The sequence below is a fragment of the Arachis stenosperma genome, chromosome 2, assembly GCF_014773155.1.
Source record: "Arachis stenosperma cultivar V10309 chromosome 2, arast.V10309.gnm1.PFL2, whole genome shotgun sequence".
NCBI lineage: Eukaryota > Viridiplantae > Streptophyta > Magnoliopsida > Fabales > Fabaceae > Arachis > Arachis stenosperma.
In genome coordinates, this window is record NC_080378.1 from 42394198 (window position 1) to 42445351 (window position 51154).

Sequence of the window (51154 nt, forward strand, 5' to 3'; positions counted from 1 at the left end):
CTCCTCAATTCCTTGTATTCCTTCCATGTTTGCATGCTTCCTCTTCATTCTCTAAGCCATTCCTACCCTATGAAGCCTGAAACACTTAACACACAGATCAAGGCATCGAATGGTAATAAGAGAGGATTAAGATTAGTTAAAATTAAGACCAAAGAAGCATGTTTTCAATCATAGAGCTAAACTAGGAAGGAATTGTAAAATCATGCAAATTCTATGAATAAGTGGGTGAAAAGCTTGATAAAACCACTCAATTAAATACAATATAAACCATGAAATAGTGGTTTATCACCGACTACCTCTTTCACCCTGTACGGGCCTTCCCAGTTAGCTGCCAGTTTCCCTTATCCAGGGGTCGGTAGGTCCACACCGTTGCGTTGCAGAACCAGGTCGTTTAGTTCAAAACTCCTCTTTAGCACTTTGGCATTGTACCGTAGAGCTATTCTTTGTTTTAACGCCGTCTCTAACAAGTGAGCCATTTCCCTGGTCTCGTCGACTAGATCCTTCTCCACAGCTTCCTTGACTCCACCAAGGAGTAACCGTGGGCTCGACTCCCCACCTCCACGAAAATTACTGCATCGACCCCATAGGTAAGTCGTAAAGGGGTCTTTCCGGTGGAAGATTGTGGTGTTGTTCTGTAGGACCACAAGACTGATGTGAGTTCGTCTGCCCATGCTCCCTTCTTCTGGTCAAGCCATTTCTTAAGTTCTTAGAGGATGATTTTGTTTGCGGCTTCAACTTGGCCGTTAGTCTGTGGGTGTTCTACAGACGAGAACTTCTGCCTTACGTCTAGGACGGTGAGGAACTCACCAAACTTCTTATCAGCAAACTGTGTCCCGTTGTCTGATCTCATGACCTCCGGAATTCCAAATCTGGAGATTACTTACCTCCACATGAATTTTTGACAGTTTGCCAATGATATGCTAGCTAGCGGCTCCGCCTCAACCCACTTAGTGTAGTAGTCAATGGCCATGATCAGGTACTTAACCTGCCCGGGTTCTACCGGGAAGGGTCCCAAAAGGTCCACTCTCCATCGGCTGAAAGGTCAGGAGGCTATTAGCAAACTCAACTCCGCTGCCTGGGTCCTATAGAAGTTGGCATTTTCTTGACACTTCTTGCATCTTTTCACGAATTCTTGGGAGTCTGACATCATCGAGGGCCAATGGTAACCAGCCCTAACGAGCTTCCAGGCCAGGGCATTTCCACTGATATGGTGGCCGCAACATCCCTCATGGACCTCGCTCAAGACATAGTTCGTCTGATTGGGGCGCAGGCACTTTATCAGGGGCTAGTTCAATCCTCTTTTGAATAGTTGGCCCTGTACTATCACGTACTTGGCCGCTTCCCTCCTTATCACCTTCGCAACCTTTTCATCCTCAGGGAGCTTACTGTCTTCCAAGAAGTTAGTGATCGGGTCGATCCATAGGGAATGTGGGCTACTTGGGTTACGCACAAGGTGACCATTGGTTCCTTTACCAATCCTTGGATCAGGGATCGGTTTCCCAACTCTGACTTCGTGCTTGCCAGCTTTGACAGGAGGTTGGCTCGCGTGTTCCTTTCTCTTAGAACATGTTGCACCACGACTTCATCAAATTCTTTACTCAAATCTTTGACCCTTTCCAAGTATTTCTGTAGTAAGGAATCTCTAGTTTGGTAGGTCTAATTGATCTGGGAGGTGACGACTTGAGAGTCGGTGTTTAGCTCCACTTTGGTTGCCCCGATTTCTTTCGATAAGAGTAGACCTCCTATGACAGCCTCGTATTCTGCCTGGTTATTAGAAACTGGGAAATCAAACTTGATGGACTGCTCGTATATCATCCCGGTCGGGCTTTTGAGGATTATCCCTGTCCCCTCCCCCATATGTTTGGTTGGAAGCTCTATCGACATAGAGTTTCCACCGTGTGTCCGGGTTTTTGCGAGGGTCCCCCATCACTTTTACTAGGAAATCAGCCATTGCCTGGGCTTTAATTGCATGTCTGGGTTCATATTGCAGATCGTACTGGGACAACTTGATTGCCCAAGTCATCATCCATCCTGCTAGATCGGATTTTAGTAGGACTTGACGAATGGCTCGGTTAGTCTTGACGACGATCCGATGCCCTTGGAAGTACTGCTTCAACCTTTGAGATGAGATCAGGAGTGTATAAGCTAGTTTTTCCAATTTACTGTACCTTAACTTCGCACCTTGTAGCGCTATTGGTGCGCGAAATTGTGATCACTACAACTTCACACAACTAACCAGCAAGTGCACTGGGTCGTCCAAGTAATACCTTACGTGAGTAAGGGTCGATCCCACGGAGATTGTTGGTATGAAGCAAGCTATGGTCACCTTGTAAATCTCAGTCAGGCAGACTCAAATGGATATGGTGATAAACGAAAATAATAGAATATAAAGATAGTGATACTTATGTATATCATTGGTGTAAGAGCTTCAGACAAGCGTATGAAGATGCCTTCCCTTCCGTCTCTCTGCTTTCCTACTGCCTTCATCCAATCCTTTCTTACTCCTTTCCATGGCAAGCTCGTGTAGGGTCTCACTGTTGTCAGCAGCTACCTCCCATCCGCGCAGTGAAAGCTAATGCACGCACTCTGTCACAGTACTGCCAATCACCGGTTTGGTTCCCTCCCCTACCGGAATAGAATCACTCTTTTGCGTCTGTCACTAACGCCCAGTAGGTTACAGGTTTGAAGCACGTCACAGTCATTCAGTCATTGAATCCTACTCAGAATACCACAGACAAAGTTAGACCTTCCGGATTCTCTTGAATGCTGCCATCAAGTCCTGCCTATACCACGAAGATTTCTTTTAAAGAATCCAAGAGATATTCACTAAGCCTCAGATGCTTGTAGAACAAGAATGGTTGTCAGTCACCTTGTTCATGAGTGAGAATGGTGATGGGCGTCAATCATCACCTTCATCATGTTGAAGAACAAGTGATATCTTGGATAAAGAACAAGCGGAATTGAATGGAAGAACAATAGTAATTGCATTAATACTCGAGGTACAGCAGAGCTCCACACCTTAATCTATGGTGTGTAGAAACTCCACCGTTGAAAATACATAAGCATAAGGTCTAGGCATGGCCGAATGGCCAGCCTCCCAATGATCTAAGAACTAGATGTCCAAAGATGATCAAAGGATCAAAAACAATCCAAAGATGAAAAATACAATAGTAAAAGGTCCTACTTATAGAAAACTAGTAGCCTAGGGTGTACAGAGATGAGTAAATGACATAAAAATCCACTTCCGGGCCCACTTGGTGTGTGCTTGGGCTGAGCAATGCAGCATTTTCGTGTAGAGACTCTTCTTGGAGTTAAACGCCAGCTTTTATGCCAGTTTGGGCGTTTAACTCCCATTTAGGTGCCAGTTCCGGCGTTTAACGCTGGAATTTCTTGAGGTGACTTTGAACGCCGGTTTGGGCCATCAAATCTTGGGCAAAGTATGGACTATCATATATTGCTGGAAAGCCCAGGATGTCTGCTTTCCAACGCCGTTGAGAGCGCGCCAATTGGGCTTCTGTAGCTCCAGAAAATCCACTTCGAGTGCAGGGAGGTCAGAATCCAACAGCATCTGCAGTCCTTTTGAGTCTCTGGATTAGATTTTTGCTCAGATCCCTCAATTTCAGCCAGAAAATACCTGAAATCACAGAAAAACACACAAACTCATAGTAAAGTCCAGAAAAGTGAATTTTAACTAAAAACTAATAAAAATATAATAAAAACTCAACTAAAACTACCAAAAACATACTAAAAACAATGCCAAAAAGCGTACAAATTATCCGCTCATCACAACACCAAACTTAAATTGTTGCTTGTCCTCAAGCAACTGAAAATCAAATAAGATAAAAAGAAGAGAATATACTATAGACTCCAAATTATCAATGAAACTAAGCTCCAAATTAGATGAGCGGGACTAGTAGCTTTTTGCCTCCGAACAGTTTTGGCATCTCACTTTATCCTTTGAAATTCAGAATGATTGGCTTCTTTAGGAACTCCGAATCCAGATAGTGTTATTGATTCTCCTAGTTAAGTATGATGATTCTTGAACACAGCTACTTATTGAGTCTTGGCCGTGGCCCAAAGCACTCTGTCTTCCAGTATTACCACCGGATACATACATGCCACAGACACATAATTGGGTGAACCTTTTCAGATTGTGACTCAGCTTTGCTAAAGTCCCCAATTAGAGGTGTCCAGGGTTCTTAAGCACACTCTTTTTGCCTTGGATCACAACTTTATTTCTTTCTTTTTCTTTCTTTTTCTTTCTCTCCCTTTTTTTTTCGTTTTTCTCCTTCTTTTTCTCTTTTTTTTTTTGTATTCACTGCTTTTTCTTGCTTCAAGAATCATTTTTATGATTTTTCAGATCCTCAGTAACATGTCTCCTTTTTCATCATTCTTTCAAGAGCCAACAATTTTAACATTCATGAACCACAAATTCAAAAGACATATGCACTGTTTAAGCATACATTCAGAAAACAAAAAGTATTGTCACCACATCAAACTAATTAAGCTAGTTTTAAAGATGAATTTGAAATCCTGTACTTCTTGTTCTTTTGTGATAAAAACAGTTTTCATTTAAGAAAGGTGATGGATTCATATTCATGGCTTTAAGGCATAGACACTAAGACACTAATGATCATAAGACACAAACATGGATAAACATAAAGCACTAAAATTTGAAAAACAGAAGAATAAAGAACAAGGAGATTAAAGAACGGGTCCACCTTAGTGATGGCGGCTCTTTCTTTCTCTTGAAGATCCTATGGAGTGCTTGAGCTCCTCAATGTCTCTTCCTTGTCTTTGTTGCTCCTCTCTCATGATCCTTTGATCTTCTCCAATTTCATGGAGGAGGATGGCATGTTCTTGGTGCTCCACCCTTAGTTGTCCCATGTTGGAACTCAATTTTCCTAGGGAGGTGTTAATTTGCTCCCAGTAGTCTTGTGGAGGAGAGTGCATCCCTTGAGGTATCTCAGGGATTTCTTGATGAGAGGGGTCTCTTGTTTGCTCCATCTTCTTCTTAGTGATGGGCTTGAGGTCATGCCTTCTCAATTGAACCGGCTTTGGATGACATAAATGGTTATGGAAAAACAAAAAGCAATGCTTTTACCACACCAAACTTAAAAGGTTTGCTCGTCCTCGAGCAAAAGAAGAAAGAAGAGAGTAGAAGAAGAAGAATTGGAGGAGATGGATGTGAGTGGTGAGGAGGTATTGAGGTGATTGGTGAATGGGTGAAGAAGAAGAGAGGGTGGTGGGGTTGGTGGGGATCCTGTGGGGTTCACAGATCCTTAGGTGTCAAGGAAAAGTCATCCCTGCACCAAATAGCATCAAAATCCACGTTTTGAGCTATTTCTGGCGTTAAACGCCGGGCTGGTGCCCATTCCTGGCGTTTAACGCCAGGTTCTTGCCCCTTCTTGGCGTTTAACGCCAGTCTGGTGCCCCTTTCTGGCGTTAAACGCCCAGAATGGTGCCAGATTGGGCGTTAAACGCCCAACTGCTAGCCTCACTGGCGTTTAAACGCCAGTGAGTTCTTCCTCCAGGGTGTGCTGTTTTTCTTCCTGTTTTTCATTCTGTTTTTGCTTTTTCAATGGATTTTGTGACTTCTTATGATCATCAACCTACAAAAAAATAAAATAACAAAAGGAAATAGTTAATTATAAAACATTGGGTTGCCTCCCAACAAGCGCTTCTTTAATGTCAGTAGCTTGACAGAGGACTCTCATGGAGCCTCATAAATGATCAGAGCAATGTTGGAACCTCCCAACACCAAACTTAGAGTTTGAATGTGGGGGTTCAACACCAAACTTAGAGTTTGGTTGTGGCCTCCCAACACCAAACTTAGAGTTTGACTGTGGGGGCTCTATTTGTCTCTGATTTGAGGGAAGCTCTTCAAGCTTCCTCTCCATGGTGACAGAGGGATATCCTTGAGCCTTAAACACATAGGTTTCTTCATTCACTTGAATGATCAGTTCACTTCCATCAACATCAATCACAGCCCTTGCTGTGGCTAGGAAGGGTCTGCCAAGGATGATGGATTCATCCATGCACTTCCCAGGATCTTGTCTCTTTTGAGGCAATTTCTGCCTAGACAAGTCATCCAGTTCTTTGGTGAGCAAGGGAGGTTCATCTTCCCAAGTCTCATTTCCAAATAACTTGTCATTTAGCTTCATGATTGCTCCAAGGTATTTAGCAACTTGCTCTTCAGTGACATACTCATCCTCTTCAGAGGGAGAATACTCATCAGAGCTCATGAAAGGCAGAAGTAAGTCCAATGGAATCTCTATGGTCTCATTTTGAGCCTCAGATTCCCATGGTTCCTCATTGAGGAACTCAAAGGAGATTGGTGCACGCCCATTGAGGTCTTCCTCAGTGGCGTCCACCTCCTCTCTTTCCTCTCCATATTCGGCCATGGTTATGGCTTTGCACTCTCCTTTTGGATTTTCTTCTGTATTACTTGGGAGAGTACTAGGAGGGAGTTCAGTAACTTTCTTGCTCAGCTGACCCACTTGTCCTTCCAATTTTCTGATGGAGGACCTTGTTTCATTCATGAAACTTTGAGTGGTCTTTATTAGATCAGAGACCATTGTTGCTAAGTCAGAAGTATTCTGCTTAGAACTCTCTGTCTGTTGCTGAGAAGATGATGGAAAAGGCTTGCCATTGCTAAACTTGTTTCTTCCACCATTGTTATTATTGAAACCTTGTTGAGGTCTCTCTTGATTCTTCCATGAGAAATTTGGGTGATTTCTCCATGAAGAATTATAGGTGTTTCCATAGGGTTCTCCTAGGTAATTCACCTCTTCCATTGAGGGGTTCTCAGGATCATAAGCTTCTTCCGCAGATGAAGAGATCCTTCAGCAGAGCTATCCAAAAGACATCTTGGACAGTTCAGAGAGACCATCTTAGAAAATACCTATGATGCTCCATTCAGAAAGCATGTCTGAGGGACATTTTCTGATTATTTGTTTGTATCTTTCCCAAGCTTCATAGAGGGATTCTCTATCCTTCTGTCTGAAGGTTTGGACTTCCACTCTAAGCTTACTCCATCTTTGAGGTGGAAAGAATCTTGCCAAGAAGGCATTGACTAGCTTTTCCCAAGAGTCCAGGCTTTCTTTAGGTTGAGAGTCCAACCATATTCTAGCTCTGTCTCTTACAGCAAAAGGGAATAGCATCAGTCTATAGACCTCAGGGTCTACCCCATTAGTCTTGACTGTGTCACAGATTTGCAAGAATTCAGCTAAGAACTGATGAGGATCTTCCATTGGAAGTCCATGGACTTGCAATTCTGTTGCATTAGAGAAACTAACTGAGGCTTAAGCTCAAAGTTGTTTACTCTAATGGCAGGGATAGAGATGCTTCTCCCATAGAAGTCGGGAGTAGGTGCAGTAAAGTCACCTAGCATCTTCCTTGCATTGTTTGCATTGTTGTTGTTTTCGGCTGCCATGTGTTCTTCTTCTTCGAAGAATTCGGTCAGGTCCTTTAAAGAGAGTTGTGCTTTGGCTTCTCTTAGCTTTCTCTTCAAGGTCCTTTCAGGTTCAGGGTCAGCTTCAACAAGAATGCCTTTGTCTTTGCTCCTGCTCATAAGAAAGAGAAGAGAACAAGAAAATGTGGAATCCTCTATGTCACAGTATAGAGATTCCTTTAGGTGTCAGAAGAAAAGAAGAGTAGAAGACAGAAGTAGAAAATTCGAACTTATCAAAGAAGATGGAGTTCGAATTGTGCATTAAGGAATAGTGTTAGTCCATAAATGGAAGGATGTGAGAAGAAGGGAAGTAATTTTCGAAAATTAAGTAAAAGATTTTGAAAACATTTTGAAAAACACTTAATTGATTTTCGAAAATAAGAGTGGAAAAGAAATCAAGTGATTTTTTTGAAAAAGATTTTTAAATTAGAAATCAAAAAGATTTGATTGAAAACTATTTTGAAAAAGATGTGATTAAAAAGATATGATTGAAAAGATATGATTTGAAAACAATTTTAAAAGATATGATTTTGAAAACTATTTTAAAAGATATGATTTGAAAACAATTTTAAAAGATATGATTTGAAAACAATTTGAAAAGATGTGATTTTTTAAAAGAAATTGATGACTTACCTAACAAGAAAAGATATGATTCAAACATAAAACCTTCCTTAATAGAAAAGGCAAAAAATGTTCAATCAAATCATTGATTGTTAGTAAGTATCTTTGAAAAAGGAAAGAAATAAATTTTGAAAAAGATTTGATTGAAAAGATTTGATTTGAAAAAGATTTGATTTTGAAAAACTTTGAAAACTTGAAAAAAAATTTGATTTGAAAACAAAATCTTCCCCCTTTGCCATCCTGGTGTTAAACGCCCAGAATGTGCACATTCTGGCGTTTAACGCCCAAACTACTACCCTTTTGGGCGTTAAACGCCCAACCAGGCACCCTGGCTGGCGTTTAAACGCCAGTCTGTCTTCTTCACTGGGCATTTTTGAATGCCCAGCTTTTTCTGTGTGATTCCTCTGCAGTATGTTCTGAATCTTCAATTCTCTGTATTATTGACTTGAAAAGACACAAATAAAAAATATTTTTGGATTTTTAATAGTAAGGAAAAATTAAAATGCAACAAGAATCAAATAACAATGCATGCAAGACACCAAACTTAGCAGTTTGAACACTACTGACACTAATGCATATGAGACACACAAAACACTCAAGTCAAGAGAATTTAAAGATTAGAGCTAGAAAATCATCAAGAACAACTTGAGGATTACTGAAGACACATGCATGAATGCAAAATCATGCAATTGACACCAAACTTAACATGAGACTCTAGACTCAAACAAGAAATATTTTTGGATTTTATGATTTTGTAATTTTTTTGTGCTTTTTCGAAAATTAAGTGAGAAGGAAAATAAAGGTATCAAAATTCTTAATGAGAATTCCAGGAATCATGCAATGTTAGTCTAAAGCTTTAGTCTAAAGGAATTAGACATAGCTAGCTAAGCTTCAGCAAGACATTGCATTCAAGAGCTAAATTGATGATGATCAATCAGCTTTGGTGATGATAAGAACATCACCTTGAAACACTAGAATTCATTCTTAAGAACTCTGAAAAAAAAAATACATAATCTAAGCAACAAGATGAACCGTCAGTTGTCCATACACAAGAACAATCCCCGGCAACGGCGCCAAAAACTTGGTGCGCAAAATTGTGATCACTACAACTTCACACAACTAACCAGCAAGTGCACTGGATCGTCCAAGTAATACCTTACGTGAGTAAGGGTCGATCCCACGGAGATTGTTGGTATGAAGCAAGCTATGGTCACCTTGTAAATCTCAGTCAGGCAGACTCAAATGGATATGGTGATAAACGAAAATAATAGAATATAAAGATAGTGATACTTATGTATATCATTGGTGTAAGAGCTTCAGACAAGCGTATGAAGATGCCTTCCCTTCCGTCTCTCTGCTTTCCTACTGCCTTCATCCAATCCTTTCTTACTCCTTTCCATGGCAAGCTCGTGTAGGGTCTCACTGTTGTCAGCAGCTACCTCCCATCCGCGCAGTGAAAGCTAATGCACGCACTCTGTCACAGTACTGCCAATCACCGGTTTGGTTCCCTCCCCTACCGGAATAGAATCACTCTTTTGCGTCTGTCACTAACGCCCAGTAGGTTACAGGTTTGAAGCACGTCACAGTCATTCAATCATTGAATCCTACTCAGAATACCACAGACAAAGTTAGACCTTCCGGATTCTCTTGAATGCTGCCATCAAGTCCTGCCTATACCACGAAGATTCCTTTTAAAGAATCCAAGAGATATTCACTAAGCCTCAGATGCTTGTAGAACAAGAATGGTTGTCAGTCACCTTGTTCATGAGTGAGAATGGTGATGGGCGTCAATCATCACCTTCATCATGTTGAAGAACAAGTGATATCTTGGATAAAGAACAAGCGGAATTGAATGGAAGAACAATAGTAATTGCATTAATACTCGAGGTACAGCAGAGCTCCACACCTTAATCTATGGTGTGTAGAAACTCCACCGTTGAAAATACATAAGCATAAGGTCTAGGCATGGCCGAATGGCCAGCCTCCCAATGATCTAAGAACTAGATGTCCAAAGATGATCAAAGGATCAAAAACAATCCAAAGATGAAAAATACAATAGTAAAAGGTCCTACTTATAGAAAACTAGTAGCCTAGGGTGTACAGAGATGAGTAAATGACATAAAAATCCACTTCCGGGCCCACTTGGTGTGTGCTTGGGCTGAGCAATGAAGCATTTTCGTGTAGAGACTCTTCTTGGAGTTAAACGCCAGCTTTTATGCCAGTTTGGGCGTTTAACTCCCATTTAGGTGCCAGTTCCGGCGTTTAACGCTGGAATTTCTTGAGGTGACTTTGAACGCCGGTTTGGGCCATCAAATCTTGGGCAAAGTATGGACTATTATATATTGCTGGAAAGCCCAGGATGTCTACTTTCCAACGCCGTTGAGAGCGCGCCAATTGGGCTTCTGTAGCTCCAGAAAATCCACTTCGAGTGCAGGGAGGTCAGAATCCAACAGCATCTGCAGTCCTTTTGAGTCTCTGGATCAGATTTTTGCTCAGATCCCTCAATTTCAGCCAGAAAATACCTGAAATCACAGAAAAACACACAAACTCATAGTAAAGTCCAGAAAAGTGAATTTTAACTAAAAACTAATAAAAATATAATAAAAACTCAACTAAAACTACCAAAAACATACTAAAAACAATGCCAAAAAGCGTACAAATTATCCGCTCATCAGCTATGCTAATGAAGTAGACCAGCTGTTGGATCTTTCCTTCTTCACGGACAAGGACGGCCGCCAAGGCTTCGTCCGTTACTGCCAGGTATAGAAATAGCATCTCGCCGTCCTTGGGTTTGCCTAGGACTGGTGGTGCCGAAAGTATATTTTTTGAAATGGTTGAAAGCTTCTTCACAGGCCAGGGTCTATTCAATGGCTATCCCTTTCCTCATGAGGTTGAAGAAGGGAAGAGCTCTGGCCTCCGATGCGCCGAGGAAACGAGATAGAGCTGTAAGCCTTCTGGCTAATCTCTGCACGTCCTTGATGCACCCTGGGCTTGTCATTCGCAGAATAGCTTCACACTTGTCAGGGTTCGCTTCGACCCCCCTCTGGGTTATCATGAAACCGAGGAAATTCCTGGATTCTATGGTAAAAGCGCATTTGAGGGGGTTGAGTTTCACGCCGTGTCTGCGAAAAGACGTGAACCCAGTCTCGAGGTCGCTGACGTTAGGATTTTTGCTAGTAAAGAATTTTATAAATATAGTCGCGTTGTAGATATAGATTCTAAACCAACAAAAATCCCTTCGTACAAACATTTTGGTTGTCACAAGTAACAAACCCCTTTAAAATTGATAACCGAGTATTTAAACCTCGGGTCGTCTTCTCAAGGAATTGCAGGGAGGTATGTTCTTATTACTGGTTATGAGTTTGTAAATTGGGATTTTGGAGTTTGGGCAATGGGCACAAGCATATTTAAATGACAAGTAAAATAAATTAACAATAATAAAATCTCTTGGCAAGGTAGAAGAACTAGAAGTCCTATCCTAGTTATCCTTATCAATTGTGATGAGAATTGGATTTTTCTCCCACTTTGTTAACCTCTAACTATGAAGGTAAGTTAAGTGAATGAATTAATTCGAATCCTCAAGTCCCAGTCTTTGCTTGGGAAAAGTTGGAGTTATTGGATCTCGAATTAATTCTTGAAGAATTCCAATTTTCAGTCAACAATGAGTTTGATAACTCAAGAGTTACCAATTAATCAACCAAAGCCAAAAGGGAATAAAATCTACTTGAATGAAAATAATTTGGATAGACACCAAGCATCAGTGACATATAATTCTGAAATATCTCAATTGTATTAATAAAATAAAATCAATCCAAATATGAAACATTGAAAATAAATAAATACAAAGAACATTGAACCTGGGATTGAGAGTCACTCCTAAAACTAAGAGAAGTCCTAAATCCTAATCCTAAGAGAGAGGAGAGAACCTATCTCACTAGAAACTACATCTAAAATAATAAAAAGTGAATTATGAATAGCCTCCTGAGTCTCTGCACGTTCCCTGACTTTAATCTGTGTTTCTGGGCCGAAAACTGGGTTGAAATGCGGCCCAGAATCTCTGCCAGCGACTTTTGTAATTTTGCAGATCGCGCACGTCACGCGATCGCGTCATCCATGCGGACGCGTCATTCGCGTTTTTCCTGCCACGCGTTCGCGTCGTCCATGCTTCCACGTCACTTGTACTTTTCCAATCCACGCGGTCGTGTGAGCCATGCGGCCGCGTCACTGTGAATTCCTTTCTTCTGCGCGGTCGCGTCGTTGACGCGTACGCGTCACTTCTCGCTGGTCATCTCCTCAATTTCTTGTGTTCCTTCCATTTTTGCAAGCTTCCTTCCCAATCTCTCACCCATTCATGCCCTATAGAGCCTGAAACACTTAACACACAGATCAAGGCATCGAATGGTAATAAGAGAGGATTAAGATTAGCTAAATTAAGACCAAAGAAGCATGTTTTCAATCATGTAATAATTTAAGGAAGGAAATATAAATGCATGCTAATTATAAGAATAAGTGGGTAAAGACCATGATAAAACCACACAATTAAACACATTGTGAACCATAAAATAGTGGTTTATCAACCTCCCCACACTTAAACATTAGCATGTCCTCATGCTAAACTCAAGGAGACCAAATAAATGAGTAGGGAAAGGCAAGACTCATGTAATGCAACCTATGAATGTGAATGCAACTACATGCTAAAATGATTCTACCTACTTGGTGAAAAAGTAAATAAATCCTTCAAGAATAAATATGAACTGGATTTCACTAATTCAAATCACAAAATACAATATAAGTAACTTGCAAGAAGAAGATAGCTCATGAAAGCAGGGAACATAGAATTAAGCACTGAGCCCTTACTAGAAGTGTATATCACTCTAATCTCTCAAGTGTATAGGGTTATTCACTCTACTCTACTAATCTTGCTTTCTATAGCTTGCTCTTCATCTAACAATCAACAAAAGTTTAATGCACCAATACACAAATCAAGAGGTCTTTTAACGGTTGTAATGGGGTTAGGGTCAAGGTAGGATTGTATTTGGCCAAGTGGACTAAAATCTGAATCCTTAATTAACATAAACTTTCCACCTAACTCAAGACAATTCATTTAATTAAAATACAAAATCTAACTTCCCATTAACTGTGTTTACTACATATTTATGCATTCCAAGTTTTGAGTACAGCTCATATGCATTGATTTCACTATTTATTTTGGGGTATTTCGTCCCCTTTTATTAATTGCTCTTTTTTTTCTCAATGCATATGATTAAAGTATTGAATGCAATAACATGTGCTCAACCATTATTTTGCACATTTTCACTAAAATATATAACACTCAATTATTCAAACCAAATATTTTCAGACCCAACTTCCCCACACTTAAATCATGAGCACTTTTACTAGTATAAGCTAACCAAGGATTCAAATTAAGGACATTATTGTTTTCCGCTTAGAGTTAGTAATGAGCTAAAGTAAAGAAAAAATGGGTATATTAGGCTCAAATTGGTTTGCAATGGATAATGAAAGGGCTAAGGCCATATGGGTATGCAAGCTTAGTGAAACAAAGGCCTCAATCATATCAGTGCATGCATACATCAAACAATGGAAATATAGAATTAAGCAAGACAAAGATCACAATTTTAGAAAAGAAAATACACAAAAAAAAATAAAATATTAGTTGATAAAATGCAACCAATCAAATAGGCTCAAAATCTCACTGGTTTTGTATTTTCGAGCTCTAAAGTATGTTCCAAAATAAGATTTCTTCAAACAAGTTTTTCAAAAAGTTTTATTCAAATTAGTGAAATACTATAAAAATTTCTTGAAAAAGAAAATATTACTTTAGCCAAATGGTAAAATATGCACAAAAAATAAATATGCAATCAAACATGCAAATACAACAATGAAAAACAAAAATTGGTGTTGAGAAGGGACTAACTAATCCGTGGAGATCGGTATCGACCTCCCCACACTTTAAGATTGCACCGTCCTTGGTGCATGTTGAGATGTGCAAGTGGATGGGGGTTGTGGTTCCTCAGCTGGGGCTCTTTTGGTTCCTTTCCTTGTCGGTGGTTTGGAAGTAGTTTTCTCTTGACCCTTCTTGGTGGCCATCCTGAAAAGGGAAAAAGAAAGTAACTTTGAAAGCTAAGGGTTAGAGCAAGGAAGAGAGCGGAAAAGGTGGTAATCAATGCACAATAAAGAGGAATGACATTACCACATGGTCATGACTACATGTGAAAAGTTCATCAATGGAAATATAGCAAGTGCATATAATAACAGTATGCAAGATGTTGATTGGCATGCTGGCAAAGGCATGAGTAGCATAGATCAAGCATTCAATGTCCAGGTTGGATTACCAAGTCTTTCAAACTACAACATGTTTGTAATGACAATTATATATAATGAATATGATATGAAAAAGGGTTTCGTGAAAAGCAGGCATTTAGAGTAGTGGGATAAAAGATACTGAAAAATAGTGCATAATGCCATACGGGCGTTTTCACAAACACTTAGCATGCATGGTAAATAATATAATGAAGATAATAAATTGAACATGCAAGCAACCCTATAAAAATAATATATAATTGTCAAACAATTCTTTGAATAATCCATAAGCAAAATAAATAAATTTCTAACACCAATGAAAATAATGCAATGAATGAAATTATGTAAATAAATTAAATGGAAGTGAAGAGGGATGAGAAGAAGAAAGCAAGAAAAGGAAGAAGAAAGAAGAAAAGAGATAAGGAAGGAAGAAAAGAATTAGATGTAGGGAAGAAAAGATAAGATATTTGGTTGCTTTGGAAAAAGTTGTGCGGTGCAAGCGACGCGGACGCGTGGGGGACGCAGTCGCCCAACTTGCGCTTGAAGATAATCGACGCGGTCGCATCGGTCACGCGGTCGCGTGACATGTTTTATGCTACTGGCGCGAGGGCAGCCTCGCGCTCGCACAACTCTCTATTCAAAATCTTAATTTGCCAAAGTTTGGGTGACGTGATCGCGTGGTCGACGCGATCGCATGAGTGGCCAATATGGGGATATGACGCGGTCGAGTCGGTCACGCGGCCACGTGGGAAGAATTGTGCGTTTAGCACCAATCCAACACCACTCTAACATAACTTTCGGTCATACACCTTTTCTACGTAGAATTCCAAGGCACGCGGTCGCGTGGGAGGCCATTATTCCCATATGACGCGGTTGTGTGGGACAATTTGTGCCATTGGCACGCCTCCAGCCACGCTCTCGCGTGACTCTCTGTCTGTTTTTATTTTCTCCCCTCTCCTTGCGACGCGGGCGCGTCATTGATGCGGTCGCGTCGCGTGGCATTTTTTTTATATATTAGATGCAAATACAGATGCAATGAATGTTATGCAAAATTCTAGGTTGAATCAAAACTCAAAATTAGACTAAAATTTAAACTGAAAAAGGAACGATCATACCATGGTGGGTTGTCTCCCACCTAGCACTTTAGTTAAAGTCCTTAAGTTGGACACTCTGATAAGCTCCTTATTATGGTGGCTTGTGCTTGTACTGATCCAGGAATCTCCACCAGTGTTTAGAATTCCAATAGCCTCCGGGGTCCCAAACTAGGCGCAGAAAGCCTTCAAGTAAGTTAAAGCAAGTGACAAGGCCCCAAGAGTGGTGATTGGTAGAATGGATTCCGGGGTCCTAGACCTTGCCTTTGCACCCGTCTTTTGGTTGAGCAATATTGTTCCATCCGGGTAGCAAGCAGTCTGAATTCTCACGTAAGCGGCCAAACAACTTCCTAGACCCATTCAGTTGAGCTCTATACCAACCTTTACTCTTAAACTTAAAGCTTCCAACCATGATGAACCTTGTAGGACATTTCTTACCACTGGCCATTTTCTTCTTACTCTTAATGTCACAAAGAGCTATAAGTTGACCATCCGTCTCCAGTAGCCCATATTCAAGTGGAATTAGAAAGCTAAGGGATATGAATTTTACCCACTTAAATGTTGTGAAGGATGATGGCAACTTAGAGGGAGGTATCTTTAATGAAATTGTAAGCTCCACTCCCTTGTGCTCTTTTCTGCTAACTACTACCTCTTTGCAAGCTTCTTCAATTTCAACCTCTTCCTCTTAGTAGCTCTCTTCCAATTCAATCTCCTCTTCATTGCTCTCCAAGGGCATGGGAGGTTGTGCTTCTTCTTCTTGAATCTCCATCTCTTGATCAACCTCTTCCAAGTCGTCAAATGTGATATGCGTTGGAGGTTGTACACCGTCCTCAGCATCAATTTCAAACGTCTTGGAAGGGGGTTCTATGACTGTACTTTTCCATGGAGGTTCTGCATCTCCTAAATCTTCAACCACTTCTTCCTCTGCAACTATTATAGCTTCCTCCACTTGTTCCAGTACAAAGTCATGCTCATTATTATCCACTGGAGTCTCTAGTGTCTCTTTCATGCTACGTTCTTCATTAGATTGTCCACATCAAGCCATGGGGGTTCCTTGAGTGTCCGAACGTCGGGAAGCTAATTGATTTATCGCTTGATCCAGTTGGCGAAGGGTTGCTTGAAGTTTTACACCTGTTTCCGTGAGGCGATCCGTTGAATCTTGCTGCGCTCGGCTATCATAAGTAGGATCATAGTGCTCTTGGATTGATGGATATGGAGATGGCAAATATTGAGGTGGTGGTTCTTGGGAGTAATTGGGTTGGAATTCGGGTGGTTCTATATATGGTTCATATGGCTCATAAGGTGGTTGGTATGGTGGTTGAGGGTTAGGGTTATATGGAGGTGAATGGCAGAAAGGGGCTTGTGAGTATGGTGGTTGTTGATAATCAAAAGATTGCTCACCATAGCTATTGCCTTGATATGCATCACAGAATGGTTGTTGATAGTCCATTTGGGGTGGTTGTCGCCATGAGGGTTGATCAAATCCGTGTGGCTCCTCCCATCTTTGATTGTTCCAACCATGGTGCATGTTGTCATTATAATCTCTTCTTTCTGCAACATAATTATAACCAGACTCATAGCCAAAGGGGTGAGAGTTCATAGTAGAGAGAGAAAATAAAAACAAAAACTAACAAAAAGAAAATATTTTGAAAAAGAGATGATTTAAAAAAAATTGAATTTTGAAAAATAAGATAAGATAAGATAAACAAATTTTAAAATAAAAATCTGAATTTTTTTTATATAAAATTAAAACTAAAACGCCTAATCTAAGCAATCAAACAACTAATAGTTGTTAATCACAGTCAATCCCAGGCAACGGCGCCATTTTGACGTTAGGATTTTTGCTAGTAAAGAATTTTATAAAAATAGTCGTGTTGTAGATATAGATTCTAAACCAACAGAAATCCCTTCGTACAAACGTTTTGGTTGTCACAAGTAACAAACCCCTTTAAAATTGATAACCGAGTATTTAAACCTCGGGTCGTCTTCTCAAGGAATTGCAGGGAGGTATGTTCTTATTATTGGTTATGAGTTTGTAAATTGGGGTTTTGGAGTTTGGGCAATGGGCACAAGCATATTTAAATGACAAGTAAAATAAATTAACAATAATAAAATCTCTTGGCAAGGTAGAAGAACCGGAAGTCCTATCCTAGTTATCCTTATCAATTGTGATGAGAATTGGATTTTTCTCCCACTTTGTTAACCTCTAACTATGAAGGTAAGTTAAGTGAATGAATTAATTCGAATCCTCAAGTCCCAGTCTTTCCTTGGGAAAAGTTGGAGTTATTGGATCTCGAATTAATTCTTGAAGAATTCCAATTTTCAGTCAACAATGAGTTTGATAACTCAAGAGTTACCAATTAATCAACCAAAGCCAAAAGGGAATAAAATCTACTTGAATGAAAATAATTTGGATAGACACCAAGCATCAGTGACATATAAGTCTGAAATATCTCAATTGTATTAATAAAATAAAATCAATCCAAATATGAAACATTGAAAATAAATAAATACAAAGAACATTGAACCTGGGATTGAGAGTCACTCCTAAAACTAAGAGAAGTCCTAAATCCTAATCCTAAGAGAGAGGAGAGAACCTATCTCACTAGAAACTACATCTAAAATAATAAAAAGTGAATTATGAATAGCCTCCTGAGTCTCTGCACGTTCCCTGACTTTAATCTGTGTTTCTGGGCCAAAAACTGGGTTGAAATGCGGCCCAGAATCTCTGCCAGCGACTTTTGTAATTTTGCAGATCGTGCACGTCACGCGATCGCGTCATCCATGCGGACGCGTCATTCGCGTTTTTCCCTACAACACGTTCGCGTCGTCCACGCATTCGCGTCACTTGTGCTTTTCCAATCCGCGCGGTCGCGTGAGCCATGCGGCCGCGTCACTGCGAATTCCTTTCTTCCGCGCGGTCGCGTTGTTGATGCGTACGCGTCACTTCTCGCTGGTCATCTCCTCAATTTCTTGTGTTCCTTCCATTTTTGCAAGCTTCCTTCCCAATCTCTCACTCATTCATGCCCTATAGAGCCTGAAACACTTAACACACAGATCAAGGCATCAAATGGTAATCAGAGAGGATTAAGATTAGCTAAATTAAGACCAAAGAAGCATGTTTTCAATCATGTAATAATTTAAGGAAGGAAATATAAATGCATGCTAATTATATGAATAAGTGGGTAAAGACCATGATAAAATCACACAATTAAACACATTGTGAACCATAAAATAGTGGTTTATCAACCTCCCCACAGTTAAACATTAGCATGTCCTCATGCTAAACTCAAGGAGACCAAATAAATGAGTAGGGAAAGGCAAGACTCATGTAATGCAACCTATGAATGTGAATGCAACTACATGCTAAAATGATTCTACCTACTTGGTGAAAAAGTAAATAAATCCTTCAAGAATAAATATGAACTGGATTTCACTAATTCAAATCACAAAATACAATATAAGTAACTTGCAAGAAGAAGATAGCTCATGAAAGCAGGGAACATAGAATTAAGCACTGAGCCCTCACTGGAATTGTATATCACTCTAATCTCTCAAGTGTATAGGGTTATTCACTCTACTCTACAAATCTTGCTTTCTATAGCTTGCTCTTCATCTAACAATCAACAAAAATTTAATGCACCAATACACAAATCAAGAGGTCTTTTAACGGTTGTAATGGGGTTAGGGTTAAGGTAGGATTGTATTTGGCCAAGTGGACTAAAATCTGAATCCTTAATTAACATAAACTTTCCACCTAACTCAAGACAATTCATTTAATTAAAATACAAAATCTAACTTCCCATTAACTGTGTTTACTACGTATTTATGCATTCCGAGTTTTGAGTACAGCTCATATGCATTGATTTCACTATTTATTTTTGGGTATTTCGTCCCCTTTTATTAATTGCTCTTTTTTTTTCTCAATGTATATGATTAAAGTATTGAATGCAATAACATGTGCTCAACCATTATTTTGCACATTTTCACTAAAATATATAACACTCAATTATTCAAACCAAATATTTTCAGACCCAACTTCCCCACACTTAAATCATGAGCACTTTTACTAGTATAAGCTAACCAAGGATTCAAATTAAGGACATTATTGTTTTCCGCTTAGACTTAGTAATGAGCTAAAGTAAAGAAAAAATGGGTATATTAGGCTCAAATTGGTTTGCAAAGGATAATGAAAGGGGTAAGGCCATATGGGTATGTAAGCTTAGTGAAACAAAGGCCTCAATCATATCAGTGCATGCATACATCAAACAATGGAAATATAGAATTAAGCAAGACAAAGATCACAATTTTAGAAAAGAAAACACAAAAAAAAAATAAAATATTGGTTGATAAAATGCAACCAATCAAATAGGCTCAAAATCTCACTGGTTTTGTGTTTTCGAGCTCTAAAGTATGTTCCAAAATAAGATTTCTTCAAACAAGTTTTTCAAAAAGTTTTATTCAAATTAGTGAAATACTATAAAAATTTCTTGAAAAAGAAAATATTACTTTAGCCAAGTGGTAAAATATGCACAAAAAATAAATATGCAATCAAACATGCAAATGCAACAATGAAAAACAAAAATTGGTGTTGAGAAGGGACTAACTAATCCGTGGAGATCGGTATCGACCTCCCCACACTTTAAGATTGCACCGTCCTCAGTGCATGCTGAGATGTGCAGGTGGATGGGGGTTGTGGTTCCTCAGCTGGGACTCTTTTGGTTCCTTTCCTTGCCGGTGGTTTGGAAGTAGTTTTCTCTTGACCCTTCTTGGTGGCCATCCTGAAAAGGGAAAAAGAAAGTAACTTTGAAAGCTAAGGGTTAGAGCAAGGAAGAGAGCGGAAAAGGTGGTAATCAATGCACAATAAAGAGGAATGAAATTACCACATGGTCATGACTACATGTGAAAAGTTCATCAATGGAAATATAGCAAGTGCATGTAATAACAGTTAAATGCAAGATGTTGATTGGCATGCTGGCAAAGGCATGAGTAGCATAGATCAAGCATTCAATGTCCAGGTTGGATTACCAAGTCTTTCAAACTACAACATGTTTGTAATGACAATTATATATAATGAATATGATATGAAAAAGAGTTTCGTGAAAAGCAGGCATTTAGAGTAGTAGGATAAAAGATACTGAAAAATAGTGCATAATGCCATACGGGCGTTTTCACAAACACTTAGCATGCATGGTAAATAATCTAATGAAGATAAAAAATTGAACATGCAAGCAACCCTATAAAAATAATATATAATTGTCAAACAATTCTTTGAATAATCCATAAGCAAAATAAATAAATTTCTAACACCAATGAAAATAATGCAATGAATGAAATTATGCAAATAAATTAAATGGAAGTGAAGAGGGATGAGAAGAAGAAAGCAAGAAAAGGAAGAAGAAAGAAGAAAAGAGATAAGGAAGGAAGAAAAGAATTAGATGTAGGGAAGAAAAGATAAGATATTTGGCTGCTTTGGAAAAAGTTGTGCGGTGCAAGCGACGCGGACGCGTGGGGGACGCAGTCGCCCAACTTGCGCTTGAAGTTAATCGACGTGGTCGCATCGGTCACGCGGTCGCGTGACACGTTTTATGCTACTGGCGCGAGGGCAGCCTCGTGCTCGCACAACTCTCTGTTCAAAATCTTAATTTGCCAAATTTTGGGTGACGTGAACGCGTGGTCGACGCGATCGCATGAGTGGCCAATATGGGGATATGACGCAGTCGCGTCGGTCACGCGGCCGCGTGGGAAGAATTGTGCGTTTAGCACCAATCCAACACCACTCTAACATAACTTTCGGTCATGCACCTTTTCTACGTAGAATTCCAAGGCACGCGGTCGCGTGGGAGGCCATTATTCCCATATGACGCGGTCGTGTGGGACGATTTGTGCCATTGGCACGCCTCCAGCCACGCTCTCGCGTGACTCTCTGTTCGTTTTTATTTTCTCCCCTCTCCTTGCGACGCGGGCGCGTCATTGATGCGGTTGCGTCGCGTGGCATTTTTTTATATTAGATGCAAATACAGATGCAATGAATGTTATGCAAAATTCCAGGTTCAATCAAAACTCAAAATTAGACTAAAATTTAAACTGAAAAAGGAACGATCATACCATGGTGGGTTGTCTCCCACCTAGCACTTTAGTTAAAGTCCTTAAGTTGGACACTCTGGTGAGCTCCTTATTATGGTGGCTTGTGCTTGTACTGATCCAGGAATCTCCACCAGTGTTTAGAATTCCAGTAGCCTCCGGGGTCCCAAACTAGGCGCAGAAAGCCTTCAAGTAAGTTAAAGCAAGTGACAAGGCCCCAAGAGTGGTGATTGGTAGAATGGATTCCGGGGTCCTAGACCTTGCCTTTGCACCCGTCTTTTGGTTGAGCAATATTGTTCCATCCGGGTAGCAAGCAGTCTGAATTCTCACGTAAGCGGCCAAACAACTTCCTAGACCCATTCAGTTGAGCTCTATACCAACCTTTACTCTTAAACTTAAAGCTTCCAACCATGATGAACCTTGCAGGACAATTCTTACCACTGGCCATTTTCCTCTTACTCTTAATGTCACAAAGAGCTCTAAGTTGACCATCCGTCTCCAGTAGCCCATATTCAAGTGGAATTAGAAAGCTAAGGGATATGAATTTTACCCACTTAAATGTTGTGAAGGATGATGGCAACTTAGAGGGAGGTATCTTTAATGAAATTGTAAGCTCCACTCCCTTGTGCTCTTTTCTGCTAACTACTACCTCTTTGCAAGCTTCTTCAATTTCAACCTCTTCCTCTTAGTAGCTCTCTTCCAATTCAATCTCCTCTTCATTGCTCTCCAAGGGCATGGGAGGTTGTGCTTCTTCTTCTTGAATCTCCATCTCTTGATCAACCTCTTCCAAGTCGTCAAATGTGATATGCGTTGGAGGTTGTACACCGTCCTCAGCATCAATTTCAAACGTCTTGGAAGGGGGTTCTATGACTGTACTTTCCCATGGAGGTTCTGCATCTCCTAAATCTTCAACCACTTCTTCCTCTGCAACTATTATAGCTTCCTCCACTTGTTCCAGTACAAAGTCATGCTCATTATTATCCACTGGAGTCTCTAGTGTCTCTTTCATGCTACGTTCTTCGTTAGATTGTCCACATCAAGCCATGGGGGTTCCTTGAGTGTCCGAACGTCGGGAAGCTAATTGATTTATCGCTTGATCCAGTTGGCGAAGGGTTGCTTGAAGTTTTACACCTGTTTCCGTGAGGCGATCCGTTGAATCTTGCTGCGCTCGGCTATCGTAAGTAGGATCATAGTGCTCTTGGATTGATGGATATGGAGATGACAAATATTGAGGTGGTGGTTCTTGGGAGTAATTGGGTTGGAATTGGGGTGGTTCTATATATGGTTCATATGGCTCATAAGGTGGTTGGTATGGTGGTTGAGGGTTAGGGTTATATGGAGGTGAATGGCAGAAAGGGGCTTGTGAGTATGGTGGTTGTTGATAATCAAAAGATTGCTCACCATAGCTATGCATCACAGAATGGTTGTTGATAGTCCATTTGGGGTGGTTGTTGCCATGAGGGTTGATCAAATCCTTGTGGCTCCTCCCATCTTTGATTGTTCCAACCATGGTGCATGTTGTCATTATAATCTCCTCTTCCTGCAACATAATTATAACCAGACTCATAGCCAAAGGGGTGAGAGTTCATAGTAGAGAGAGAAAATAAAAACAAAAACTAACAAAAAGAAAATATTTTGAAAAAAGAGATGATTTTAAAAAAAATTGAATTTTGAAAAATAAGATAAGATAAGATAAAAAAATTTTAAAATAAAAATCTGAAATTTTTTTTATATAAAATTAAAACTAAAACGCCTAATCTAAGCAATCAAACAACTAATAGTTGTTAATCACAGTCAATCCCAGGCAACGGCGCCATTTTGACGTTAGGATTTTTGCTAGTAAAGAATTTTATAAAAATAGTCGTGTTGTAGATATAGATTCTAAACCAACAGAAATCCCTTCGTACAAACGTTTTGGTTGTCACAAGCAACAAACCCCTTTAAAATTGATAACAGAGTATTTAAACTTCGGGTCGTCTTCTCAAGGAATTGCAGGGAGGTATGTTCTTATTATTGGTTATGAGTTTGTAAATTGGGGTTTTGGAGTTTGGGCAATGGGCACAAGCATATTTAAATGACAAGTAAAATAAATTAACAATAATAAAATCTCTTGGCAAGGTAGAAGAACCGGAAGTCCTATCCTAGTTATCCTTATCAATTGTGATGAGAATTGGATTTTTCTCCCACTTTGTTAACCTCTAACTATGAAGGTAAGTTAAGTGAATGAATTAATTCGAATCCTCAAGTCCCAGTCTTTCCTTGGGAAAAGTTGGAGTTATTGGATCTCGAATTAATTCTTGAAGAATTCCAATTTTCAGTCAACAATGAGTTTGATAACTCAAGAGTTACCAATTAATCAACCAAAGCCAAAAAATCTACTTGAATGAAAATAATTTGGATAGACACCAAGCATCAGTGACATATAAGTCTGAAATATCTCAATTGTATTAATAAAATAAAATCAATCCAAATATAAAACATTGAAAATAAATAAATACAAAGAACATTGAACCTGGGATTGAGAGTCACTCCTAAAACTAAGAGAAGTCCTAAATCCTAATCCTAAGAGAGAGGAGAGAACCTATCTCACTAGAAACTATATCTAAAATAATAAAAAGTGAATTATGAATAGCCTCCTGAGTCTCTGCACGTTCCCTGACTTTAATCTGTGTTTCTGGGCCAAAACCTGGGTTGAAATGCGGCCCAGAATCTCTGCCAGCGACTTTTGTAATTTTGCAGATCGTGCACGTCACGCGATCGCGTCATCCATGCGGACGCGTCATTCGCATTTTTCCATGCCACGCATTCGCGTCGTCCACGCATTCGTGTCACTTGTGCTTTTCCAATCCGCGCGGTCGCGTGAGCCATGCGGCCGCGTCACTGCGAATTCCTTTCTTCTGCGCAGTCGCATCGTTGACGCGTACGCGTCACTTCTCGCTGGTCATCTCCTCAATTTCTTGTCTTCCTTCCATTTTTGCAAGCTTCCTTCCCAATCTCTCACTCATTCATGCCCTATAGAGCCTGAAACACTTAACACACAGATCAAGGCATCAAATGGTAATAAGAGAGGATTAAGATTAGCTAAATTAAGACCAAAGAAGCATGTTTTCAATCATGTAATAATTTAAGGAAGGAAATATAAATGCATGCTAATTATATGAATAAGTGGGTAAAGACCATGATAAAACCACACAATTAAACACATTGTGAACCATAAAATAGTGGTTTATCAGTCGCCGACCAAGTCTTCCGGTTGACTAGTCTTTACCAAAATATCGTTGATAAACCACTATTTTATAGTTTATATTGTGTTTAATTGTGTGGTTTTGTCATGATCCTTACCCACTTATTCATCAATTTAGCATGCATTTAGATTTCCTTCCTGAATTTATTACATGTTTGAAAATTGCTTCCTAGAGACTTTAATTATTTAATTTTAATTCTCCTTTATTCCATTCGATGCCGTAATCTGTGTGTCAAGTGTTTCAGGCTTTATAGGGCATGAATGAGACGGAGATTAGAGAGGAAGCTAGCAAAAATGGAAGGAACACAAGAATTTGAGGAGATAACTAGCGAAAAGTGACGCGGTCGCATGGGTCACGCGACCGCGCGAAGGAGCGCAAATCGCGGTGACGCGGCCGCATGGCTTGCGCGGCCGCGTGGATGGGAAAGCACAAGCAACGCAGTAGCTTTGATGACGTGAACGCATGAAGAGGAAAAGCGCAAGCGACGCGTCCGCATGGACGACGCGATCGCGTGACATGCGCGATCTGCATAATCTGCAGAATCCAAAATCAGCGATTTTGGACCCTATTTCGGCCCATTTTTGGCCTGGAACAGCAGAGTAGAGTCGGAGAATATGCAGAAACAACAGAGACATTCATTCAGTAGTTTTAGATCTAGTTTTTCACTCTCTTAGGTTTTCTCTCTATAGCTTTTAGAATTTCAACTTTCAATTGGTCTTAGCATTAGAACATTGAGAAGAGTTATTTCCTCATCAAGACTTCATCACTCTAGTTTGTTCTCTTAACTTGGTTTTATTCTTCCATGTTCTTTGTTATGTTCAATTTTGTCATTCAGATACTTTTATGATTAATTAATGCAAGGATTATTTCTTTTTAATTTAATTTCAATTCCAATAATCATGTCTTCTTTTAATTCCCTTTCATGTGCCATGGATTCTTTATTTACAATGCGTGAGTAGTTTCATTACTTGATGGGAAATTAATTAAAAGGAACTCTTGAGTTGGAAGGATTGAAGAAAAAATTTGTAGTTGGGTTAATTGTTGGATTGCTATCCTGTCACCAACGCCAATCCCTTTGAACTAAGTGGGTTGTAACTCGTGAACAGATCTGGCATTCCAACTTATTTGACTTTCCCTTACCTAGTAAAGGATAACCAAACAGAGTAACCATTAATTATAAATCAATCTTAAAAATCATTCCATCAATGATAGAGATTCTAACCAATCAATTCCCAGTCAAGGCTTTTATTTATATTATTTAAAATTCCTCAATTTAAATCCCAATTTACTTAGCTCAACTTTTTGGAATATCTGATTAATAAAACAGCACACTTTTCTGCAACTCGTTGGGAGACGACCTGGGACTTAAAACTCCCAATAATTTTAATTTAAACTTTCTGTGACATATTTCTAAATTGATAGGCAGATTTCGGTGAGTTAAGAACTATACTTGCAACGTAACCATTTTAATAAATTTTTAATTCACCAGCTTCTACACTCCATCAATCGTCCACATACACCTCTACCGATTTCCCGAGTAGATCATTGAAGACCTTGTTCATCAGCCTCTGGTAAGTCGCTCATGTGTTCTTTAGTCCAAACGGCATTACCCTGCAACAATAAGTGCCTCCCGGCATTGTGAACGCCGTTTTTTACTCGTCAAGTCGGTGCATTGGAATCTGGTTGTACCCTGAGTACACATCCATGAAGCTTAAAAAACAATATCCAATCTTCCTCTACCTCTGAGTAATGGGCTTGGCATCCGGCTTTACTACAAGCCGATGGGACATGAAATTGGGATCCTCTCCAGGCATGTCAGCTAGCATCCAGGAGAACAAGTCGCCGTTTGCCTTCACTACAACAGAGGCGCTGCTTAGCGGCGGTTTAAAACTGCCGCAAAATCAAAGACCGGCGGCTAACCAGATCACCTTGGTTATGGTCCCGGAGATTGGGTTTGGAGGCAGTTTCCAGCACAGCTGGTATAACCGCCGCTAAAACTGTATTTTGTAGTAGGTTGTCAAAAAACCGCCGCAAAATGGGAGTGCCACGATTACCATCATGTTTACCGAAAATTTTACAACCACCACGAATGAACTTAATTGAGTCAAATTTGTGCATGTTTTGCGGCGGTTTGATAACCGCCACAAAATTGAACTGGGTTTTGAGCAACGTTTCCGGCAGTTACAAACTGCCGCAATCCCCAATACACTTTGAACTGTTTTGACAATTTTCGGCAATTTAAAACTGCCGCTAAGTTAAGAAAATATAAAAAAATGCAAAATTTGGGTTTTTTGTTTTCAAAATCATATAATTTATATAAAAATATCATCCAGATTTTTTCCCTTGCTTTTTGGATTTATAATTATTTCAAGAGTTATTTTATTCAACCTTAGAATCTAAACTTATGGCAAAAACAAAAAAAAACTATCTGCAACCCAAAATAAATTACTAAAAATATCAACAAAATAAATCTCTTACAAAGAGTTGCATAGTCTACTTCAAATAAACGTTAATCAATCCAAAATATCTTCAATCCTAAAATACTATTTTTCATGAATCATTCCACTGAACTCATCCCGGCAGCAATCTCTGGTGGCAGCTCCTCACCATGCCGTTGAAATAGATAAATTAAAGCACTCTCCATCGCCTTTATATTTTTCTTCTCTGCTGCTGCTTCATCCTCCATTGCCTTCCTTTTTCAACTTCTCGACTTCTAGCTCTGCCTGTAGTTCATTCAGCTTCCTCTGGTCTCCTCCACTTGGACTCTGTTGACCGACGGATGCAAATTTGAACTGAAGAGTTGACTAGGAGTCGGTCCAAAACTCACACCGCGCACTCTACCCGGTTTCTCTCTTCAAAAAACTTGAGTGATGAGCGGATAATTTATACGCTTTTTGGCATTGTTTTTAGGTAGTTTTTAGTAAGTTCAAGCTACTTTTAGGGATGTTTTCATTAGTTTTTATGTTAAATTCACATTTCTAGACTTTACTATGAGTTTGTGTGTTTTTCTATAATTTCTGGTAATTTTTAGCTGAAATTGAGGGACTTGAGCAAAACTCTGAAAAAGGCTGACAAAAGGACTGCTGATGCTGTTGGAATCTGACCTCCCTGCACTCAAAATGGATTTTCTGGAGCTACAGAACTCCAAATGGCGCGCTCACAACGGCGTTGGAAAGAAGACATCCAGAGCTTTCCAGCAATATATAATAGTCCATATTTTATTCAGGAATTGATGACGTAAAGTGGCGCTCAACGCCAAGTACATGCTGCTGTCTGGAGTTAAACGCCAAAAACACGTCACAACCCGGAGTTGAACGCCAGAAACACGCTATAACTCGGAGTTCAACTCCAATAAAAGCCTCAGCTCGTGGATAGATCAAGCTCAGCCCAAACATACACCAAGTGGGCCCCGGAAGTGGATTTATGCATCAATTACTTATTTCTGTAAACCCTAGTAGCTAGTCTAGTATATATAGGACATTTAACTATTGTATTAGACATCTTTTTGACCATTCGGTCTTTTGATCACCTTCATGGGGGCTAGCCATTCGGTCATGCCTGAACCTTTCACTTATGTATTTTCAACGGTGGAGTTTCTGCACACCATAGATTAAGGGTGTGGAGCTCTGCTGTACCTCGAGTTTCAATACAATTACTATTATTTTCCATTCAATTATCTTTTATTCTTATTCCAAGATATACGTTGCACTTCAAATTTGATGAATGTGATGATCCGTGACACTCATCATCATTCTCACCTATGAACGCGCGTGACTGACAACCACTTCCGTTCTACCTTAGGCCGGGCGCATATCTCTTAGATTCCCCAACAGAATCTTCGTGGTATAAGCTAGATAGATGGCGGCATTCATGGGAATCCGGAAAGTCTAACCTTGTCTGTGGTATTCCGAGTAGGATTCCGGGAATCCGGAAAGTCTAACCTTGTCTGCGGTATTCCGAGTAGGATTCCGGTATTGAATGACTGTGACGAGCTTCAAACTCCTGAAGGCTGGGCGTTAGTGACAGACGCAAAAGAATCAAGGGATTCTATTCCAACCTGATTGAGAACCGACAGATGATTAGTCGTGACAGAGCATTTGGACCATTTTCACTGAGAGGACGGGATGTAGCCATCGACAAGGGTGATGCCTCCAGACGATTAGCCATGCAGTGACAGCGCATAGGACCATTTTCCCGAGAGGATGAAAAGTAGCCATTGACGATGGTGATGCCCTACATACAGCTTGCCATGGAAAGGAGTAAGAAGGGTTGGATGAATGTAATAAGAAAGTAGAAATACAAGAGGAGCACAGCATCTCCATACGCCTATCTGAAATTCCCACTATTGATTTACATAAGTATTTCTATCCCTTTTTATTTTATTTATCTTTATTTATCCAATCTAATCACATTTGACTTTATGAATCCACTTAACTGGGATTTACAAGGTAACCATAGCTTGCTTCATACCAACAATCTCTGTGGGATCGACCCTTACTCACGTAAGGTATTACTTGGATGACCCAGTACACTTGCTGGTTAAGTTGAACGGAGTTGTGTCCACACATAGCCAATAGCCATTAAATAAATCTCATGCAAATACAAAGAGGGTCACAATTTCGTCCACCATGTTTTTGGCGCCGTTGCCGGGGATTGTTCGAGTTTGGACAACTGACGGTTCATCTTGTTGGTCAGATTAGGTAATTTTCTTTTCAAAAATCTTTTTCAAAATTTTTCTTTTATTTTTCGTTTTTCCAAACTTTATTTTCGAAAAAAATTAATAAAAATACAAAAAAATTCATAAAATCATAAAAATAAAAAATATTTTGTGTTTCTTGTTTGAGTCTGGAGTCAACTTTTAAGTTTGGTGTCAATTGCATGCTTTAAAAAAAATTTTCTTACATTTTTTGAAAACTCCATGCATTCATAGTGTTCTTCATGATCTTCAAGTTGTTCTTGGTAAGTCTTCTTGTTTGATCTTGATGTTTTCTTGTTTTGTGTTGTTTGTTGTTTTTCATATGCATTTTTCGTTTGTTAGAATCCATGCATTAAAGATTTCTAAGTTTGGTGTCTTGCATGTTTTCTTTGCATCCAAAATTTTTCAAAAATATGTTCTTGATGTTCATCATGATCTTCAAAGTGTTCTTGGTGTTCATCTTGACATTCATAGTGTTCTTGCATGCATCATGAGTTTTGATTCATAATTTTCATGTTGTGAGTCATTTTTGTTGTTTTTCTCTCTCATCATTAAAAATTCAAAAAAAAATCAAAAAAATATCTTTTCCTTATTTCCCTCCAAATTTTCAAAATTTTGGGTTGACTTGGTCAAAAATTTTTTAAAATTAGTTGTTTCTTACAAGTCAAGTCAAATTTTCAATTTTAAAAATCTTATCTTTTCAAAATCTTTTTCAAAAAATCATATTTTTCCATTTTTTCCTTTTTTTTTCGAAAATTTCAAAAATCCTTTTCAAAATATTTTCAAAATATTTTTCTTATCTTTATATCAAATTTTCGAAAATTAGCTAACAATTAATGTGATTGATTCAAAAATTTGAAGTTTGTTACTTTCTTGTTAAAAAAGGTTCAATCTTTAAATTCTAGAATCATATCTTGTAGTTACTTATTAGTTAAGTAAATAATTTTAATTTTAAAAATTAAATCTTTTTCAAACATATCTTATCTTATCTTCTTATCTTATATTTTTATCATATCTTTTTCAAATTTTATCTTTTTCAAAAATTTGATTTTAAAATATCTTATCTAACTTCTTATCTTCTTATCTTTTTAAAATTTGATTTTAATATCTTTTTCAACTAACTATTTGACTTTGTGTTTGTTTCCTATCTTTTTCAAAACCACCTAACTAGTTTTGCCTCTCTGATTTTCGAAAATATCTCACCTCTTTTTCAAAAATTCTTTTTGTTCTAAATTTTAATTTTAATTATATTTTATCTTTAATTTTCGAAAATTACTAACCCCTTTTTTTAATTAATTTCGAATTTTTCTATCCCTTCTCATTTATTCTATTTAATTATTCAATTACTAACACTTCTCTTCACCTCTCTCCATCTAAATATCCGAATCCACTCTTCTACATTCTTCTCCCCTTTCTTCTTCTACTAACATAAAGGAATCTCTATACTGTGACATAGAGGATTCCTCTTCTTTTCTTGTTTTCTTCTCTTTCATATGAGCAGGAACAAGGAAAAAGGAACTCTTGTTGAAATTGATCCTGAACCTGAAAGGACTCTAAAGAGAAAACTCAGAGAAGCTAGACTACAACAATCTAAAGGTAACCTTTCAGAAACATTAGAACTAGAGAAGGAGATGGCAGCCGCACCCAACAACAATAATGCAAGGAGAATGCTTGGTGACTTCACAAAGCCAACGTCCAAATTTGATGGAAGAAGCATCTCCATTCCTGCCATTGGAACAAATAATTTTGAGCTGAAACCTCAGCTAGTTGCCTTAATGCAACAAAACTGCATGTTCTATGGACTTCCATCTGAAGATCCTTACCAGTTTTTAACTGAGTTCTTGCATATCTGTGAGACTGTTAAGACAAATAGAGTAGATCCTGAAGTCTACAGGCTCATGCTTTTCCCTTTTGCTGTAAGAGACAGAGCTAGAATATGGTTGGATTCGCAACCTAAGGATAGCCTGGACTCTTGGGATAAGCTGGTCATAGCCTTCTTGGATAAATTCTTTCCTCCTCAAAAGCTGAGCAAGCTTAGAGTGGATGTTCAGACCTTCAAACAAAAAGATGGTGAATCCCTCTATGAAGCTTGGGAAAGATACAAGCAGCTGACCAAAAGATGTCCATCTGACATGTTTTCAGAATGGACCATATTAGATATATTCTATTATGGCCTATCTGAATTTTCGAAAATGTCATTGGACCATTCTGCAGGTGGATCAATTCACCTAAAGAAAACACCTGCAGAAGCTCAAGAACTCATTGACATGGTTGCAAATAACCAATTTATGTACACTTTTGAGAGGAATTCCGTGAATAATGGGATACCTCAGAAGAAAGGAGTTCTTGAAATTGATGCTCTGAATGCCATATTGGCTCAGAACAAAGTGTTGACTCAGCAAGTCAGCATGATTTCTCAAAGTCTGAATGGATGGCAAAATGCATCCAACAGTACTAAAGAGGCAGCTTCTGAAGAAGCTTATGATCCTGAGAACCCTACAATGGCAGAGGTTAATTACATGGGTGAACCTTATGGAAACACCTATAATTCATCATGGAGAAATCATCCAAATTTCTCATGGAAGGATCAACAAAAGCCTCAACAAGGCTTTAACAATGGTGGACGCAATAGGCTGAGCAATAGCAAGCCTTTTCCATCATCTTCTCAGCAACAGACAGAGAATTCTGAACAAAACACTTCCAATTTAGCCAATCTAGTCTCTGATCTGTCAAAGGCCACTTTCAGTTTCATGAGTGAAATAAGATCCTCCATCAGAAATCTGGAGGCACAAGTGGGCCAGCTGAGTAAGAAAGTCATTGAAACTCCTCCCAGTATTCTCCCAAGCAATACAGAAGAGAATCCAAAAGGAGAGTGCAAGGCCATTGATGTAATCAACATGGCCGAATGCACAAGGGAGGAAGAGGACGAAAATCCTAGTGAGGAAGACCTCCTGGGACGTCCCTCAAGCAAGAAGGAGTTTCCTATTAAGGATCCAAAGGAATCTGAGGCTCATATAGAGACCATAGAGATTCCATTAAATCTCCTTCTGCCATTCATGAGCTTTGAAGACTATTCGTCCTTTGAAGAGGATGAAGATGTGACTGGAGAGCAAGTTGCTCAGTACTTAGGAGCTATCATGAAGCTGAATGCCAAGTTGTTTGGTAATGAGACTTGGGAAAGTGAACCTCCCTTGCTCATTAATGAACTAGATACCTGGATTCAGCAAATTTTACCTCAAAAGAGACAAGATCCTGGCAAGTTCTTAATACCTTGTACCATAGGCACTATGACCTTTGAAAAAGCTCTATGTGATCTAGGGTCAGGGATAAATCTTATGCCACTCTCTGTAATGGAGAAGCTGGGGATCATTGAGGTACAACCTACCTTGTTCTCATTACAATTGGCAGACAAGTCATTGAGACAAGCTTATGGAATAGTAGAGGACGTGTTAGTAAAGGTTGAAGGCCTTTATATCCCTGCTGATTTCATAATCTTAGACACTAGGAAGGAAGAGGATGATTGCATCATCCTTGGAATACCTTTCCTAGCCACAGCAGGAGCTGTGATAGATGTCAACAGAGGTGAATTAGTCCTTCAATTGAATGGGGACTACCTTGTGTTTAAGGCACATGGCCATCCCTTTGTGACAAAAGAGAGTAAGCATGAAGAGCTTCTCTCAGTTCAGAGTCAAGAAGAGCCCCCACAGTCAAACTCTAAGTTTGGTGTTAGGAGGCCACAACCAAACTCTAAGTTTGGTGTTAAGACCCCATATCCAAACTCTAAGTTTGGTGTTGGGACTATACAATATTGACCTGATCACCTTGTGGCTCCATGAGAGCCCACTGTCAAGCTATTGACATTAAAGAAGCGCTTGTTGGGAGGCAACCCAATTTTATTTATCTAATTTTTATTTTATTTTATTTTATTGTTATTTTGTGTTTTATTAGGTACATGATTATGTGGAGTCACAAAAAAATATAAAAATTAAAAACAGAATAAAAAACAGCAGAAGAAAAATCACACCCTAGAGGAAGGACAGACTGGCGTTCAACGCCAGTAAGGAGCATCTGGCTGGTGTTCAACGCCAGAACAGAGCATGAATCTGGCGCTGAACGCCAGAAATAAGCAACATTCTGGCGTTTGAACGCCAGGAGTGTGCCTTGAGAAAAGCTGGTGCTAAACGCCAGTAACAAGCATGGAACTGGCGTTCAACGCCAGAAACATGCTACATATGGGCGTTGAACGCCCAGAACATGCTTTACATGGGCGTTGAACGCCCAGAACGTGCATCACATCGGCGTTTAAACGCCAGAATGGTGTGCAGAGGCATTTTACATGCCTAATTGGTGCAGGAATGTAAATCCTTGATACCTCAGGATCTGTGGACCCCACAGGATCATCTCAGGATCTGTGAACCCCACAGGATCCCCACCTACCTCACCCTCTCTCTCCATTCATGGTCATCCCTTCTGTTTTTCATTCACCACCTACATCTATCCACTCTGCCCCATACACCCCACCTACCTTTAAAATTCGAATTCTCTTTCCCACCCAATCCCACCCATATAGCCGAATACACACATCCCTCAATCTCCTCCATATCTTCTTCTTATTCTTCATCTTTTCCTTCTTCTCTTGCTCGAGGGCGAGCAATTTTCTAAGTTTGGTGTGGTAAAAGCATAGCTTTTTGCTTTTCCATAACCATTAATGGCACCTAAGGCCAGAGACATCCAAAAAAAAAAGAAGAAGAAGAGAAAAAAGGGAAGACAAAAGCTTCCACTTCTGAGTCATGGGAGATGGAAAGACTCATGTAAAGGGTTTATAGCTCAGTGGTAGAACATTTAACTGCAAATCAAGAGATCCCTGAGATACCTCAGGGGATAAATTGTCTTCCACACAATTATTGGGAGCAACTAAGGATAGGAACACCAAAATTACTAGGAATCATGCAACAGAAGCAAGGAAGAGACATAAAGGAGCTCAAAAAGCACCATTGGACCTTTAAGAAGGCGCCACCCTCACTCAGGTGGACTCAATCCTTGTTCTTATTTCTTTCTGCTTTTCGGTTTTTTTTATGTTGTATGCTTATCTATGTTTTGTGTCTCTACTTCATGATCATTAGTAGTTTAGTAACTATGTCTTAAAGTTATGAATAATTCCATTAATCATTCACCTCTCTTAAATGAAAAATGTTTTAATTCAAAAGAACAAGAAGTACATGAATTTCAAATTTATATTTGAATTTAGTTTAATTATATTGATGTGGTGACAATACTTTTTATTTTCTGAATGAATGCTTAAACAGTGCATATTTTTGATCTTGTTGTTTATGAATGTTAAAACTGTTGGCTCTTGAAAGAATGATGAACAAAGAGAAATGTTATTGATGATCTGAAAAATCATGAAATTGATTCTTGAAGCAAGAAAAGGCAATGAAAAACAAAAGCTTGCGAAAAAAAAGGAGAAAAAAATGGCAAAAAAAATAGAAAGAAAAAGAAAAAGCAAGCAGAAAAAGCCAATAGCCCTTAAAACCAAAAGGCAAGCTGTCCCTAACCATGTGCTTGTGTCATGAAGGTCCAAGTGAAAAGCTTGAGACTGAGTGGTTAAAGTCGTGATCCAAAGCAAGAAGAGTGTGCTTAAGAGCCCTGGACACCTCTAACTGGGGACTCTAGCAAAGCTGAGTCACAATCTAAAAAGGTTCACCCAGTCATGTGTCTGTGGCATTTATGTATCCGGTGGTAATACTGGAAAACAAAGTGCTTAGGGCCACGGCCAAGACTCATAAGTAGCTGTGTTCAAGAATCAACATGCCTAACTAAGGGAATCAATAACACTATCTAAACTTCTAATTTCCTAGAGAAGCCAATCATTCTAAACTTCAAAGGAAAAAGTGAGATGCCAAAACTATTCAGAGGCAAAAAGCTACAAGTCCCGCTCATTTAATTAGAACTAATATTCATTGATATTCTGAATTTATAGCATATTCTCTTCTTTTTATCCTATTTAATTTTCAGTTGCTTGGGGACAAGCAACAATTTAAGTTTGGTGTTGTGATGAGCGGATAATTTATACGCTTTTTGGCATTGTTTTTAGGTAGTTTTTAGTAAGTTCAAGCTACTTTTAGGGATGTTTTCATTATTTTTTATGTTAAATTCACATTTCTGGACTTTCCTATGAGTTTGTGTGTTTTTCTGTAATTTCAAGTAATTTCTGGCTGAAATTGAGGGACTTGAGCAAAACTCTGAAAAAGGCTGACAAAAGGACTGCTGATGCTGTTGGAATCTGACCTCCCTGCACTCAAAATGGATTTTCTGGAGCTACAGAACTCCAAATGGCGCGCTCTCAACGGCGTTGGAAAGAAGACATCCAGAGCTTTCCAGCAATATATAATAGTCTATACTTTATTCGGGAATTGACGACGTAAAGTGGCACTCAACACCAAGTACATGCTGCTGTCTGGAGTTGAACGCCAGAAACACGCTATAACTCGGCGTTCAACTCCAATAAAAGCCTCAGCTCGTGGATAGATCAAGCTCAGCCCAAACATACACCAAGTGGGCCCCGGAAGTGGATTTATGCATCAATTACTTATTTCTGTAAACCCTAGTAGCTAGTCTAGTATATATAGGACATTTAACTATTGTATTAGACATCTTTTTGACCATTCGGTCTTTTGATCACCTTCATGGGGGCTAGCCATTCGGTCATGCCTGAACCTTTCACTTATGTATTTTCAACGGTGGAGTTTCTGCACACCATAGATTAAGGGTGTGGAGCTCTGCTGTACCTCGAGTTTCAATACAATTACTATTATTTTCTATTCAATTCTCTTTTATTCTTATTCCAAGATATACGTTGCACTTCAAATTTGATGAATGTGATGATCCGTGACACTCATCATCATTCTCACCTATGAACGCGCGTGACTGACAACCACTTCCGTTCTACCTTAGGCCGGGCGCATATCTCTTAGATTCCCCAACAGAATCTTCGTGGTATAAGCTAGATAGATGGCGGCATTCATGGGAATCCGGAAAGTCTAACCTTGTCTGTGGTATTCCGAGTAGGATTCCGGGAATCCGGAAAGTCTAACCTTGTCTGCGGTATTCCGAGTAGGATTCCGGTATTGAATGACTGTGACGAGCTTCAAACTCCTGAAGGCTGGGCGTTAGTGACAGACGCAAAAGAATCAAGGGATTCTATTCCAACCTGATTGAGAACCGACAGATGATTAGCCGTGCCGTGACAGAGCATTTGGACCATTTTCACTGAGAGGACGGGATGTAGCCGTCGACAAGGGTGATGCCTCCAGACGATTAGCCATGCAGTGACAGCGCATAGGACCATTTTCCCGAGAGGATGAAAAGTAGCCATTGACGATGGTGATGCCCTACATACAGCTTGCCATGGAAAGGAGTAAGAAGGGTTGGATGAATGTAATAAGAAAGTAGAAATACAAGAGGAGCACAGCATCTCCATACGCCTATCTGAAATTCCCACTATTGATTTACATAAGTATTTCTATCCTTTTTTATTTTATTTATCTTTATTTATCCAATCTAATCACATTTGACTTTATGAATCCACTTAACTGGGATTTACAAAGTAACCATAGCTTGCTTCATACCAACAATCTCTGTGGGATCGACCCTTACTCACGTAAGGTATTACTTGGATGACCCAGTACACTTGCTGGTTAAGTTGAACGGAGTTGTGTCCACACATTGCCAATAGCCATTAAATAAATCTCATGCAAATACAAAGAGGGTCACAATTTCGTCCACCATTGAGCAATGGAATCATTCTGAGACAACACCCTAGAAGACTCATCATGTTGCTCAATCTCCTCAAGCCTTCCCTACAGATATAATACAATAATATGGATCCGATTCAAATACATTCAACTTAATTAAAACAAAATGCTTTTATATTTGAGGAACACCAAAAGCATAAGCATGCATAGGGGTATATATCTGAAGTGAGAGCAGAGAATACTTATTAATGGATTGGATTCCAGTTTTGTCACAAAATCAAGTTGAGAAACCCCTAGACAACCAAGTATGCAAAAATTTTCATCTGTCAGAACTCCCCGGATTCTTGTAGTTCCACTTTTCTTTCTCCTTTACTAAACTTAATAACTATTAAACGCTCTCAAAACTCTTCTCATTTAAATAAATAAATAAATAAAATGGGCAATGAAATTTTGAAAATACTAGTATTCTAGTCATTTTGATAATTCGTCCTAATCATATATTATATAATTTTAACAAAAATAATTAGACTTATTAAAACATCAATATTTATAAAATACTTAATAAAATGCCAAGGTAATAAATAGCCTTTTTATTCATACAAATATTTTCTAAATTTATTGAGTATTTAACATGTAACAACTTAATATCAAATTAGAGATGTTGGAACCAAAAACTTATATGTAAAAATTGAATGAAAAGAAACCAAAAACTGATTTGCAGCTCAATATACAAGGAAAGGGGCAACTAAAAAGCATTAATAAACAGTTAAATCCATTTGAAATCATAATTTTAAAGATTAATTATAATAAGTTGTACTTACATCAATTGCTCTTGCCTCATCATTGATATAAGATCCATCCTTTTTTTTTTGTAAACTTTGATCCATAACTCTCCTCTACCGACTCTCCTTCCTTCTTGTTCTGACTGTAACAACAAAATTTAATCCATTACCGTATTCCACACAATCAAGGAGAACGTAAATATAGAGACAGTCTAAAGAGTGAATAAAAAAAGTAGAGTACAAGACTGAAGAGTGAATAAAAAGGTACAATACCTCTTCTTCCCTCCACCGTGCGAAACTTTTCGAACTGCTAGTGTAGGTATATAGTTATTTTAATCAATTTATCGCATTTTTTCTGCACTTTTCCTATTAGGGATTAAGAGATGAATGGGATTAGAAACTGATTTAAAAAGACTCAATGCAAAGGTGATTGTAGTTTTGTGCACCAATGATATACTATTTTTACCCGCATCTCAACTTTGGCGCGATAGTTAAGGAATCATCTCCAATGCTCTCAATCAATTCCTGACGGACGGTTCTCGATATTTTGTTCAGTCGTTAATGTTGGCTTGTAACAAGCATCATACAACCTCAACCTTGTATCCTTCTAGGACTTTCCTATACTCTTCAAAATATTTTTCTTTATGGTTTCTTCATTATCTTCATCAAAGTGAAAATTTTGCTACATAGATAATACAATTTGTTAATAATTGAAAGAAATAAGCAGATTTAATTTAACACGGTTATAAACCTTTACCTTGAGACATTTGTTATAAACTTTTACCTTGACACATTAGTTATAAACCTTGTCTTTAGTGGTAACCTGATGCCAACTTTCCTCACAGATAGAAAATTTTCCGTAGTCTGATCCCAACAAACCAAGAATGCCACTCAGCAGTCCAGCTTTGTCTCCAATTACTTGCTTTTCGTTGATAAACATGAGCATGATCCTTCTACCATTGGGCCATTCCATGACCTCCCTCATACTTAATTTTACCGGCTTGATTGTACCATCAGAATCTATAAGCCAAATATAATATCGTATATGTGTCTCCGTTGGACAACATGCACGAAGACTAATAAATAATATAAAGTCTTGCGTAAACAGATCAAAGAAAATCTAATAGATACGTTATCGATGATCTTAACCGTCCAATACTCTGTAGCCTTTCGTCCTTTGCGATTCTGAGCTCTAGAAGCAACAAAGAGGTCGTCAACTTCTTGATCAAGAGAATTGACCTCATTTGCATTGGCATCCAATTGTACGTGGCCAGGCTCTGAGTTTTGAATGCTATTTGTGCTCACTTGTGGAGTAGGCCTTGGTTCACTACGTGGTGGACAACTCAAGCGTGAGGTTGTAGGGACACTATCACCACTGGCCAGGAAAATTTGAGAGTCATATTGGTGGAACGCCAATGCTAGATGCGGAGCTGTTTGAGGTTGCTAACATCTTGGTCCTAATTTTGGTTTTTTCGTGGCACGACCTTTCCTAGCCATCTTAAATTCCTAATAATAACATGATGCAAAAAAAAAAAGAATCAGATTATCTCCAACAACACATAATGCTGGTAAATTATGTTTATACAAATTAATAAAAAAAACGCAACTATACAATGCAAGGAGTTAATCAGCACAACACATAGTTATAAGCTAAAATACTCTTTATGTTATTTATAAGGGAAACTAATGGAAACAATTGGGGAAAAAGAAACATATCAACCCAAATAAGCATATAACCGTGTATAAATTGGGCCATAATTAGACTTTTTTTCACTAACTTAGAGAGTTCATTTTTCTAGTAAGTTATTCGTTGTCATGCATTTCTTCTATGGTAGGCAGTGGGCACCTCAAATTTTTTTCTGCCCACTATTCTTAATCATACCCACAATTGATTTGGGTTTTGAATCCTACATAAAGTGATTTTAGGAAAATAAAAAATAGACAAGCAATTGCAAATTGACCAAATATACAATTAAAGAAATAGATAGGCGAGGTTACTTTTCCATTACAGAGGAGATGATCAATCGGAGGGTGATTTCATCAAAACTATGTGTCTGTATTGGTGAAGTTAATGGAATAGGATTTGATAAAAAACGAGACTTGATTTTTTGGAAGGTTCTTAATATCAATGGTTATCATAATAGGAATCTGATAAAAAACTTCAGGAATCTAAATATTGCCAATTTTGATCAAAAGATAGAGGAGAATCATACAAAGATTGATACATGCACAAAGCGCATTGACTGTAACTACACAAACCATAATCACATTTTAACATCACAAATTGAAAGAAGGGTTGGTCCTTACCGGAGAAAAGAGGGCAAGCCAGCAGCAGGCCAAAACTGACGATGACCATGCAGGCAGAGACGGCAACGCGATAAGCAGCTTGTAGAGGCCAAAATGGCGACCCGAGATCAGCAGTCTTCGTCGGCTACAGCAAGGACAAGGGAGAGCGTGAGAGATGAGATCTTCTCTAGGTGAAGGTTTGGTTCACTGAATTCATGGACGAGTTAAGGATGCGGTGGGGGAAAGTGTATAAGGATTGTGGAATAGGGATTGGGGCGCGCTGAGGCTTATTTCAAAATAGGAATAGCAATATATATATATATAAAAGGTTGTTGTTATTAAGTTTGTTAGTGTTATAGTGTTAATAATAATAATAATAATAATAATAATAATAATAATAATATAAGACACCGTACTAAAAAGTTCTAACACTAGTGGTTTAGGTTGCTATAACATTTATTTGATTTTAGCTGTTAGATCCTTCTAAATAAGACTACTTTGTATTTTTATTTTGGGTTTGCTATTTTATTTTTACCTTTTTATAAGCAACTTGATTTTTATTTTGTTCTCTGTTCTATAACCTGTTTAAATTTTTTATGATATAGACTTTTTTTCACAATTATATGAAGAGGTATTTTCTGGGGTGTTAGTAAATCATAGTTAAAAATTAATAAACAAAAAGTATAATTATATGTAAAGTATTATAAAAGAATGCAAAAGTATAAATAGTAAAAATAATAAAAGTGTTTTTCGTTTTAAGAATGCAATAAGTATTTTTCTTTCGTATCTTACAATCTAATATAATCATTTCTATCTATTAAGTATATTTTGTAAAAATTTGAATTTTTGACAATTAAAATGCCTATTTACCCTATTTTAAATTACATGAGACAATTCAATTTTCAAGCAAGTAACAACCAAGCTAAATGATTGCATAGTTGATGCAATTCTTGAGCAGTTAGATTAGAACTTAAGGTCATGATGCTTGATAATTGCAGGTCCATTGCAGATGTGTAAAACCCAGTTAATTAGCGGCTAATTAACCCATAAATGAGAATTTATTCTAGAAAGCCTAAAATGTGATTTTTATGGCTAAAGGTGATAGAGGAGACTGAGACGAGAATTTTGGTACCAATTTTATAGAATTCGGACCAAGATTGGACCGAACGGGCCAAACCGGGCCAACCGGACCCAAAGTGGGCCCTTGGCCCAACATAACTTAACCAAAACCCTAGTTTTCAGCACTCTCTCTCCTCATTTGTTACACACACAAGCTGAAATTAGAAAGAAAGGGAGGAAGAACACTCTCTCAAGTTCTCTCCCTTGGTTGATCTTCAAACCACCATAACTTTTGATCTAGAGCTCCGATTGCCGCTCCGTTTGCGGCCACGCATTCACTGCGGAGAGCTCTACAAAACCCATACAACCAATCTTGAGGTAAGCCACGTGTTGCTGTTCGAAATCTCAGCCCTTATTTTCGAGTTTCATGGGTAAAATGTTGAGATTTTGGGTTCTTTGATGTTATAGGACCCAACTCTCTTGAAGGAGAAGGTTAATCTTGTCTCCTTGGATCTTGGGTGTGGTAAGATTCTCAACCCTAGTGTATTTTGTTGTTTTATGATGTTTGAGTTTTGAGATGTTGTGTATGGGTATGATGATTGTGGCTTAGGTTGTGTATATGTGAATATTGGAGCTTGATTGGTGACTTTGAAAAGCTTGGAAAGGGTTTGGTGGTGAAAAATCTGTTCTTGGTGGTGTTGAGGCCTTGAGAGCTTGTGGTTAAGTGGTTTGGAAGTGCTCCGGTGGAGCTTGGGAAATTCGGCTAAGGTATGGTTTCGGTTTCCCGTATCTAATATGTAATGTGGTAGGAAATACTTAGGCTAGAGGCCCTAAGATAGGCATTGAATGGTTGATGTTGTTGAATGATTGAGATATATGATGTGGTCATATATGTGATGATGAGTATTGATGCCTTGATAGTATGATGTATGAGAAATATGCATGTTGAGATATATGCTTAATGATTGGTTATGGTTGAATTGTGGGTGAACCATGTTGATGGTGAGTATGATGTTGATTGTGTACAATAATGGTTTATTGGAATTGGTATTGTCGAGAATTGGCATAAGAAATAGTATATGATATGTCAATATGTTTGAGTTTGAGCCACTTGGGTGAAGCGGGTTAAAATGATGAGATAGTGATTTTGTAAATTGTGGTAATGTGTCAATGTGTGAGTGAGGAGGCTTGATGTTGAATTTGATATATTTTGATTGATTTCAAAGAAAAGGGATGAAATTGGCATGTGTTGATTGATTTTGAAAAGAGTTGAAAATGGTTTGTTTTGAAAATGGCATATTGTGGTTTTGTATGAAAATATGGTTTTTGGGCATACTTTGACGGGACATAACTTGGACTACGGATCTTCGTTTTGTGTCAAATTTATTTAGAAATGAAATTGGATCCGGAATGTCCATGCCGTTCGAAGAACGGGTGAGAAACGATTTAAAATGAGGAAGTTATGTCCGTTGGAAGATTGGGGTCTAAATCTGTGAAATTCTGCAGCTTTTAACTTAGAAAATTTTTAGCAGAATGACCCCTTGCGCGTGGGCGTACCTGGCGCGTACGCGCCGATCATCCGTAAAGTGCCATCCACGCGTACGCGTGATGTGCGCGGGCGCGCCGATTGTGCTGCACCCAATGCCCAGCCATTTTCCCGAGAGTTATGCCAGAACTGTGCCGGTGTTGTGCCTGGGGCACGAGAACACCCGCGCGTACGCGTGGTTGACGCGTGCGCGCCGATGGGCAAGTTTGGAATCCACGCGTTAGCGTGCACGACGCTTGCGCGCCGATGAGTTTTTGAGGCCATCCACGCGTGCGCGTGGAGTGCGCGTGCGCGTGGCCCTGTTTTCATCCCAAAGTTGATTTTTGAGTTTTAAAAGCCAAATCTCATACTTCTAAGCCTCCGATCTCACCATTTATGTCTTAAATCATTATGGCATGCCTAGCTAGTAAAAAGGGGCTAGTGAATGAGGTAACTTGCGAGTGAAGCAAGGGAAATAAGAATGATCAATGAGGATCAAGATGATTATGTGAGATGCGGAGGATGGTGGTGGAAGTGATTGTTATGCCATGGGCCGAAAGGCTATAATTGTTAATGAAATGGCTGGTTATGGATTTAACCATGAGCCGGAATAGCTGTGTATGCTATGAATATTGGCTGGTTCTGGATTGAACCGTGAGCCGGAATGGCTGGTATGGATGTTGATCCATGGATGAGAATTCATGCATGTTGATGCTGAATTATTGATAAATGTGAAATTGCACTTCCACTATCTGAGTACGAGTTTCCTTGGGTAGTAGCAGTGGCTAGCCACCACGTGCTCCAGGTTGAGACTCGAAGCTCTGTTAACCCTATGTTGTAAGTGTGGCCGGGCACTGTGAAAGGCCCGGATGAGCTCGAACCCCCGTAAATATTCACCAGTGAGGGTGAAGGATATGGATCATGTTTATGATCACGTTTATAACGAGTATAACTCGAGTTTGGGGATGCACGACAGAGGGACAGTCCAATGGTTAGCGACCAGGACTTGTCGGGTTGGCTATATAACCGACAAGATGATATCATCGGCCACTAGGGACAGGCATTCATCATATGCATACTATGTGAATTGTTTGAGATTGCCTATTTGACTGCATATTACTTGCTAATTGTCTAAATGTCTTAACTGCTACTATTTGTATATTCTTTGTTTGATATATCTGTGTTTGCTATAATATACTCCTGCTGGTGGTTGGGAGGTTTGAAGGAATTGGAAAGGGAAGTATTAGTTAGACTGAAGAATCTTTAGTCAGATGCCCTTATATGGTTTAGCTTGTTTATAAGCTTTGATTTTATCTGGAGGGAGTTATAGGATTGCCTTTGGCTTTCCTCTATTATTATGTATTATATATGTGGAAGCTGTTACCATGCTGGGGACCTCTGGTTCTCACCCATGCGGATTTTGTGGTTTTCAGATGCAGGACGTGAGGTTTCCCGCTGAGGCATACTGGAGACTTCTATTCTCGCGAAGATCCTTTGTTCTCGGGGCTATTTTTGGTTTATATGTTTTGTTTAGATACTTTATCTCCATTAAATAATACAAACTGTGATGACTCCTTTTATGGGAGAATTTTGGAGAATAGGTTTTATGTATTTGTGTCCCTTTGGGTTTCCTTGGGGTTTTCCTTATTTTATCATGTGTATATACTGTTATGCTCGGACCGGTTATCTTCGCAGCCAGATTTTGAGCCTTGATATTCCCGTTTTTGACACTCTTTTGTATATATATAATCTCGCGTTGGTTTATCCTTGTTCGTTACATTATCGATCGGAGTGTTGCGCTTTTGAGTTGCGGTTTTTGTTTACCCCTTTTTCTACAAAGGCTCCTAGTTATAATCAATCATTCATACTACTATACGTACTAAATTTTTATTTTAGAGGTCGTAATACCTTGCCATCTCTGAATTATGACTTAAGCATAAGACTCTGTATGGTAGGGTGTTACATTATGGTATCAGAGCAGTTCGTTCCTGTAGAGCCTGAGGGATGGACTGACTATGCTTCTGTGCATTCTCTGTGTGTGTGTTATGTGCTATTAGTATATCTACTTGATATAATTGGCATAAACGTTCATGAGCATGCATTTGGGACTTTGAAGTACTAGACTTCCGATATTGAGACTGATCAACTTAATATCGATTGTTTGGTATGTATAGGAACCAGATGGCGCCTCGTGGACGCGGTAGAGGTAGTGCGAGAGGTCGTACGAATGCTCGTGCACCGGAGAATAACACTAATGATCCGGTGAACTTTATGGCTGCGTTGGAGAACATGGCTGCTGCTATGCAAGCCACTGCTGAGGCTCTTGGTCAACAGATGAACAACCATGGTAATGATGGAGGTGGAGTTCAGGGCCCGATGACCTTGGCAAACTTTTTGAAGGTTAATCCGCCTAAGTTCAAGGGAACTACTAGCCCGACTGAGGCTGATACATGGTTTCAGGCTATAGAGCGAGCGTTGCAAGCGCAAGTGGTGCCTGAAGGACAGCGTGTCGAGTTTGCTACCTATATGCTTGTCGGTGAAGCGTCGCATTGGTGGCAAGGTATCCGACGTCTTCTGCAGCAGGGTGATGACTATATCACTTGGAATGTCTTCCAAGAAGAGTTCTATAAGAAGTACTTTCCGACTTCTGCTAGGACGGCTAAGGAACTTGAATTGTTACAGCTGAAGCAGGGTGTTATGTCCATATCAGAGTATACTGACAAGTTTGAGGAGCTGTTCAGGTTCTCTCGTATGTGCCAAGGGACTCCGGTGGAATATGAGGAATGGAAGTGTGTTAAGTATGAAGGAGGACTCCGGAGTGATATCTTCAGTTCAGTGGGACCAATGGAGATTAGAACTTTCTCCGAGTTGGTGAACAAGTGTAGGGTTGCTGAAGAGTGTGTAAAAAGGGCAACCGCTGAGAAAGGGAGTCACAAAGGTTCATTTCCACAGAACCGAGGGAAGAGCTTTGCACCTAGAGGTCCGTCTTTCAAGAGGGGAGGCTCCCTCAGGAGGCCCAACAACAACAACTCCCAAGGAAAGAAGTTTGGGAAGCAGCCTCAGAATGATCAAGCTTGCACTAGGTGTGGGAGTCACCATCCGGGAGCACCATGCAAGGCCGGATGGGGTTTGTGCTACAATTGTGGAAAAGCGGGGCATAAAGCCGCCAATTGTCTGGAGAGGCAGAAACAAGGTGCTGGGAAGGCACAACAGACTGGTCGGGTGTTCACCACTTCGGCTGTAGGAGCTGAGGGATCTGAGACACTCATTCGAGGTAACTGTGAACTAGCTGGTCAAACTTTAAATGCTTTATTTGATTCGGGAGCATCACTTTCATTCATTGCATTTGAGAAAGCCCATGAGTTAGGGTTGAAGATGTAACTTTAGGTTATGATCTAAGAGTGTACAATGCTACCCATGAAGCCACGGTAACTAGGCTAGGATGCCCGGAAGTTTCCTTTAGGTTCAAGCAGCGTGATTTTGTTCATGATTTAATCTGCTTACCGATGGTCGGTCTTGATCTTATTTTGGGATTGGATTGGTTATCTAAGAACCATGTTCTGCTAGATTGTTCTACAAAGTCGGTGTATTTTATGCCGGAAGATACAGAAGGGCCGGTCGTGGTGAATAATTATTACTTGAACTCGATGATGGTGAACTGTTCTGGATTCGAATGTCTGGGTATCATGTTGCTAACCGCGGGTGTTTCGGGAGATGATCAAAGGTTGGAACAGATTCCGGTTGTGTGTGAGTTTTCGGAAGTGTTTCCCGATGATATTGATGAGTTTCCACCTAACCGAGAGGTTGAGTTTGCTATTGAGTTGGTGCCCGGGGCGGGACCAATCTCAAGTGCTCCTTACAGGATGTCACCGTTAGAGATGAACGAGCTAAAGTCTCAGTTAGAGGATTTGTTGGGAAAGAATTTCATACGACCAAGTGTTTCTCCATGGGGTGCTCCAGTGTTATTGGTGAAGAAGAAAGATGGGAGTATGCGGCTCTGTGTGGATTACAGGCAGTTGAACAAGGTTACAATAAAGAATAAGTACCCATTGCCGAGAATTGATGATCTCATGGATCAGTTACAAGGAGCTGGAGTTTTCTCTAAGATTGACTTGCGATCCGGTTATCACCAGATAAGGGTGAGGGGCGAGGATATCCCTAAGACCGCTTTCAGGACTCGTTATGGTCTTTACGAGTACACTGTGATGTCTTTTGGGTTGACGAACGCTCCTGCGGTATTCATGGATTACATGAATAGAGTCTTCCGTCCGTTTCTGGATAAATTCGTTGTTGTCTTCATTGACGACATACTAATTTATTCCAAGACTGAAGAAGAGCATGCGGAACACTTGTGGACCGTATTGCAGATTCTAAAGGAGAAGAAACTTTATGCAAAACTGTCTAAGTGTGAGTTTTGGAAGAGTGAGGTGAAGTTTTTGGGCCATGTGGTGAGTAAGAAGGGAATAGCAGTAGATCCAACTAAGGTGGAGGCTGTGATGGATTGGAAACAACCAACCACCATAACAGAGATAAGAAGTTTTCTGGGTTTAGCTGGCTATTACAGAAGGTTTATCAAGGGCTTTTCACAGATAGCTTTGCCAATGACAAAGTTAACCCGCAAAGACACTCCATTTGTTGGGACTCCTGGGTGCGAGGAGAGCTTTCAGACATTGAAGAAAAAGTTGACTACTGCACCTGCGTTAGTGTTACCTGAGCCGAACGAGCCTTTTGAGGTGTATTGTGATGCCTCACTAAAGGGTTTAGGGTGCGTGCTGATGCAGCATCGTAATGTGGTGGCGTATGCCTCACGACAGTTGAGACCTCATGAGGTTAGTTACCCTACGCACGATTTGGAACTCGCTGCGGTTGTGTTTGCCTTGAAGGTGTGGAGGCATTATCTCTATGGGGTTGAGTTCCAAGTCTTCTCTGATCATAAGAGCTTGAAGTATCTCTTTGATCAGAAAGAGCTTAATATGAGGCAGAGAAGGTGGATGGAATTGTTGAAGGACTACGACTTTGAGTTGCATTACTATCCGGGAAAGGCAAACGTAGTGGCAGATGCGTTAAGTCGGAAGTCGTTATATGCGGCTTGGATGATGCTTCAAGAGGAGAAGTTGCTCAAGGGATTCGAGAGTCTGAATATTGGTGCTCGAGAAGTATCCGGAACTTTGTGTTTGAGCCGATTAGAGATCTCAAGTGATTTTAAGACCGAACTCCTAAAGGCTCATCAAAATGATGAAGCGTTATGGAAGGTGTTACCGGCTATTGAGCAAGGAAAACGGTGGAGAGTGTCGGAAGAGAAAGATGGGTTATGAAGGTTCAAGGGTAGGATCATTGTGCCGGATGTTGGCACTTTAAGGCAAGATATTTTAAAGGAGGCACACAAAAGCGGATTCTCCATTCACCCGGGAAGTACTAAGATGTACCATGATTTAAAGGCGATGTTTTGGTGGCCGGGTATGAAGAATGATGTGGCGGAATATGTATCAAAGTGCTTAACTTGTCAAAAGGTAAAGATTGAACATCAAAGACCTTTCGGGATGTTGCAACCTTTAGAGATTCCACAATGGAAGTGGGAAAGTATTGCAATGGACTTTGTGTCAGGATTGCCAAGGACTAGGGCTGGTTTTGATGCTATTTGGGTGATTGTGGACCGATTGACGAAGTCAGCTCACTTTTTACCCATTCGGATGACTTACACCCTTGAGGAGCTAGCACGGTTATACATAAAGGAGATTGTGAGACTTCATGGTGTACCTGCTACTATAATCTCTGATAGAGATCCTCGTTTCACTTCAAGGTTTTGGGGTGCATTTCAGAAAGCTTTTGGAACCCGATTAAGCTTGAGCACGGCTTACCATCCTCAAACAGATGGTCAATCTGAGATGACGATCCAAACCCTAGAGGATATGTTGAGAGCTTGTGTTTTGGACCAACCGGTGAGTTGGGATCGATATATGCCATTAGTGGAGTTTGCATACAATAATAGTTATCATACGAGCATCGGAATGGCTCCGTATGAGGCCTTGTATGGGAGGAAATGTCAATCTCCGCTATGTTGGTATGAAGCTGGAGAGAAAAGCTTGTTGGGGCCAGAAATGATAGCTGAGACCACTGAACAAGTCAAGAAAATCCGTGATAGGATGCTTACGGCGCAGAGTCGTCAAAAGAGTTACGTCGATCAGAGGCGAAAGCCCTTAGAATTTGAGGAAGGAGACCATGTTTTCCTTAAGGTTACTCCGACCACGGGAGTAGGTAGGGCGATTAAAGCAAGGAAGTTGAATCCTCGATACATTGGTCCATTTCAGATCCTAGAGAGGATTGGACCGGTGGCGTATCGGATGGCTCTACCACCTCATCTTTCGAACCTGCACGACGTGTTTCACGTGTCGCAGCTTCGGAAGTACACTCCTGATGCTAGCCATGTGTTAGAACCTGAATCGGTTCAGTTGAGGGAAGATTTGACGCTTCCAGTGGCTCCAGTCAGAATTGATGATACTAGTATCAAACGGTTGCATGGAAAAGAGGTTTCTTTAGTGAAAGTGGCTTGGAGTCGAGGCGGTGTTGAGGAACACACTTGGGAACTTGAGTCGGAGATGCGAACAGACTATCCGCATTTATTCTCAGGTAATTTCATTTGAATTTTGTGGGCAAAATTCCCAATTAGGTGGGTAGAATGTAAAACCCAGTTAATTAGCGGCTAATTAACCCATAAATGAGAATTTATTCTAGAAAGCCTAAAATGTGATTTTTATGGCTAAAGGTGATAGAGGAGACTGAGACGAGAATTTTGGTACCAATTTTATAGAATTCGGACCAAGATTGGACCGAACGGGCCAAACCGGGCCAACCGGACCCAAAGTGGGCCCTTGGCCCAATATAACTTAACCAAAACCCTAGTTTTCAGCACTCTCTCTCCTCATTTGTTACACACACAAGCTGAAATTAGAAAGAAAGGGAGGAAGAACACTCTCTCAAGTTCTCTCCCTTGGTTGATCTTCAAACCACCATAACTTTTGATCTAGAGCTCCGATTGCCGCTCCGTTTGCGGCCACGCGTTCACTGCGGAGAGCTCTACAAAACCCATACAACCAATCTTGAGGTAAGCCACGTGTTGCTGTTCGAAATCTCAGCCCTTATTTTCGAGTTTCATGGGTAAAATGTTGAGATTTTGGGTTCTTTGATGTTATAGGACCCAACTCTCTTGAAGGAGAAGGTTAATCTTGTCTCCTTGGATCTTGGGTGTGGTAAGATTCTCAACCCTAGTGTATTTTGTTGTTTTATGATGTTTGGGTTTTGAGATGTTGTGTATGGGTATGATGATTGTGGCTTAGGTTGTGTATATGTGAATATTGGAGCTTGATTGGTGACTTTGAAAAGCTTGGAAAGGGTTTGGTGGTGAAAAATCTGTTCTTGGTGGTGTTGAGGCCTTGAGAGCTTGTGGTTAAGTGGTTTGGAAGTGCTCCGGTGGAGCTTGGGAAATTCGGCTAAGGTATGGTTTCGGTTTCCCGTATCTAATATGTAATGTGGTAGGAAATACTTAGGCTAGAGGCCCTAAGATAGGCATTGAATGGTTGATGTTGTTGAATGATTGAGATATATGATGTGGTCATATATGTGATGATGAGTATTGATGCCTTGATAGTATGATGTATGAGAAATATGCATGTTGAGATATATGCTTAATGATTGGTTATGGTTGAATTGTGGGTGAACCATGTTGATGGTGAGTATGATGTTGATTGTGTACAATAATGGTTTATTGGAATTGGTATTGTCGAGAATTGGCATAAGGAATAGTATATGATATGTCAATATGTTTGAGTTTGAGCCACTTGGGTAAAGCGGGTTAAAATGATGAGATAGTGATTTTGTAAATTGTGGTAATGTGTCAATGTGTGAGTGAGGAGGCTTGATGTTGAATTTGATATATTTTGATTGATTTCAAAGAAAAGGGATGAAATTGGCATGTGTTGATTGATTTTGAAAAGAGTTGAAAATGGTTTGTTTTGAAAATGGCATATTGTGGTTTTGTATGAAAATATGGTTTTTGGGCATACTTTGACGGGACATAACTTGGACTACGGATCTTCGTTTTGTGTCAAATTTATTTAGAAATGAAATTGGATCCGGAATGTCCATGCCGTTCGAAGAACGGGTGAGAAACGATTTAAAATGAGGAAGTTATGTCCGTTGGAAGATTGGGGTCTAAATCTGTGAAATTCTGCAGCTTTTAA

At 39.5% G+C, this 51154-nt stretch overlaps 1 non-coding gene across 1 annotated transcript; it reads right to left on the reverse strand.

The window, feature by feature from the left end:
- Positions 1 to 31541: 31541 nt before the first annotated feature.
- On the reverse strand, positions 31542 to 31645 carry LOC130964155 (small nucleolar RNA R71). Its single transcript, XR_009080262.1, has one exon. It is a non-coding gene; the product is annotated as a small nucleolar RNA R71 (small nucleolar RNA).
- Between the last annotated feature and the right edge of the window lie 19509 nt (positions 31646 to 51154).